The following is a 64,851-nucleotide window of genomic DNA, read 5'->3' as shown; positions in this document are numbered from 1 at the left end:
AGGAAGTTTGTAGGCGACCTTAATGTAGAAATTCTTGATAGAATCAACGTTTTGAAATTGCTGAAATACGTGGATGTTCTTGATCGAGCAATAATGGCTGAGTCGAACATCGAAGCATTGAAACAGACTGAAACACCAGAGTCTGAATGGCGTGGTAAGAGACAGGGTTTTAAATTTAAGAAAGGCCGGAACAGTTCGTTGAACAAAAAGCAGAACACAGGGTCAACAAACAGTTCTAGTCAAGGAAACCGTTCTATACCGCCCTGCTCCAAATGTGGTAAGAATCATAAGGGGGTTTATTATAAAATCTCTGGTGCTTGTTACAGGTGTGGCAAGGTAGGCCACATGGTGAAAGATTACCCTTCCACATCTCAAGGCAATAGTAAAGCTGCACCAAGCGCAGCAGCATCAACTGCCCTACCGAAACCCAACCCCAAAGCTACTGGAAGAGAACCTATGAGGCAAGGCCGAGTGTTCGCACTTTTACCGGGAGACGTACAGAATACCGAGACCGTTGTGTCAGTTATACTCTCAATCTGTGCTCAAAATGTGTATGTTTTGATTGATTCGGGGTCTACACATTCATATGTTATTCACTAGGCTTTAGCTCACTGTTTATATATATATGTAGGTGTCCAGGCACCGGATCGGAGCTAGGGGCGTGGGGTTTAAACTCCCTTTTTGTCAAGCCAATCAACGTGCCTCACTGCGAGGTTCCAAGTGCTGTCAAGCTAAGGCTGCTTTTGGGGTGTCTCAGATTCACCCTATCCGTCTCTGTTATGTATAGACTGAATAATATTTGTACTGTACTGTTATGGTAGGGATTTGGTCCCTAACCTGAATGCCTGTAAGTAATGTATGTATATACTGTTTTTGTTCTGAATGTCAATATGTTATGAATAGTCTTTTTGCATACAGACTGTCACAGCTCATTGGATATCTTTTAATTACTATTTTGGCTTCCGCCAGCCCCTGTACTCTGTGTTACTATTTTACTGTTAAGCAGGCCTTCGGTAATCTCGGATTACTAGCCGGTTACGGTGCTAAACCCATAGGGGCGGGTTTGGATCGTGACATTTTGCCAAAAAAAATTTATATATTACATAATGACCCCCTCAATTTCAATCTAACACTCAAAAAAAAATTGTAAAAACCCTAATATAGTAGAGTTACCTTTCAAAGAAAACATTTATTATAATGTTATGGTGATCATATTTTCTTATTATGTATTGTTTATCCTCTTATTTGTCAGTACTATATTAGTATCAAATATGAATGGTTAAGGTAATAAACAAATTGTGATTAAAAAGATAATCATTCTAACATTATTGTAGTTCCAAAAAAAAAAAAAAATTGTAACATTATTGAAAAAATTTAATCCAGTCTCTGTTAAAAACAATATAGTTTATTTGTGAGTTTCTTTAATGTATTTAATGGAATCACTTGTAAAACTTTATGTACCTAAGGATATTGTATAATAGATTAATTATATTAAGATTTTTTTAACTATTACCAAATATTACCTTAACGTTTATCTATAAATACTTACATTTTAACCTTGAAAAATTTAGAAATCCCCCAGATATTGATTTGTGTTTATGTATCAATTTTAAGCAGCAAATAACAATCTCAATCAAACAATCAAGACAAATCGATACAACGATTTTAACGTGAAAAAATCACAATTGGAGCGCCTCCAATTTTGATAAAAAAAAAAATCACAGACAAAAACCACAAAACAATCCACTAAGAAGACAAAATGAATTACACAAGTGTACTCTCAATTACCTAGCAAATCCATGCCCGAATTGAACCGAACCCTATATGGCTCTTCCACCACGGTTTTCACCTCGGAATTGTCTTACTCAATTTTGAATCTACAAAGCCGATGTCAAATCCACGACGATGAGCCACTCCAGGAGAAGGAATATTGGTTGGTGGGTTAATAACAGTATTGCCCTTGGTGGACGTTGGTTTTTAGTCATGAATGGTATGATTTATGGAAATGGGAATTGAGGTTGTTTTTGCCATTCGATAATCATTGGCTTGGAGTCTGCTTGACTTGTCTGTCTTGGAAAGTAATTGGAGGGAGGGACATTGTTAGGAAATTGCTTCCACCTTTAATCTAGTCAAGCATATTCTTTCATCACTTGGAATATTAACTCAACAAGTTAACATGGTGCTTCAAAATAAATAAGACCAAAATTACGGCATTTTCAAATCAATAAGCGTAATAATCATAGAATTGATGAAGATAATATGATCCATTGAATTATAAAATAAATAAAAAAATTAAAAAATAAATAAATAAATAAAAAGTTAGCTTCATTAATTGAGATTTTAAGAGCACCACGTATACAGACTACGATAATACTACTGAATATTTTTCTCACTATTTATATGACACCAAGGTGGACGTGCTTGGTGTCACTGTTGTGCTCTTTGGTGGTATCTATTCTGAGCCTACCTCAATAATTTAAACAATTCATTTTCTAGATCTATTGAGTAAATCATTTATGCAAAAAAAATTTAAGTTAATTAGATATTGACAATCACATGATTTGATTCAATTTTATTTTTAAGATAAATAGGATCTAATCATGTGACTATCAATATATGTCAAATCTATTTTCATGATTTGAATTGTGATGCCCAAGTCACACTGGAGCAACCTTAGTGCCAAGACCCGCCCTTACCTGATAACCATAAGGTTCTTGCCAAAGGAAGAAATCTTAGTTGTAAAATTTGTAACCATAAATATGGAAAATCTATGATGTGCACCAGAGCACATTGTCAAAAAGTTAAAAAATTTTGTGGTGAAAGATACGAATGTTTGTTATGTGTTATGTTAGTTTGTGATAAAAATTACGAACAACCATTTTATAGTGTGTACATTAAAGTGAAAGTTATGCATTTTTTGTATGAGCAAAATGTTATAATTATTGTGATATGAAAAGTTATATCATTTTATGGTTTATGTTACGAAATTTTGTGTGCTGTTATAGTGGTGCACATAGTGTAACATCTCCCAGTTATTATGTTATCAACTAGTTCCCTGTTGCAGCTAGTTTTCAGCAGGTTCAAGCTCACTCCCAAGAATAGTAAACATTATGGATAAAATTTTGGTGATTAAATTTGCTTCTTGTTCTACCACCAGTTACCTTAATGTACTCATTATTAAAGTTTCTTAATTTTATGATCGAATACACTTCACATTTTTGTCGTTGTGATCTTAGCCTCCGAAATGGATGACAATACCAACTGCTCACTTTCCATGCCACTTTGAGTTACAGGATTCCCAATATACTTTCCAAATCTCATTCATATACAATGAGTGTTGGATCTCCTTATATGGTTAAAGATTCTTTGCAGGTGGATTCTTATCAATCTGAGTTCTAAAAATGTTTTGTTTTGGTTCAGTGACAGTTGGAATTCCTGAGTTTTTGAGTGGGAGTGGTAAAAGTGTTGACAATCACAGGCAAAGCTTGGAACACAGACAGCCCTTGTGCTCAAGAAACTTGGCATTCTCTGCAAACACATAAGTTAAAAGTATGTACTTTCTAATCTAGTTCATATCCATGTCTTACCTCTAATTGGGTAAGCAGTTGATGTCAGTTTTATTTCTTTGATCATAATTGCTATGACATGTTGGTTTTTGGACAATTACAATTCATTCAATTTTGGTTTCTGCTGATAATTTACAAATTATAAGTTGGTTGTTAATAAAGAAACTAAAAGCTATATGGATTTTCTAAATGAAAGAGATTTTAAATACTTCTCCAAATGTAATTTATTATAGGCTAAGAAATTAGGGTGGATACATCTGTATGGGGAAATACTTCTCAATTTATGCTCTTACCTTAGCTTCCTTGTTTCTAAGGTGAGATTTTTCCACTAAATCCATAGACAAGAAAGATTAATTTCTAACCAACCATAGAGACAGAAAGTATCATGACCCAAACCTGTCCCTAAAGGTTTGGCATCATAACCGGCCAGTAATCCGTGATTACCGAATGCCTAACTTTAAAAATCAAACAAACAGGGCTAGCGGAAACTAAGATATAAGAAAGTAAAACATCCAACGAGCCGTGAACCCACATGAGACAAAATGCATTACTATAGATACATATATATACATATGTACACCAAGGTAGCACAAGTTTATCAAAATACAACTAAAAGAGAAGAGACATTCCCATTAACCACGGGTATAATGCCAACGGCAACCGACCCTAACACGTGAGTGATTTCAAAAGGGTGCTCACTGGACCACCTACGTGTTTCAACAGATAGGAACCTCGCCGTGAGGCACAAAAGGTAGCTTGACCAAAACGGAGGCGAGGTCGTCATCACTACGTCCCCTCCTGAACTGGATCACCTACATATATATATATATATAAAAACGTGAGGTAGAGCCCAATGAATAACAACTGTATAAAGGGGTTCTGAATGATGATCATGATGTAAGACAAATCACAAACTGAATAGATTCTTATCTCACACAGAAAGCATAAAAGTACACGTGGTACATCCCATAGCAAGCCAATACAGGCGATTTAGAAAACCAAACAGACGGTCATAAAGACCGGTACGTAGACATGATGGTCATCAAAATAATAAACAGGAATTCCAGGAATTGGAACTGACAGAGATCTCTGTAATCATGTAAACAGGTGCTAAGGATGCCACGATATACAGTGTAAGAAAAATAGGATCATCATTCATAAACATAAGAAAGAGCACGTCGGAACAGAGCATAAGATAAAGCAGGAAAGAGATACTTTAAGTTAAACATATCTTTACAATATTGTTACTCACAGTTGGCTCCGTGATGCACGTGACTGGGACGTGGTGTTTGACCTACACAGACAGATATAAGCGTAGCACACTTAATTCGCTATACAACCAACTAATTATTTTCATTATTCAGGAATTGGTCTTTTATTCTCTTTTAATGACCGTGCAATGCAAATGTACGTCAAATATGGATGCAAATCACGCTAACGGAGGCCCGATAGTAGGGTAAACGAAGCAGAAAAATGAAACTGAGGCTGCCAAACAGCAGCACGTGCGGAGCAACTTTAAAGTTGAGAAGAAAACAAAACCGATGCATATGGGAATTCTATGTTTCAACAAAACCATGGAAATCTAACTTAAAATCATGCAAGACCAATTTGGTGAGCTTTATTCATGCCAAGATTTGGAGAATTCCTCTAGTTAGGGTTTGTAACACAACTTACACTACCCAATCTCTCCTTAAACTCCATGAGTTCAAGATGAAAATTATTCTCATGCAAGAAATTAGAAAGAATTCTTACCTCAATGAGTTAATTTAGTGAAGTTGCTTCAAGTTCTCTTCTTCTCCCTTTCTTTCTCTTCTTCTCTCCTTGTTCCCTAGAATACTCTCTCTCTCTCCCTCTCAGATTATATCCCTCTCTCTCTTATTTGAGTTCATCTTAGATATAAAAATTATCTAATTTTACTTAACGTGAATTAATGAAATTAGAACCACATCACTTGAATTAATTATCTAATTAATTAAATTATTTCTTACTGGCACCTAAGTTAGCTGAACCCTACTTTAAGGGGAATTAGGCTCTACCCACCTAGTCCATTAGTTAATTGGCAATCTTACAATTTAACGAAATAGACAGGTCTTTTCACAAATTAACGTGTCTGTCAAACAAAGCATGGTGCACATAACATATAAGTAAACATAAAATGCACGTATAAATACATAATTAAGATTAACCATAAAATTAATGGCTAATTGAGAGGCGGGTGTTACAGAAGGTTGTTATCAGCACAATTAGACCACCACAGTTTGACTTCAGTGGAGTGAAAACTGGAAGGCACAGTGAAATTAAGAACAAAGAGTCGTGATGTTCAGAGATCTGACTGCCTATCTTCAGAACAGTAATGATATGGTGATCAAATTTGTGCACCAAATTTTGAAGCTAATTCCTTCCCCTTGTAAGCTTTTCTGAATTAATTAATTTTATACTGAATTCTGACATCAGAAAGGAAAAGTCTCTGTGCACTGAAAAAAGCAAACCGAAAATGGACCGACCTCTCTCAGGTTGATGGCTGCCGCAACGTGTGTGCTCCACCAACCTGTGAGAGTTCAGTATGCTGTCAGTACGGCTTTTTCAGTGCACTAAGCATTGCTGTCGTCAGAAATCACCGTCTGATTCGCTAGAAGATGTTGTCCCGGGCTTATCTGGCATAAAATATGACTGGAAGTTTTGGAATCTCGCTGGAGTCATTGTTGGCGGTGATGGTGGCGGTGACGATCCTACAACACTTGTCACATTCCTCTTTTGTAGCTTCCTTGTGATGTCAATACAAACTTGATCAACCATAGCAAGAAAGTCCTTCACAATAACAAACAATTGAAGTGGGTGTACCCCTTTGTCCTTGGAAGCTCCTGCTTGGTAATATGCCGTTGTTTTATTCACGAGCTCCATTACCCTTATTTGTTCCTCTCTCACCACCTTAAGCTCCTCTTCGCATTCCTCTAAAAATCCTTTCATTTCTCTCACAAATCCACCTCTTTCACCATTTCCACAGTTCATCAAAAGCTGCCAAATCTCAGCAATCCTGGTTGTGAGATTGGAGCACATATTAATGAAACTATCATAGTCAATGGTGGCTGCTTTCTTGACATGAGAGAATTCCACCCTCAAGCTTCCTAATATTGGTAATCCTAACACTAAGTACTCTCTGTCTGTCTCTTCCTTGGCTGTGAGGCTATCAAAATTTGGATCAGTATCATTGCTACTTTGATTATCCCTTCTTCCGAGGCTATGATTTTGATTGATGGCACAACGTTCACCCTCAGATCGAACAACTTGTTCCACAACAAAGTGAAGTAGAGTAGTCTTACCATCAGTGCTTTTCACATAAGAAAGTTTTCGAAGAGATCCAAGGTTAAATCCTTGTGCATTGCCTCTAGCTGTTCCCGCATTCATACGGTTACCAGCCTTGAGAATGGCTTCAAGAAGTTTATAGAAGATGCCGCGAGCTCGTAATTCCTTGCAACCCAATTCAAGGGTTTGCAGAGACTCCTTGAGATGCAGGATTTCAGAGTCATAATTTGACTTGAAAAGCATTGCATTGAAACGGAAAAATGCAGAGGGAACAGCTTTCAGGATGTGGTAGAGGAAAGATTCAGCATCAGCAAGTTTTGTTGGGTTGCCATTGAATTGAAGGACTTTGGATATTTCTTCTTGAGTTGGGGAGATTTTCGCAAGTTTTTCGAGTATATCAGAATTAAGGCCTCGGCCCTCAAGGAGGGCATCAAGGATTTCTTTTCGAGATACTGCAAGAGATCTAAGTACTATTGCTGTGTTTTGGGATTTCCGAGGCTCAAGGATGAAGATTTGAGCAGGTGGAACAGAGCTGGAACTAGTTGAACTTGAAATTTTACTGTTTTCAGGAGATCTGTGATTGGTGGCATTGTATCCAAATAGAGCTTCCATAAGATCATCATCAAATCTGATGAACACAGAAGACCAATAACAAGGAACAAAAATGTGAATTATCAGACGGATAGTAAAGAAGAAGAAAAAAAAACATGAATATGTGGTTAAATTCAAGGCTTATTTACCGGAAAGATCCATCATTGATCTCATCCCAGACCATTGAATGATCAGCATTGGCTATAACCTTGTCCCAGTGCAGTGGCTTCAGATTCATCCCTCTTGTGCTTTCTCCGTTGGGAGCCTCTACCCTACTAATGATGCTTGTCTTTCCCCTTGGTACAGGAGAGGGCTTCATTGATGAAACCAAACCACCAGTCCCAGGTGGTGGAGGTGGTGGTGCAGGATTTCTCTTTGCTGAAGTTGGTGGTGGAGGAGGTGGTGATGGTGGAGGAGGCTGAGGAGGTTGTGGTTGAGGGGGGCATAATGGCTGTGGTGTTGTCACAATGGGTGATGGAATAAGTGGAGCTGGTCTTGCCACTTTGGCAATATCAACCATATTACTTGGCTCATGAAGCAATGGGATTTCCTGAATTCTTTCAGAGTTCTTGAGTTTATCTCCTCTAGTATAAATCCTCTTTTCTTCTTCATCTTCTTCTTCTTCCATTGAAATTGGATTTACCCAAATTTTAGAGAAACAACTCATGAGGTGTCTTTGTTCAAGTTTTCTCAAATAAAGAACATCCAACCCATTCTCATCAACAATTAGTCCTTTCAGAGTTCCTCCTTGTTCTCTGAACTCTTGATGACTCACCACCACTGTTTCTTCTCGACGAAAACTTGAATCAAATTTCTCTCTGTGATATTGTTGAGCTATGGTTAATTTGTAGAAGAACAGGAACAAGATCCCAACAACAACTAGGGTACTTGCAGCTGTGGCCACAACAGCTTTAACATCTCTTCGATCCAGCAATCGAGTTGCCTTTATGACTGGCACTTGTGCCGGAGAGATTGGAAGATCGTTCAGAATTCCAGGTGTTGGGCTTACTACTGGAGAATTATATGCAGATGAAGAATTAATGTTTTGTGGAGTTTCTGATTGAGAAAAGGAGAGGGAACAAAAATAGAACAAGACAAACAGGATTATGAAAAAGGGAGGAAACCCTGGCTGACCCATTTGAAGCATTATGGACTTCTGATTCCTGCAAAGAAAGTGCAAGAAAGTTTGTTCTTCTTTCCTTCTTTTTTTGTTATTTTGAGCAATACAAAGATAATTTAGTGGTTGTTTGTGTTTGGGTTTTGATTGTTGACAGTTTCAAGAAGGTGGTTGATGTTGGTTGGTTTCACTTAACTCTTCCCTGACTTATATACTTCAGTGTTGTGTAAAGTCAGTATTGGTGTCATGGGTACTTGTCCTGTTTGAGTTCCATTGTGATCGATGGATGACATGTGTTGTTATGTGATGTCTCTTGTAGCACCATATCACAATAAGTAGATTGTGTTAATGTGTTATGTCTCTTGTAGGACCATATCGCAATAAGTAGGTTGTGTTCGGTTATGTGAATGAATTTGATGCACGTAGAAGAGTTGATATGCTTGTATATCATACCCTTTTTTTTTAAATGCAGGAACATCATTTATATTATGATACTGGGGATATTGGGGTGGACACCAGTTCCACACCAACTGTTATGTAATTGATGTCATCAAATATGCCAATAATTAATAAATATCGGCATGGTTTGGCAAGTGGGTTTGGATAGGTTTGGGGCTATTTTAGTCATAAAAGACAAAATAGACTATTTTAGCCACAACAAACAAAACATCGCATCCAATCCATAATCATTACACTCTTCTCTAAAAAAAAAAGTCAAAAAAGCCAAAGAACTCTTCCCAAACCAAGCTTTTTAGCTCAGGCTAAAATAGCCAAAAAATCAACCCACTTCCCAAACGACACCATCAATTGGTGGGCATTGAGCTCGGCAAGGTTGTAATTATTTTTTTTTAAATTAAAAATGAATTAACTGCTTTTATGATCTGAACAAAGTGTTGAGGATCGGGGGCACACCAGGGAACTCAAACAAGCAATAACACACAAGTTTTAACGTGGTTCGGCAAGTCGCCTACGTCCACGGGCAGCGGATTCACTATATTGAACAAAATGGTGAATTACAACACTCTCCTGTAATTCTCTCTCTCTTTGCTCTCTACTCACACCTCTCAGCTCCACATCTGATATCTATATCCTCTCCCTCCCGTCTCTATTTATACACAAAGGAGTAGGTGGGAGAGCCCTCATTCTTTGACTTTTGACATGGTTGGTGGCCTTCCATTGTTGACATGAGGTTGGTGGCCTTCCATTGTTGACATGAGGATCACCCCTTTCACATGGGGTGACCTCCAGAATCTGTAGCCAATTCAACAAATCTCCACCTTGGCGAGGATTCTCTTATCCAACATAGTGATCGATCAACACTGCCATGCACCCGAAGGTGCTCAGTTCCGAGAGATGTTGACCAAGTCCAAACAATGTTGGAACTTGATCCCAGAAACTACCTTTGTGAGCATATCGGCCGGATTATCTGCAGTACCAATCTTTTGAAGCAGAATATCCCCTTCATTCACTATTTCTCGGATGAAATGGAAACGGACATCAATGTGCTTGGTGCGGGCATGATGAACCTGGTTCTTTGCCAAACAAATGGCACTCTGACTGTCACAAAACACCTCAACGTGCTTCTGAACAATTCCCAAGTCTTCAATCAATCCATGTAGCCAAATAGCTTCCTTAAAGGCTTCCGTTACTGCCATGTACTCTGCCTCTGTAGTAGACAAAGCCACCGTTGACTGAAGCGTTGACCTCCAACTTACCGGCCCTTTAGCAAGCGTAAATAAATACCCTGTTGTTGACCGGCGTTTGTCTAAGTCACCAGCATAATCTGAGTCCACATATCCTTCCAAATTCTGCCCGAGTCGGTTATCTCTCTCGAACTTCAATCCCAGATTGACCGTGCCATGTATGTACCTTAGGATCCATTTCACTGCCTGCCAGTGATCTTTTCCTGGATCATGCATATACCTGCTTACCATACTCACAGCATGCGAGATGTCAGGCCGTGTACAAACCATAGCATACATTAATGCACCAACTGCATTTGCATATGGAACTTGTGCCATATGCTTCCGTTCTTCTTCTGTGCGTGGAGACAACGAGGCACTAAGCTTGAAATGAGAGGCCAATGGTGTACTTACAGCTTTGGTTTTCCCATTGATGCCAAATCTGTCTAACACCTTTTTCAGATACTGGGTTTGTGTCAGACAAACCGTGCCCTTCTTCCTGTCTCTCTTGATCTCCATGCCAAGAACTTTCTTTGCTTCTCCCAAATCCTTCATTTCAAACTCCCTTGCTAACTGTGCCTTGAGTTTGTCAATCTCCACCTTGCTCGTAGATGCAATCAGCATATCATCTACATATAAGAGCAAATAGATGAAGGAACCGTCGGGAAGCTTACGGAAATATACACAATGATCAAATTGACTTCTTGTGTATTCTGTCTCTATCATGAACCGATCAAATCGCTTGTACCACTGTCTCGGGGATTGCTTCAATCCGTACAACGATTTGTTCAGCTTACAGGCCCAATTCTCTTTTCCAGCAATTTTGAAACCATCTGGCTGGGACATGTATATCTCCTCTTCAAGATCTCCATGTAAGAAGGCAGTTTTGACGTCGAGTTGGGCGAGCTCGAGATCAAACTGTGCAACCAAAGCTAACAAGATGCGAATAGACGTGTGCTTCACAACAGGTGAGAATACCTCATTGTAGTCTATTCCTTCCTTCTGAGCATAGCCTTTAGCTACCAATCTAGCTTTGAATCTGATGTTGTCTCTGCCTGGAATGCCTTCCTTCTTGGTGTAAACCCACTTACACCCAATTGCTTTCTTGCCTTTTGGAAGTTGCACCAACTCCCAAGTCTGGTTCTTGTGAAGTGACCCGATCTCTTCATCCATAGCCTCCTTCCATTTGACACTTTCTACATTATGCACGGCTTCTTTGAAAGTGCAAGGAATATTGTCTTCAATGATTGGAAGTGCATAGGCTACCATATCGGTCATCCAACTGGGTTTCTTAGTCACCCTTTTCCCTTTCCTGATTGCAATGGGTTCTGATTGATGCGGAGCCTCTGGATCTTCATTTTCATCTGAACTCTCTTCAGAGCTATCCTCTGAGACTTCTTCAGGATGGTTGATTGGCTGACTAGTCTTTGTTGGAGTCTCAAACTCCACCTGCACTGACTTCTTCAATGCTTCCTCATTCTGTTGAGGATCTAATTGCTTCAGCATTACAGACTCATCAAAGGTAACGTCTCTTCTGATGAGAACTTTCTTTGATTCAGGGCACCACAGTCTGTATCCCTTGACACCGTCACCGAAGCCCAATAAGATGGCTTTCTTGGCTCTTGGATCCAACTTAGATTCTGTAACATGAAAATATGCTGGACATCCAAAGATACGTAACTGATCATAATCAGTAACTGGGACTCCTGACCATACCTCCATGGGAGTCTTCCCATCTAATACTGCAGTAGGTAGTCTGTTGACAAGATGACGAGCATAGTTCAATGCCTCGCCCCAAAATGCCTTGCTCAATCCAGACTGTGACAGCATACACCGGACTTTCTCCACCAAAGTGCGGTTCATGCGTTCTGCAACTCCATTCTGCTGCGGTGTTCCAGGAACTGTGAAATGTCTCACTATCCCTGCATTCTGGCAAACCTCAAAGAATGGATCTGATGTATATTCTCCACCATTGTCAGATCTGAGCTTCTTGATCCGTCTGCCTGTCTGGGTCTCAATCATCTTCTTCCACGTAAGAAAGATGTCTAAGACTTCATCTTTGTGTTTCATTGTATAAATCCAAACTCTTCTAGAGAAATCATCAATGAACGACACAAAGTAGTGTTTACCTCCCAACGAAGCAGTCTTGGAAGGACCCCATACATCAGTGTGGACGTAGTCTAGAATCCCTTTGGTACAGTGAATTGCAGTACCAAACTTGATTCTTGTTTGCTTGCCCAATACACAATGCTCGCAGAACTCAAGCTTCCCCGTCTTGGCGCCTTTCAACAGGCCTTGCTTTACCAATCCTTGTAAAGCCTTCTCACCGACATGCCCTAGGCGCATGTGCCAAAGTTTGGAAGTGTCTGATGCATCATCTTCTGAGCTGGAACTGGTGGAGACAGCCACTCTCCCTGTGACTGTAGAGCCATCTAGGAAATATAAATTTCCCTGTCGAGTACCCTTCATTACAACCAATGCTCCTCGAACAACTTTAAGGACTCCACCTTCCATGGTTATTCTGTAACCTTTGGAGTCTAAAACTCCCACTGAGATGAGATTCTTGGTTAGATCTGGTACATACCGTACATCTTCAAGAATTCTGATTGTTCCATCATGGCTCTTCAGTTTAATTGTTCCAATCCCCTTTGTCTGGCAAGCTTGGTCGTTGCCCATCAGCACAACTCCTCCATCGAACTCTCGTAAGCTCGAGAACCACTGCTTGTTAGGACACATATGGAATGAACATCCGGAATCTATTATCCATTCATCCGACTGGCCATATGATGAAACTGTGAAGGCTCCTCCTTCATCATTATCTCCATCTCGTGCAATATTCACCTTCTCTTCTGTCTTGTCTTTATTTGGACAATCTTTTGCCCAATGCCCCTTCTGGCGACAAGCTGCACACTCGTCTTTTGCAAGACGTCTTTTGTCTGAAGGTTTCCCCCTGGATTTTGAGCGAGACTTTCCTCGCCCTGTATTTCTTCTGTTATTTGTTCTGCCTCTGACTGTTAATGCCTCGGATGTTGAGTCCCTGTTTGCAGACTTATCTTTCCTTCTGAACTCATTGTTCACCAAGGCGTTTGCAACATCAATATACTTGATCTTCTCTTTACCGTACAGTAAAGTAGTAGTGAGATGATCATACGAGTCAGGCAAGGAATTTAACAATAACAGTGCTTTATCTTCATCACCAACATGATCATCCAAATTCTTCAAATCCGTAATAATTTTGTTGAAGTTATTTAGGTGTTCGTTCATCGAAATACCTTTAATGTAGTCGAAACGAAACAACCTCTTCCTCAAGTAGAGCCGGTTCTCAATGCTCTTTGTCATGAACTTATCTTCCAGCGCCTTCCAAAGCTTCTTCGCAATATCATATTCTGTAAAGGCATACTTCTCCTCTTTTGCAAGGCAAAGTCGGATGGAACTACAGGCCAGGAGATTCACCCTCTCCCATTCTATCTCGTCCATGTCATCTGGTTTGTCTCCCAGAGTGAAGTGCAGGTTCATTTGGACAAGCATATCCTTAACTTCGCATCTCCACATGCCGAAGTTGCTGCTTCCATCGAACTTCTCTACCTCGAACTTGGCATGGGACACCGGGGTCCAATGCCTAGAAGTGCTTGTACTGGCTGGATTACTTACGGACTCGGATGCTCTAGATTCTGCCATTTTTTAGAAACTTCAATTCAAAAAACTGACCGTACAGATGTGTCCGGAATACTCCAAATAGTTGGGAAGCACTATTGGATCGTCAAAAACGGACTCCGAATGGCTCCGATCTGGCAAAAACACTTTGGACGGGTCAGATCTACAGAATCTGGTGCGCTGAGATGCACCGGATACTTTCTCCCGTCAACGGCTGGTCAACGGCTCAGTCAACGGCGCAGGCGGCGCGGTCAACGGCAGCGCAGGCGGCGCGGTCAACGAGGCTCCGGCTCGGTCAACGCGGCTCCGGCTGACTTGGGCAGGACACGTGGCTGACACGTGGCTGACACGTGGCTGACGTGTCGGATGACGTGGCCCGCGCGTGTATTACACGCGCCTTCCCCCACTCGTCTTCTTCCTCCGTCAGCGCGTGGGGCGCGTGCGTGAGAGTGGTATCACGCGCCGGTTCTCTGAACGGCGCGTGTGGGCGCGTGCTGAGACTGTGGGTGACGCGCTTTGTTCAGAGAGCGCGTGAGGGCGCGTTGAGAAGCTTCTGGGCTCTGTTTTTGCTGTTTTGGACTCCTCTCGGGGAGTTCTTCCTCCTGGTATGGTCAAAAGTGGATTTTGAGCACTTCGAAATCTGGGCACTTTCGGGAAAAATTCGATTTTTCGCAACCCGAGCTCTGATACCAATTGTTGAGGATCGGGGGCACACCAGGGAACTCAAACAAGCAATAACACACAAGTTTTAACGTGGTTCGGCAAGTCGCCTACGTCCACGGGCAGCGGATTCACTATATTGAACAAAATGGTGAATTACAACACTCTCCTGTAATTCTCTCTCTCTTTGCTCTCTACTCACACCTCTCAGCTCCACATCTGATATCTATATCCTCTCCCTCCCGTCTCTATTTATACACAAAGGAGTAGGTGGGAGAGCCCTCATTCTTTGACTTTTGACATGGTTGGTGGCCTTCCATTGTTGACATGAGGTTGGTGGCCTTCCATTGTTGACATGAGGATCACCCCTTTCACATGGGGTGACCTCCAGAATCTGTAGCCAATTCAACACAAAGTTGGATAATGATCATGAAAAATTTGCAGGTCAGCCACCGCGGAGTCATTCACAAGCTGAAATCCAACCACATGGAAGGGGTTGTTGATCAGATCAATTTTTACACCAGAGCCTGAAACCAGTTGTTGTAAAGCCATACCAGCTCTGGAACAGTTAATTCTGGTTTTCATTATCCTAATTTTGGAGTTTATAGGTATGGAGTAATTTGACAAGGAGGCTTACACTGGTAAGATTTCCCATTTTATTTTGGTGAAATATTTTATTCCCATTATTTTTGTTCTTCTGAATTTACAATAGTGATTCATGCAAAGAAATGTATACGAATGACCCAAGTTCATTCTAGGATCACACCCAAAATGAATGCGAGTCCAATATCATTTTTTTTTGTGCATAGTTTTTGGATTTTTATTATACGTAGCATTACTATTGAACTTTTTATTGAATTTCGAGTCACACACTGATGGAGTTGGACCAAAGAACTGTCCCCTTTTCTCCAATCTAGGTTTTAAAAAAGGCTGGAGGAAAAAAATAAACATACATGCTTTCTAAATTATGTAATAAGGATAAGATCAAATTTATATTTAGATAAAATTCCAATGTGATTAAATGAGAAAGATAACTCTTTTCTTGTCTTTTCTTTCTTCTGGTTGATAAGAAAGTTGACATAATCAAGTCCTCTAGCATTCCATACATAAATTTTGAGCTACCCACAATTATGATCAATTTATTTATTTATTATTATTTGATTGGCAGACCTATAAAGATTACTCCTATATTTAAAGTCGGAAGTGAAGATGTGAACTACCAAATTATTGTTACAGAAGGATGAAGTGATGATATGCCTTGGAAGGTGTACTCATTTATAGTGAAATTTAGATGATTTTAGGCATGGCATGAGGCAGAGAAGTCACAGAGTGGGACTCACAGCTCCTTCCAATAGATGATGGAGTGCATTTGGTGTTGGAAAAATAATGATTTTCGGTAACTTCAATTCGAAATTAAAGTGGGATTTAACCGCCTGTTAAAGTAGGTATGAGTGGTTTTGTATTCTCTCAAATAAGAAAATTACAATATAAAAATGGAGAGCCGAAACCATTGAGTTATGAATGAGAATTGTCTCATAAAATGGACATCAATAAAAGTTAGGCACATTTAAATCTTTATTGGGCTCAAAACTCTTCATTTCATGAGCCCAGTACCTCATTCGGTATGCTGTATGCACTGAAAAAAAAGGCTCAAAAATATAATGGTGTGTCTTCTATGGGTGGTAATTTGCCCCAAGCATGTATTCGTATTTCCCCGTCTCATTCTATGCCTATTTTTCTAACTCCGATAAGAAATCAGAAGGGGAGGGAATTTGATTTCCATGTTCCCTTTTTTCTTCCTTTTTTTTGTCCCAGCCCAATTATATTAATTAAATAACTTTGTTATGTTCATATATCTATATATAATTTATAAATTATTTAAGATGATTTAAATAAGTATACTTTCGATTTTTATAAAAAGATGTACAGAAAAATAAGAAATAATAGAACTCAAATAAATACACATATCTAAATAAATACACTCATTTAAGAGATGCCAAACAAACTTTTAATTTGTTAACTATTAATAGAGTACAACACCAAAACATTTGTAAATATGTCATTTGTCAACTCTATCTCCCATCTTTAATCTATTTATTTATCAATCTTTATTCCACGAGATTATTGTGTTTATGCTATTGAGAGTTTGGCCTATTAAATCTCCCGTCTAGTAGGGGTGGGCGTGGGTCGATTGCGGCCACGGAACCTCCAATCCGCCATCCGTCTGTCAGATTGGCGGATTAGAGAAAATCAATCCGCATCCGTCCGCCAGATTGGCGGATGTGGATTGAGCGGATTGGCGGTTTGGCGGATGGATGCGAATCGGTTTGGCGGTTTGAAATTTTATAAATTTTCAACATAGTTCAACTTGTGCACTTCCTCAAAAAAAAAAAAAAAAAATATTACAGTCAATGACTTAAAAAAGTATTACAATTACTGCATGTCTCATCCAAAGAAAGAAAGTTTGAAACTTTAGAATATCAGAATCACTGCATGCCTCATCCACATAAATTATTATAATATGTGATTCTTAAAATATAAAAATAATTCAAACCACCAAAACCATGAACAGAGCAATAGTAGAGATTGTATGTCTCTGTGTTGTTACATTTATATATGTTTTTGAAAACAAAAACCAATCAGCATATATTATATTTTCTATTTATTACTTTTAGAGTTAGATTTAAAAACCAAAAAATATAGATAAATAATACGTTTATTTTTTTCAAATCAAAAAATATATTCAAGTTGAAAACTTTTTTTCAACAGAATATTTGAACTCTTTTTCAATTGAAAACACATACAAAATATTTAAACAAATTGAAAACACAAAATCTTATAAATTACTAAGGGTGCTCGCGGTTTGGCGGTTCGGATGCGGCCAAAGGAACCTCAAATCCGCCATCCGTCCGCCAAATTGGCGGATTGGAGAAAATCAATCCGCAACCGTCCGCTCGTCATCACTCATCCGTCAAAATGCTGCGGATCGGTTCGGTTCGGTCGGTTTTGGCGGGTCGATATATCCGCTGCTCACCCCTACCGTCTAGGCACTAGGACTGACAATGGGGTGGGACGGTGCAAATTTGTGGTAATTCGTTCCCGTACCATTTTTGTCAAGGCGGCTCATTTGACTTAGGTTCCAGTCTCGCTGTCAGTAGTCCTTTGTTAATGGACGATATTGCGTAACGTTTTTCCTGACCCTGGAATGGAGTAACCTCCCCTCCTCCTAAACTTTTTTCTGAATCAAAAAAAAAATCATAGGGCCTCGTTTGGGAACAGGCTAATTTAGTAACTTTTTAGCTATTTAGCTAAAATATGAGCTAAAAAAACTAGTATGTTTGGGATGATTTTTTGACTTTTTACGAAAAGATGGGTAAAAAATAGAGAGAAAAGAGAATTTTTGACTTTTTTATATGAATTGTTGACTTTTTGACTTTTTTTAATAACTTTTTGACTTTTTAATTAAACCGACTAGTCCCCAATCGAGACCTAAGTGTCAGGTAAATTTGGTACTCTCAAAAGGGAGCCGACACTAATAACGTAGAGATAATATAGAAAATTTTAGGAATATTAAAAAAAATAAAAAATAAGAATAAAAATAGGTACTTCTTGATGCAAACAATCCATTAGAAAAAAAAGTTTCATGTCTTGAAAGCAAAGCTGGCAAACTCAGGCCAAGTCTGAGAAGTGGAAAAAAAATTAATAAGTTAAAAAATTATTCAAAAAGTAAAAAAGTTATCACTATTCATCAAAAGTCAAAAATTACGGCTGCACAATTCTCAATGCTAATTTTTCTCTACACACTAATTTATATAATTTTTTAATACACATCTTTCTATGAAAAGTCAAAAAATTAATCCAAACAACCATATTTTCTTCCTCAACTTTTTAGTCCAAAAAGGCAAAAAGTACACTTATTTAGGACACCCCAAACAAACTCTAAATTTTTTTTTAATGGCGGTTGATAGTGTCACAAATAATGTCTATCATGACATCAAAGTGTCAATCTCTACTCGTTAGAAAAGCCATTAGAACAAGGGTTTGAATGCAAAGGTCAAAGAAAACGATTTTCAATCCAATATTGTGTTAGAAAATAATGATTTTTCGGTAACTTTAATTCGAAATTAAAGTGGGATCCAACCGCTGATTGAAATAAGTCTAAGTGGTTTTGTATTCTCTCAAGTGAGAAGATTAAAAATAAAAATGATGGGCCGAAACCATTGAGGTGTGAATGAAGATTGTCTCATAAAGAGGACATCAATAAAAGTTAAACTTAGATTTGGACTTCTTAATTTAGACTGCGCCTAGACTTGTACTTGTGCTTGTGCATGTGTTGAATTTGGTCATGGACTTAATCTTAAGCTTGAGTTAAGGTATGTTATGTTGGGCTTAGTTTGTGCATGTGTTTGAGAATGGGGTTTGGATCGAGTTGTAACCCAACATTGGTATCCATTGTGTGACACATCTAATTGGTTTATTCAAATATCATTATATACATATTTATTTGTATATATTAAGCATATTGGAGGTTTAGACCTTTATAACTCTCATCTTTCGATGATGGAGTTAATGACCATATTAGTGGCCATAGATTTTCAACCTTAGTAGCTCTAGTCCTAATGGCTAGAATTGATAGCCTTAGTTATAATGACATTTGATGGCCCTATTAATGTATAGCCTTTATGGTTAAGAATTCCCCTACTTGTATAAATAGAGGCATTTCCCTTCCAACTTAGTAGAAGAATTTAAGAGAGATTTTTTATGAAAAATGATGATGTTGTTTTGAGATAAAAGAGTTGGAGATGGTTTTTACACCAAAGAAAAATTTCTTATCTTTTTTTGCTAGTCCCTTCTTTGGTTCTTGTTAAAGAGAATGCACAATTATCAAGTTCACCGAAACTATTCAAAAAGTGCTTCTGCATTAGCTGATTTTGACTGTCGTCTCTTGAAAAACAGAAGTCGACATACCTCCAACACCCATAGTGAGCCGGTTAATCTGTTTTAAAGACACTGTGATATCACATAACCTTCAGTTTGCTTTTTTTATCTTTTATCGTATTGTGTATTTCTATAGTTATAATATTCAACATATTTTCTCATTCTATTATACAATTCGATTAATCATAAACCTATTTATCTTGTTTAATTACACAATTTGTACAACATCTTGAATGTGATTTACGCATCTTTATCCACAAACTCGCAATCTTGAATGTGTTTTACACATCTTTATTCACAAACTCGATCTCTACTCACAAGTGGCTCTAAACACTCTTTATCAGTTATTTTTTACTAGATCTTCACTTCATGAGGCTCTTATTGCAATTGACCGACGGTAGGATCAACTAAATGCATTAAGAATGATCTAAATGAAATGAAAGGTATGACGTTTTTCATCAAAACATTCAGAGAAGAGTTCTGTTCTGAATATATATAGCAACTAGACTTCCAGGATCCGGAGCGGTTAAGTCAACTCCATAACTTCTTGAGCCGTGTTTGGATTAAAATAAAAAATTTAAATAGGAATGAAAAAAATATATATATGAAATATAATTATATTACATACATATTTCTCCAACCTCTTCTTTCTCTTTTCAAATATTTATCCAAATTCACGCATCAAACACTTTTCAAATATTTACCTAAATTCATGAATCAAACACAACATCAAATCTTTATCAAAATTTATGAACCAAGCACATCAATAACCATTGGATGGAGAGGGCAAATCAAATCCTTAACCTCATAGTAAAGTTCATGAGCTATAATTGCTTTAACTAATCCCAATAATTAACAAAGTTGTTAATTAGTTTTTAAGTGATTTCCCCAATGCAGATTCAGTCTAGTCCTAAAGATTCAAGGTAACCCTGCAAATTAAGTGAAGCATTAGCTAGGGCAAAAAACAATAAACAAAATAAAAATATATAGGAAAAAAAGGCCTTAACACCCCTCCACATATTTGTTACTTCCCTTGTATTATCATAAAATCTTATCTCCTTAGTCCTACATATAAAACCAGGGAACAAAAAATGAAAATCATCTCCCAACTTTTTCATCAAGCCAGGAACATCACTCGCAATGACATCTAATATTTGAGTTACATATAGAACTACGAGTGTGTTAAATGCAAAAGAAAACAAAAATGTGTCACACCCCATCATCCAAACAAGGAACACTATGGATATATGAGCAAGGAATGGTAAGAATATTCAAATCTCGCAATGACATCTAATATTTGAGTTACATATAGAACTACGAGTGTGTTAAATGCAAAAGAAAACAAAAATGTGTCACACCCCATCATCCAAACAAGGAACACTATGGATATATGAGCAAGGAATGGTAAGAATATTCAAATCTACTATAAATGAGAGTAGATCAATCAACATTGCGCTGGAGTCTAGGCCGCTTTGTAGGAGGTTGTATTGATGGTGGGGATGGACTTGACGATTGATCAAAAGCAAACGTTGTTGGCAGCGATGGCGATGATGATGGCATGTAAGCATCTTGTAGTTTTCTCTTGCGACTTTTTCTCTTGACATTTTCCTCTACTTGCTCTCTTAATACAGAATCTTTCAGGCGTTTCACGTCTGAGAGTTTTACTGGCTTCAAGAGAAAGTCCTCTGCCCCTTCTTCCAAACATCTGTTACCAATCAGAAGTAATGCTGTAAGAATGTTTTCAATAGAAAGCCTATTGTCTTGCAAAATCAAAGACAAATCTGATCAAATTAACAAGGTGTGGCCACAAAATTGATATGCAACAAACATTTGAGTTCAAATTAAACTGTTAATTTTGTGATCAATGATGTTCATGTCAATATTTAAGTTGAAGTGAGGTGAAAGATAGATGAATCTCATATTTCAGCTAAAACTAGTCTGCTGTTGTAAAGACCTATGGACTAAAATCAAACTTAAAATTTGAAACCCATGAACAAACATGCATCATCACCATTCCAATTCATCTGAAGCTGAATGAAAATTATGATTTGATGGCATGTGTACAAGCAATAGAATCCAATATTTGCTATCCAAATCCATTATAATATTTTCTAAACGATATTTAACACAATAATACCAGGGACGGAACATGGTATGTCACATGTTCTAAAATATATTATGATAAATATAGATAACACTATAATTTATTCAGATTCTTTTAAGTGTAAGAGCAAATTTTTGCTAACATGTACACATTCACGATGTGTTTGGTTTGGGGATTTAGAAAGAAAAATTAAAAAAATAGGTAAAATGTGAATAAAATATGCTTATATTTCACATAATTTCACACACTTTTTCCATTTCTCTTTCCAAATCCCTTCTCAAATCCTCCAACCAAACAGAGCATCAATGAAACATTCTATCATCTTCAAATTAATCATATAAAATCACATTCCCAAAAGATTCCCCATTTCACATATAAAGACACAATTCTAGATGCCCCTCTGTTACATTTTGTTTTTCCAAAACTCCACTTCTCTAGATTTTATTTCATTATATTTGAAATCATAACAAAGTGAAAGCACTAATTTGAAACAAACACAAATTTAAAAACTGAAAGCATACCTATCTATACGGGTTAATATATTCTCAGATGACATGATCACCACCGGTATTTCTCTCAAAGTAGATGACTCCTGTTCAATAAAAGTTAACAATTTTAGCATTTTCTAACAATTTGGCAAAATTAAATCATCTTCAATAGAATCATGCTTGTTTGGTTGCCTAGATAACTCAGGAAAATAAATAAATCCAAAAGCCCTAACTCAAACTAATACAGCTACTTTTTTGTTAATTAAAATACTATTAAACAATAGAATAAATAGGATTGTCTCGTGTGGTTTTAGAAATTACAATATACTTCTTCAAGTCTCTAATTGCATAACCAATTACCTCTTTTATCAATTACAATTCATATAATTCATTGTTGAATCAGAAGGTAGTTAAGATTTTATTTTTTATTTTTATTTTTTAGTTCTGTACAATATAAAATTCCAACCGAGGATATTTGTAATTTTCAAAATCACAGATCAATCCGTATTTTAAACAAATATGTTTCATCATTTCATTTTCTTCCTAGAGTTTTCTCGTCAACCAAACAGAACAATCAATCTTACAAAAATCAACCCTCATAACTAACCTTGATCTTCTTGAGCAGCTCATATCCTGTCATCCCAGGCATCGAATAATCCGTCATTATTAAATTCACCTTCAAATCCTGAAATCAAGCAATGAAAAACACCATAAATGACCATAACATCAAATTAACTCCATAATGTTTGGCTGCAGAGAAAATCGAAATTTCAATTTCTTACATCGAATCCAACGGAGCTCTTCTCTCCATCCAAACCGAGATATTGCAAAGCTCTCCGCCCACTCTCTACAGCCGTAACTGAAAATTCCAAATCCAATCGGCTTCAGCACCAAAATCAAAACCAAACAAACAAAAAAATGGCTAAAACCTAATCAGTCGATCGTAGTACCTCTACAACAAGAGATCTTCAGCAACTTCTCGATCACCTTCCGGTCGACGTGGCTGTCATCAACGGCGAGAACATGGAGCTCCTGTGAACCCGATGACAGACAATCCATTTTCAATTCTCACTCTGTCTATGTATCTCTCTGCTTCTCTATTTCTCGGTCTATAAATACAGTAGGAAATAAATACATATATCTATATATAAAGAAATAAATACATATATCTATATATAGATGATACTGTGATTGCGTACATGAGGAGAAAATCTGGAAATCTACATTACTTTAATTAGGGGTAAAAAAGGTGGTGGTGGTGGTGGTGGAAAAAAGCTGAGAGAGATTCTGAGAGATCTTGGAAAATCTAATCGAATATTTTATCCACCACTTTGTCTCTTTCTCCTGACAAAATACTATTTTCAAATCCAAATCTAATAACTTTCTCGCCTCTTTCTTTCTTTTTTTCTTTCTTTTTTTTTTCTTTTTTTTTTTTTTTGATACAGATATATGTGATAGAAAATAAAAAAAAATGTTATAAATCTTAAATTTTTTATTAAATAAATAATTAAATATTTTATATAGATGTAAAATTTTAAAAATATCAACTCTATATTTAGAGATTATTTAAAATATTCTAAATAAATATATTTTTTAAATTTTTATAAAATATAAATTAAATTTAAAATGATGTGATTTAAATAAAACAATATGACTTAAATAAAATAATAAATTTTTAACTTTTTTTAAGGCATTCTAAACAAGGCCCTATGTGAAATCATTTATTTAATAAAAAATTTCATATCCCTCCTCTTACCCAAAACAAAAATGTACTACTACTGTTTGAGTAATGTGTAAACGCATCTTTGGACATCTTTTCCAATCATATGATATCTTCCTTTTTCTTTGCGCGTTACGAAATCTAATTGGGTGGTGAAAAATGTTTTCAAAAATATTTGATATATTTAATTTATTATTTTTAAAAATTATATTTAATGATATATTTAATAAATGCTAATTTATTAAATATTTTATCATGTAAAGTCTAATTTTAATATCATACGATTAAGAATAATTTAAAAGTGATAAGGTCTCGTTTGTCAACTATACATTTTAATTAAAAAGTCAAAAAATCACTATAAGTTATTACATCACTCTTTCTATTTTTCTGTACATCTTTTTATAAAAAGTCAAAAAATTATTAAAATAGACTATTCCCAAACAACAAGGCACCTGAGCTGCACTGAGGTAAGGCGAGTAAGGCTGCCACATTGGGCTTCCAGATTTTGTCTTAAAACTAGGTTTCGAAATAATTTCGATCTTAAGTTATGTTTGAAGTTAATTATTTCGGTCTTAAGCTATGTTTGGTTTATTAAAATAAAATTGAATAGGGTAATTATTCTATCATAATGTTCATTTTTCACACTTGATTACTAAAAAAGATTACAAACGAAATCAGCATTCACCATTTTGATAGAATAGTAATTTTATGACTAAGGAATGATTATTCCATTTAATTCAATTTCATTTCAATGAACCAAACACTGCATTATAGTATTAGTAGTTAAAAATAAAAGTTTAAACAAACAATTGAATTGGTGAATTATTTAAAAATAATAGATGGTTGTTTGTCAAATGTATGAATTATTTATAGAGTATTATTTGACTATACGAGTTACAATTGTTTGTGGAGAAATAATTTTTTTTTTAAGTTGAAGTTAATCAAATTTAATAATTTAATTTACTACATTGGAAAAAAAGTGTGAATAAATTAATAGTGTTTATAATAAAAAATATTCAATATTTATCTCAATAACTATGATTTATTTCAATAAATGTGTATACCGTATGCAACAAATTTATAAAAGGTACAACCAAAAAAATAAAAATAAATTGAAGAACTCGCATTCTCAATAAGTCGGTACATGACATGCTATCACCGTTTGGTCCATATTGTTTTAATTTGCTTAATTTTGACAGGGACTAAATTGACACATTGTATAAATTATAAGAATCAAATTGACACATTATTTGAGTTTTCGTGTACCAAACCTAACGATTGTTATTTATTAAATTAATATAACATAATACGTTAAATTAATGAACAATATCGAGCAAATTAAAATAATAGAAACCAAATTAACATATCATATAAATTCCATGACTATTTATATAATTTATCCATAAAAATATGTAAGTTAAAAATGTTTCCTTAGCTTTATATTTATAATAATCTATATGTAAACAACTTTTTTTAAAAAAAAAAAAAATTGTTAATGAAATGTATAGTTATTTAAATTAAAAATTAATACACGTAACTATTTTATTAATGACAAATATGAGTGACAAATTTTATTAGACTAACACAATAATAACATGACATGGCAAATATTTTAATAGGTCTTATTATTTGTAACATAAGAAGAAAGAAGAAATAAAAAAGTGATGAATACACTTTTCACTAAATTGAAAAAAAAAAAAAATCATTTATTTTAATTTTTCTATTATTTTCAAAACACGTTTTACATTAACATATTTCTTTGAGCACATGTTAAGAAATCTTATAGAAATATATTCTTTGTTATACATAAGGATAGCAATTTGAAACCAGTCCGACGAGAACCTGACCCCCCGACCTCGAATGGGACGGTTTTTCCCCGACAAAAACTCCCCACGGGCCGGGGATAGTATTAAAAAATAAATCCCCGATCATTTTCGGACAGGAGACGGTGATACATTTTCTAGCCCCGGACCCGCCCCGACCCCATCCTCGTTTGCCCCGGTATGAAATTACAATTATACCCCTCTATATATATATATATATATGTAACTATGTTTCCTATTCTGTCTCTGAACTCAGTTCACTAAACTGAGTTTAGTCTCTCTCTCTCTCTCTCTCTCTCTCTCTCTCTCTCTCTCTCTCTCAAAAACCCTTCCCTCCCTCCGGCGTCGCTCCCTCCGATCTCCCTCCCTCCCTCACGCTGATCTCCCTCCCTCTCTACGATCTCCCTCCCTTCCGACCTCATTGCCTCACCTCTCGATCTCCATCACTACCTCCCTCCGATCTACTTCACGCCGATCTTTCTCCCTCCCTCCGATCTCACGCCGATCTCTCTCCCTCCCTCCGATCTACCTCACGCCGATCTCTCTGCCTCCCTCCGATTGTCGTCGGCCTTCCATTCCGTCGCTTCTGTCGCCTCCTCCATTCCGAGCTCAGATCTGATGAAAATGTGTTAGATTTTTTTATTTTTTTATGTTTTACATTTGATGAATTATATATTTTTTACATTTGATGAATTTTTTACATCTGATATACATTTGATGAATTATATATACATTTGATGTGTTAGATCTGTTGTTGAATGATGTTTATGTTGTTGATGTTTTTTAATTTTAGCCAGGGAATTATCGGGGTCGGGAAAACCCAATCCTCGTTGGGGGACGAAGGCGGGGGTGGTGACAGGCTCCCCGTCAGGGATCGGGACCGGAGACGGAGAAATTTCTATCATCGGGGATCGAGGACGGGGAGTGTGATCCCCGGCCCCGCCCCGGCCCGTTGCCATTCCTAGTTATACATAAGTATTGTATATTCTTTATTCTTTATTTGAATCGCATCACTTTTTTATTTTTTTTTTTGGTATGACCTTTTGTAATAAGTAAATAAATTAATTTATAAATCATAAGTAAAACAACACTTGTTTTGAAACGTTGATTAAAAGTTAGCATTTAAATTTTAATTTTTTTTTAAAAAAAAATCATATAAAAAAAATAGAGTAATAATGTGATCCAAAATAGATTAAAGTCTTGTTTGGGAAGCGATCGGTTTAGCTAAAAAGTCAAAAAGTTACTAAAAAAGTTAAAAAGTTAAAAAGCCAACAACCTATACCAAAAAGTCAAAGATTTCTTTTTTTTCTCTACTTTTTGCACATCTTTTCGTAAAAAGTCAAAAAGTTATCCAAAATATACTAATTTTTTTACATCATATTTTAATTAAAAAGTCAAAAAGTTATTAAAAAAATATGTTCCCAAACGAGGACTAAGTGGTGTTTTGAAAAGCTGACTTTTTGATTTTTTTAATTTTTTGTGACTTTTTTGTGTAAAAAAAATTGACTTTTGTAACTTCTTTTTTTTGTAACATTTTTTTGTGTAAAAAAATTTAAAAACCAAAAAATAACTTTTTTAACTTGTTTCCAAACCAAACTAAACCAAGCCTTAAGTCCCATTAAATAGGGTCGGCTACATAAATCTTTCTTCTCCACGCAGCCCTATCAAAGGCCATTTTATTAGTCAAATTAAGTAGATTCATATATCTATTTAAAACGCTAGTCAATGTAAATCTAGGCCTACCCCGTCCTCTAACACTTCTATCTATCGTTATAGCATCGCATCTCTTCACTACTGCCTCTGTTGGTCTCCGTTGAATATGACCAAACCATCTCAAACGATTCTCTCTCAACTTATCTTCTATCGGTGCTATTCCTACCCATTCCTGAATACACTCATTCCTAATCCTGTCTTGTCTAGTCTTACCACACATCCACCTTAGCATCCTCATCTCAGCCACACTCATCTTATCTACATGTTGTTTCTTGGTTGCCCAACACTCCATCCCATACAACATAGCTGGTCTAATAGCCGTTCTATAAAACTTACCTTTTAGTCTAGTGGGTATTCGTTTGTCGCACAATACCCCAGACGCACTTATCCACTTACACCATCCCGCCTTAATCCTATAGGCCACATCTGCATCAATCTCTCCCGCTGTTGTGATAATTGACCCTAAATAACGAAAATATTCACTCTTTGGCAATTCTTGGTTCTCAATCTTCACTTCTCCTCTGCTTTCATTGTTACTGTTACTAAATTTACACTCCATGTATTCTGTCTTAGTTCTGCTTATCCGGAATCATTTAGATTCAAGAGATTTTCTCCAAATCTCTAGCTTTGTGTTAACTCCTTCTCTAGTCTCATCTACTAGCACAATATCGTCTGCAAAAAGCATGCACCATGGCACGTCATCCTGAATATTTATCGTCAACTCGTCCATAACTAAAGCAAAAAGACAAGGACTTAAGGTAGATCCTTGGTGTAACCCTACAGTGATAGGAAATTCATTTGTCTCTCCAACTGGCGATCTAATAGTGGTCACCACCCCTTCATACATGTCCCTAATCACGTCAATGTAACATTTTGTCACCCATTTCCTCTCTAACACCCACCATATTATACCCCGGGGCACTCTGTCATATGCTTTCTCAAGGTCGATAAACACCATATGAATGTCTCTTTTCTTTTCTTTATACTTTTCTATTACTCTTCTTAAAAGATAGATCGCTTCCATTATTGACCTACCAAGCATAAACCCAAATTGATTCTCTGACACATCTGTTATATCTCGCAATCGGCGTTCCATCACCCTCTCCCACACTTTCATTAGATGACACATTAGCTTGATTCCTCTATAGTTGTTACAATTCTGGACATCACCTTTATTTTTATAGATTGGCACTAAAATACTCTTCCTCCACTCATCTGGCATGTTCCTAATCAACAAAATTTTGCTAAACAACCTAGTCAACCAACCAACTCCCTTTTTACCAAAACACTTCAAAGCTTCAATAAGGATATCATCAGGTCCTAAAGCCTTATTTGGTTTCATCTTCTGAAGTGCAATTTCCACTTCAAAGTTCCTAATCCTGCGATAGAACCTATACTCTTGGTTTATCGTATTACTGGTTATTTCTTCCCTTATTGTCATACCTCCATGTTTCTCATTTAATAGTTTCTCAAAATAATTCTTCCATCTTTCCTTAATCTCATCATCCTTCACCAATACGTTAGAATCCTCACTCTTGATGCACTTTACTTGATTAAAATCTCTTGTTTTCCTCTCCCGTATCTTAGCAAGTTTGTATACCCTCTTCTCTCCCTCCTTACTATCTAGTCTAGTGAATAGGTCATCTTATTGGTCAATCTATAGCTCTTAAGGTTTTTTTCAGTTCTACCCTTCTGCCACTTTTTAAAGCACTCTTTTTTTGCCTTAACTACCGTTTGAACCTCTTCCCTCCACCACCAAGTTTCCCTAGAGCTAGGTCCCGTTCCTTTCGACTCTCCAAGCACTTCCCTTGAGATTCTCCTCATACAATTGGCCATCGAGTTTCATATAGTGTTAGCATCACCTTCTAAGTCCTAAGTACCTTCTTTATCCATTTGATTCTTAAATATTTATAGTTTATCCCCTCTTAGGTCCCACCATCTCGTCTTACGACGTCCACCATCCTTCTTAGCTTGGTATTGCCCTCCAAAACATAAGTCTAGTACCAAAATCCTATGTTGAGAGACCAGACTCTCTCTAGGAATCACCTTACAATCATTGCATTTTAGGCGGTCCACTTTTCTCACAAAGAAGTAATCTATTTGACTCTTAACTAATCCACTCTTAAAGATTATCAAATGCTTCTCCTTCTTCTCATACATAGTATTGGCCACCACCAGGCCAGAAGTCAACGCAAAATCTAAGATACTCTCTCCAGCCTCATTTCTGTCACCAAAACTGTATCCACCATGCACCATTTCATAACCTAGTTTATCTATGCCCACATGGCCATTAAAATCTCCACCTATAACTAGGTTCTCTCCTACGGGTATCTCCTGTAAGATCTCATCTATTTGCTTCCAAAAATCTCTCTTAGTCTGATCATCTAACCCTACTTGAGGGGCGTATGCGCTAATAATGTTCACTATATTCCCTCAAATAACTAGTTTAACTAGCATAATCCTATCTCCTTTCTTAGTGCCCACCACTACACTTTCCACAAGACCCTTAACAATTATGATTCCTACCCCATTCCTGCGTCTATCCTTACCACTATAATATAGTTTAAAACCGGTATCCTCAATTTCCCTAACTTCTCTCCCGTCCACTTAGTTTCTTGTATGCAAGCTATACTAACTCTCCTCCTAATCATAACATCTACTAATTCCATCGTCTTATCGGTTAAGGTTCCTATGTTCCAAGTGGCTACCCTAAACCTATAGTCTTGGACTAGCTTCTTTACCCGCGCTAGTCCAGAAAAGCGCGAAAACCTTTGCCCATTTTTCACCGCACCCAGGCGTCGATGCAGCGCTCCTTGCTCACTTTTCAAAACACCCGGAGGCAGGCGCAACGCGTCACTTGAGGGGAACGACCTAACATTTAAACGATTCAAAATAGGATTCATTTTCATAAGGGATCCAAACGGCTTTTTTTTCCACATTGAGCCATTGAGAAGTGTATAAAAAATATTTTAAAAATAGTATAAAAAACTGAGAGGGTAATTTATGATCTGGGGTTGGGCCGAGATATTGACCGATCAGGTTGAGAGCCCAGCAGTGCATTGGGCCGAGATGATCCACTGTTCGCCCAGAGAAGGGGAGCCAAAACTTGGGCCGGGCAGAGTTTGGACCGAGTGTGTGCCACCCCGGACCGTACAGAAATTGCTCGGCCGGGAAGCGACCGGTCAGACCGGGATGTTCGGTCCGAGGATGGTCGAAGCCAGGCATGCTGAGAGACCGGCGCCCGGAAAGGCGCGGTCAGCCGAGGTAGTTGATTGACCGGCAGGAAGGCCAACCGAAGGAGGTGCCCGGGCTAGGCTTTGCCGAGACGCCGCCTAGCCCGGTCATCCACGTGTTTGTCCGGCTGGGCGCATGAGTATGAAGCATGACATGGCCGAGGAAGAGCAGCTCGGCTGCCGAGCTCCAGCTGCGAAGTCAGGCAGTTGAGGTTAGGTGGTGAATGGCATGGTTTATGCTGACAGATGGGATAGTAGAGCCACGTGTCAGGAGATGACTGGGAGTGGATATGGGGCTCAGAAGGTATATAAGCATGTCTGCGCCCCCCATACGCAACAGACGAACACTCTGTAAGGAATTTCTTACACTCAAACACTCTCTTCCTTCTCTCTATTCCCTCTAAGGTGTGTGCTAATTTGACCGTCGGAGGGTGTTTCCGGCCACACACCGCCGGGTAGCTCACCGTTATTTGCTCGCAGGTGATCGGATATCGACGGAGCTCGGAAGAAAGGAATACGGGCACGCCGGAATATTTGCTCCCCGTACAATTGGCGTCGTCTGTGGGAAACTTGACAGACAAAACCTTGTCTTCCAAGTTCATCTGATCGCCGTCATTGGCGAACAACGACGAGTTCCCGTTGTCCGCCATCGACGGAGCCACCCCGGAGTATACCCGAAGGAGAGAGGGACCACCTGCCGTCCATCCAATGGCTGACTTGGGGACGCCCACTGGAGGACAGTCAGGAGACGCGCGGGATAAGCGCGGAAGGAGTCATGGGCATTCACGGAGTCCAGACGGTCACCGGCGGAGAGACTCACACGCTAGGCGACTGGAAGGCAAGTTAAGGAACCAAGACGCTGTCATCAGGCGGATGGCGGCAGAGATGGAAGATCTCAAGCGGCATGTCAAAGGGAAGGGTGTAGCTGGAGTGAGAGACCACAGTGAGCGCACCCCATCCCGCCGGTCAGGCGATCAGAGTCAGCGACGTACTCAGTCCATTTCCATCACCAGGAGTTACCAGGTTGGTGATTCCGACATGCGTGCAGAAAAGTCTAGCGCGCAAGACAGCACTTACAAACCCTCACGTCCGGCGACGACGTCGAGGTACTCTTATTCTGCTCAGTCAGAGGACCTACGGGCAGTGTTAAGGGAGCGGGCTCGCCGGCGCGAAGCTCAGAGAATACCAGCTTTCCAGCGGCTCTCCTACGGGGTGCACGGCAGCAAGGAGGTCGGAATGCCTCCACCCCGCCAAGCAATGCCAATATTCGAAGATACAGACTTGGCAAGGCTGAGTGCCACTCCTTTTTCCCTGGAAATAGAAACAACGCCGCTTCCGGCAGGCTTCCACCAGCCTAAGTTCACACTTTACGACGGAAAAACCGATTCGTACATGCATGTGAGCCACTTCCGACAGGTTATGGCCGGACATCGGCGCAATGACGGACTTATGTGCCTAATCTTCCCGTCAAGTTTAGGCGAGCTGGGCCTAAAGTGGTTCGAGAGGTTGCCGGAAGGGAGCATACAAAGGTGGCATCAGTTGGCCGAGGCGTTTGTTACGCGCTTCAAAACCAACACAAAAACACCAAAGGAAGTCGATCACTTGCTAAGTGTCAAGATGGAACCGTGCGACACACTGAAGGCGTACAATTCAAGGTATTGGGAAACCTTCAACGAGATCTTAGACTGCCCGGTCAACCTTGCTATCACGCAATATAAGCGCGGTCTCCCGGTCGGACATAGACTGCGGGACTCGCTTACCATGCACCAACCGACCTCCATGGGCCAGCTCATGCAGCGCATCAATGAGCACATCCGAGTAGAGGATGATGCGTCGGCTTCCACCGTGAAGGCCACTCCGGTCGGAACAGACAAGAAGACAGCAGGCAAAGTGCACGCAGTTGGGCAAGAGTCCAACCGCTCAAATGACCGAGCAGAGGAATCAGACCGAGGTTCAAATCGAAAAAACCGGGGTAGAGGACGTCGGAATGACCGGGATGATTACCCCCGAGATGACGTTGAGGACGCAAACAGAAGAATGAAGGCAAGGACTGGCATAACCACGGTCTTCAAGATTCCAATCTATCGCATACTTAGCGAAATCCGAGACGAGGAGTATGTCCGGTTTCCTGCTAAGTTGGGCGATGGACAAAAGGGCTACAATCCTCGGTATCGTTGTACGTTTCATCGGGAGAGGGGCCACCGGACTGAGGATTGTCTGCCTCTGCGACAACACTTGGAAGAACTGGTTGCGGCCGGGCATCTGGATCTTTACATTGATGGCGGCGTGAAACCGAATCAGGCTCCGGTCGATCCCAGGGGACAGGATGACCGAGATGCACCACCACAAGGAGTTATTAATGTCATCCACGGCATCGTAGAACCGGAGCGTGTCTGCGAACTCCGGGGCATGATCAAGAAGGCAGAGCATATGAGGGAAGTTTTGTCAGTGCAACCTGCCATCAAGAGGGGGAAGACAGAAGAGAAAGATGTGATAAGTTTCACCTCAAGAGATTTAGAGCGTATCCAGACGCCGCACAACGATGCTCTTGTAGTAACACTACGCGTCAAAGAATTTGATGTTAGACGGATCTTGATCGATCAGGGAAGCTCGGTCGAGATCATGTATTATGATGCGTTCAAACAGCTCAAACTCCGTGAGACAGACTTGGCTTCGGCCACTTCGCCACTGGTTGGATTTAACTCGCAGCCGGAGTGGCCATTGGGAAATATTATCCTGCCGGTCAAAGCGGGATCCGTGGTCAAGCAAGTGGAGTTTTGGGTGCTACAAGTGCCTTCAACGTACAACCTTATCCTTGGAAGAGGATGGCTTCACGCCATGCAAGCCGTAGCATCGACCTACCACCAGGTGATGAGATTCCCCTCGGCTATGGGGGCAATCGAGGAGATTTGGGGTGATCAGGTCATGTCCAAGCAATGCTTCGTGGCAGTCAACGGGAGCCGGGCTGCCAAAGGATTCGTTCAAATGATCGAGGGACCGGAGGACCAGAGCGTCCTGGATGATGTTGGCACCAAAGCCGAAGACAAGGTTGTTGAATAATTGGTTGAGGTGCGGATTGATGCCGAGCAGCCGGACAGATTCTTCTTGCTCGGTTCAAGTCTCTCGGCCATGGAGAGAACCGAGATGATCGAGTTTTTGATGGCAAATATCGAAGTCTTTGCATGGTCGCCCTACGACATGCCTGGCCTTGACCCAAGCTTTATCTGCCATCACCTCAATGTCTTCCCTGGCGCAAAGCCAGTCATCCAGCGAACAAGGAGGTCGGCGCTGCATCACGCCGAGGTAGTAGCAGAGGAGGTAAAAAACTTGCTTGAAGCACGAGCTATACAGGAAGTGCACTACCCTCGGTGGATTTCCAACACAGTAGTGGTGCCTAAGAAGAATGGAAAGTGGCGAGTTTGTGTTGACTACAAGACAGTCAACCGAGCTTGTCCAAAAGACAGCTTCTCTTTGCCGCGCATTGACCAGCTAGTGGATTTGACGGCTGGACACAATCGGCTCAGTTTCTTGGATGCGTACCGCGGCTATCATCAGATTGCCATGCATGGGCCTGACCAAGAAATCACCTCTTTCACGACTCCAAGGGGACTCTTTTGCTATCGAGTTATGCCTTTTGGTTTGAAAAACGCCGGGGCAACCTTTCAGAGGATGGTGACCAAAATGTTTGCTCCTTTGCTCGGTCGGACAATGGAGGCTTACATCGATGATATGGTGGTAAAGAGCCGAGATGAGGCGAACCATTTGTCTGACCTAACCGAGATGTTCGCCATTCTAATGAAGCACAAGCTGCGCTTGAACGCCTCTAAGTGTGCCTTTGGTGTGGGATCCGGGAAATTTTTGGGTTTCTTAGTCACGAACCGAGGCATCGAAGCAGACCCTACTCAGATTAGAGCCGTGCAAGAGTTGAAGCAGCCCAGCTCGGCTAAGGACGTGCAGCATCTGGCCGGGATGGCCGCCGCGCTTAATCGATTTATAAGCCGGTCATCAGATCGCTGCCGCCCTTTCTTTCAAGCATTGAAGTCAAAGTTCTCATGGGATGACGAGTGTGACCGAGCTTTGGCCGAGCTCAAGGATTATTTGTCTTCTCCGCCGCTGTTGGTTACACCAGAGCCCGGTGAGGAACTCTACCTTTACCTTGCCGTCTCCCAGCACGCAGTAAGTGCGGTGTTAGTCCGGGCTGAAGGGATCAAGCACCTCCCAATTTTTTACGTAAGTAAGACCTTGCTGCCGGCTGAGACGAGGTACTTGCCGCTGGAAAAGCTTGCGTTGGCACTGATGATGGCTTCAAGGAAATTGGCACATTATTTTCACGCCCATACCATCGTCGTACTGACCGAGTTTCCCCTCAAGGCCTTGTTTGAGCGCGCAGACTTTTCAGGCCGAATTTTAAAATGGGCGGTCGAGTTGGGACAGTTCGAAGTGAAGTTCCAGCCGCGCACCGTAATCAAAGCCCAAACCTTGGCTGATTTTGTTGCCGAGTTCTCACCTGGCACTCATCCGGTATGCCCGGTCGACATTGCCGAGGCAGATGATGAGACGCACCCAATGCCAACCGAGGAACAACCAGCTGAAGAAGGTCGCGCCGCGGAGTTAGCGCGCACCATCGAAGTTCCCTCAATTTGCACGGTAATACCACCCGGCGATGCGATGACGGAGTTGTGTATCACCAACCTATCCGCTCTGTCCAGCACCGCATCACCAAGGGGGGAATGAATGATTCCACACAGCTCAGAACTTGATGATTCGCCTACGGACTTGGGCATTCTGAACCAACTAGCCGAGTCCGGTGCCGACTCATCAAGGGGTGAAGAAATGGTTCCAGACAGCTCAGAACCTGCGGCCGGCTTCACACCGCAACCTGGTGATTCGCCTACGGACTTGAGCATTTCAGACAAACTTGCTGAGTCCGGTGTCGAATCACCAAGGGGCACTGAATTTGAACCGGTCAACACCAAACTTGACACCGCACAGCCGAGCAGTTGTGATCCCATTTCCCTTCGCAACTCTCAGGACCCATCTGACTGCTGGAAGCTTTTTGTGGGGGACATGTGGAAGCTTTTTGTTGATGGAGCGTCCAACCGTCATGGTGCCGGCCTAGGTATTGTTCTTATATCCCCGGACGGCCTAACTATTGATCATTCTATCACACTCGGCTTCCCGGCGTCTAACAACGAGGCTGAGTACGAGGCGCTTCTTGCCGGGCTCAAGAGCGCAATTCAAATGAAGGCTGCCGAGCTTCTGGTATATAGTGATTCCCAGCTTGTGGTTAACCAAGTTTCAGGGATTTATGAAGCGAAGGACGACAGGATGGCGAAATACCAAGCTCTGGTCAGGGACCATATCAAGCAGTTTGAGGCAATCAGAGTCCAACGGATTGGCCGGGAAGAAAACAGCTGGGCTGATGAACTCGCCGGCCTCGCTTCCATGGTAGATAGTACGTCTCCAAACCCCCTGTTGATTGACTTTCTTCCGCGGCCGAGCATTGAAAACGCCGGGCAGACGGATGTCCTCTGCGCCGAGCTAGGTCCTTCATGGATGGACCCCTTGATCTTGTTCCTCAGAGACCGGACCCTTCCAGCAGACAAGAAAGAAGCACACAAAATCCGGGTGAAGTCAGAGCGGTTTTGGCTCTCTCCATCAGGCGCGTTGTACAAGAAGTCCTTCACCGGTCCTTATCTCAAGTGCGTGCACCCGAACAGTGTGGAGGCCTTCTTGTTTGAAATTCATGAAGGCATTTGTGGCAGCCACATCGGGGGCAGGTCCTTGGCCTACCGAGCTATTTCGCAGGGATACTGGTGGCCGTGCATGCAGGCCGACGCGCAAAAATATGTCCGCAAGTGCGAGAAATGCCAGAAATTCGCCCATCAGATCCACCAGCCTGCCAGGGAACTTCTTCCCCTCACCAGTCCTTGGCCTTTCGCCATGTGGGGGCTAGATATAGTGGGACCGTTGCCAACAGCACCGGGCAACCGGAAATTCTTCATCGCGGCCATAAATTACTTCACAAGGTGGGTTGAAGCTGAGCCCTTGGCAACCATCAAAGAGAAAGACGTGAAGTGATTTGTCTGGCAGAACGTTGTCACGCGGTTTGGTGTCCCCAAGATTTTGATCTCTGACAACGGCACCCAGTTTGACGGTCGCCTATTCAGAGGATTTTGTGAAGATCTGAAGATAGAATTCTACAACTCCACCCCGGCCTACCCGCAGTCCAATGGTCAAGCCGAAGCATCAAACAAGACTATACTGGATGGGTTGAAGAAACGGTTGGAAAAGGCTAAGGGCAAGTGGGCTGAAGAATTACCGAGCGTTCTTTGGGCATACCGAACAACCCCGCGACGTTCGACCGGGGAAACTCCATTTGCTTTGGCTTATGGCATGGAGGCGGTCATACCATTGGAAGTTGAAATGCCCACCCTCAGAACTGAGAGTTTTGAGCCCGAGCTAAATGCCGAGGCTATTGCCTTGGAGTTGGACCTAGCGGAAGAGCGCCGGGAGAAAGCCCTCATCCATGTGGCCGCCTACCAACAAGAGTTCTCTAAGAAGTATAACAAGACAGTGCACCCCAGACCGTTCAAAGTTTGGGATTGGGTTTTGAGGAAGATTATGGGCAACACCCTGGTGCCAGGAGAAGGCAAACTAGGGGCAAATTGGGAAGGACCCTACAAGATCACTGGTCTGGCTGGCAAGGGGGCTTACCACTTGGAGGATCTAGAGGGAAGAGCCATACCCCGGCCATGGAATGCGGCCAACTTGAAATTGTATTATTTTTAAGCTTTTTACTTTCCTCTTTTTGTAAAGCAATTTTTTGGCTTGCAAAGCAGAATGTAATTCTTTTTGTCAAATTATAGAAGTCATTTTGCATTAGCACTTGGATTATTGTTTTAATGTTACGGACCGAGATGATGTGCTCCGGTTGGAAGATTTGGTGTTTTGTCCAACTTTGGACTCCCAACCGAGATGACGTACTCCGGTTGGTAGAGTTGGTGTTTTGTCCAACTTAGAATTCCCAACCGAGATGATGTACTCCGGTTGGAAGAGTTGGTGTTTTGTCCAAACTTTGGATTCCCAACCGAGATGACGTACTCCGGTTGGAAGAGTTGGTGTTTTGTCCAACTTAGAATTCCCAACCGAGATGACGTACTCCGGTTGGAAGAGTTGGTGTTTTGTCCAACTTAGAATTCCCAACCGAGATGATGTACTCCGGTTGGAAGAGTTGGTGTTTTGTCCAACTTTGGATTCCCAACCGAGATGATGTACTCCGGTTGGAAGAGTTGGTGTTTTGTCCAACTTTGGATTCCCAACCGAGATGATGTACTCCGGTTGGAAGAGTTGGTGTTTTGTCCAACTTTGGATTCCCAACCGAGATGATGTACTCCGGTTGGAAGAGTTGGTGTCTTGTCCAACTTTGGATTCCCAACCGAGATGGTGTATTCCGGTTGGAAGTGTTGATTTGTTCAACTTTGTTACAGCCGAGATGGCTATTTCGGTTCATGAATTGGTCTTGTTCTGCTGAAGTACTTAGACCGTGTTATGTATTCTGGTTCGATGAGTTATACCGAGATGTTTTGCTGAAGACAGAACTGATTACAACCGTGCATACACTTGCAAAAATTTGAATTTTCATTGATAAGAAATTCATTACAAAAAGTGGGGACCAAGCCCGGTTACATCAGCAGTGTTGAAAGCAAAAATTACAAAAGAGAAGAAAATTAAACTAGAGGGGATAGATGAGTGAATTCGTCCTCGCCGGCTTTAAGATCAACGGTTGGACCGGTATCTTGTTCACCGGGCTCCTCATTGCCGGGCTGCTCTTGCACTTCGGCCTCTTCTTCCTCAGAATCTGTCTCCCCGTCCCCATCTTCAAGTCCCTCCTCGGCCTCAGTCTGTAAAGCGCTGAAAACATCGTTGGCATATGGCACGAGATAGACCGGTAGTGAAGCTTTGGGAGGATTGGCAAAAACGTCGGTATCAGAGACCTGGCCGAGCTGTTCGCAAGCGGATTTCCAGCCAGCCTTGAAGTATATGTCTTGTGTTGCAAAGACTTGCTTCTGGTAATTCTTCTCGGCCTCGTTGAAACCCGCGTTGTTGGCAGCCCGGCAAGCCTTCCTCTTCTCCTTCTTCAGAGTGTCAACCTCGGCCTGGAGCTCGCTCTGTTTTTTCTCGGCTGCATTCAGTTGACCGAGCAGCCTGTTATTATCATTGTTGGCCATCTCGAGAGAAGCTTTAGCCCGGCCGAGCTCGGCTTGAAGGCTCTCTACCTGGCTGGCTGTATCGTTCGCCTTTTGCCTAAGCCGGTGGATGCGCTCCAAGACAAAATGTTGTTTTTGAATGGCCTGCACAAAAGCGAAGTAGATTAGAAAGGAGACCGAGAAGAAAAATTACCGGGCAAACGCTTTGTGAAATTTTCAAAAGAACGCCGACTTACCCTGGCCATAGACTTCACGGATGATTTGACCAACCGAGTGTCAGGGACGTGGTCACTGCCGACCACGTCGCTCGGTAGTAGGAATGCTTTGGACAGATCAAAGGCGAGCAGATGCTCTTTGTCAGCCTTGATCGAAGCAGTTGCCGGGATGTCCTGACCCCGGTGTTTCAACTGTGGACGCCAGGCCGGTACTGGGGCGGGGGCGTCAGTCGGATGCTCGGTAGTTAGCTCGGCGACTAACTCGGCAGATGGGTCTGCCCGAGCCCTTTTCCCGGCCCGCCGTGCAGAAGGTTCTCGGCTGGATTGGCCGGTCGGTTGAGAGGCAAGGGCGACCACAGCGCCACTGGATCGACCGGCGACGGGTGAGCGAGTTGAAACGCTCGGCAGCTCGGCGGACGTGGCGGTGAGCAAGTTCTTGATTCTGCTGCGCTTGGCCATCTCTTGTTCTTCGGTCAGGCGAACGAGGGGCACGTCTGGCAGAGTAGGATCCGGTGGAGGAGTTGGAGCTCGGAGGAAGTCGGTGACCTTACTCCGGCGGGGAGCAGAGTATCTATATGTGGGACTGTAGCCGAGGAGTTGGTTACAATCTCGGTCGCGGTAGCGAAGCGCGGCCCTGATCGCCTCGACGTTGGGGAAATTGTAATTGGCTTACAAGGCTTGGATGGCTGCAAAAGAAACAAGAGAATCATTAGTCTACAGAAACGTCAAGTGTAAAAACCGAGATAATTTGCACGGCTTACATGTGCTCCCAAAATTTTTGCTAATCATCCAGCCCGGTACCTCGGCTGTCTCGTAGTTACCAGACACCCAGAAGAAGTCATCGTCATGGAGATCCTTGTCTGGTGTGCCGGTCACGATTTTCTCTCTGCCCGGTCTAATCTTGAGGTAATAGGCAAGACCATCGCCGGTGTGGCCCATCGTGTATTGCCTCAGTATCTCGGCTAGACCTAAGTTGATGCCTAGCCGATTGTTTAATTCGTGAACGCCGTTGATTATTCTATAAGTGTTGGTGGACACCTGTGTGGGTGCCAGCCCGGTGCGACGGAGGAACTCGGTTATAAGAGGGTTGAGCGGGAAACGAAGACCCCCTTCAACGATAGATAGCACGGTGAAGGGGCACTCATCCCTACCCCAAGGTGTGGTCTCCTCTTCTGCGAGCTGCAGGTGGACATCGGTCGGGACGCCGTACTCCTCCCTGAATGTAGCCAGCGCAGCCGGAGTATCCACTAGGAAGCGGAATTTCCCCATTTTTGGTCGGCCTAGTGTATCCCGACTGAGGGGTTTGGCTCTGGGTATTGGATGTTGCCCGGTCCTGCGAGCCTCAGGAATGACAGTGGTCCCTTTGGACTCTGCAGGAAAAGGATGGCAAGTGTTAAGTGTTAGCGCGGTCGCGCGAAAGGAGCTGGATTTTAGCTCGGTCATTAAGGGTGCCAAACTACCTCGGTTGTCTATCCTATCTAAGGAGCCCGGTCGCCCAAGCGGACCAGATGTTAGCTCGGTTGAACGGCCAAGCCCTTTTGTTATCTCGGTTTTCGCTGGGGCTGAAACAAACATGCTGTTTGCCCGGTTTGGTTAGTTTTTTGGATCAAAAGAAGGCCCATAGCCCGGTTCGCCCCAGTTCTCCAATGTTCTTCAGGAAGACGAAGAACACCAAGAACAGTGGGAGGTTTGGAACGGATTCTATGGCCTTTACCCTAAATGCTACGTTTTTTGTACCCTAATATGTGCAAAATAGGAGAAAATAGCAACGTAAGAGGGATTGAGTATCTTACCTGTGAAGGGCTGAAGGTGTTCTTCCTAAACACGAAGAATGGCAGAATGGCAGTCGAGCTTGAGCTTCAGAATCGTCAGAGATGGAGGCAGCAGTAGGAAAAAATGGAACGATGGGGGGCGAGTTTGTATAGGCGAAAGAGACCGCCCAAATTCAAAGTCTGACAAGAATGGCGGGTTGGCTTCTCGATGACCAATGGGAGCTCGCCACGTGTCCCCATTTATGGCTACGTCAGGATTGAAGCGACGGGATGAAGAGACGAAGAGCCAGCCGAGCTACTTTCGACGAAAAGGCTGTAAGCCGAGGAACATGACCGGGGAAGGATAGCAGATTAGCTCGGTGAAGGCTTGGCGTCTTGACGACCGGAGAGATGTTATCTCGGTCGAAGTGAATAATCCCAGTCACGCTTCCGCGGACGGAATTAAGGGGTAATTGAGAGGGTAATTTATGATCTGGGGTTGGGCCGAGATATTGACCGATCAGGTTGAGAGCCCAGCAGTGCATTGGGCCGAGATGATCCACTGTTCGCCCAGAGAAGGGGAGCCAAAACTTGGGCCGGGCAGAGTTTGGACCGAGTGTGTGCCACCCCGGACCGTACAGAAATTGCTCGGCCGGGAAGCGACCGGTCAGACCGGGATGTTCGGTCCGAGGATGGTCGAAGCCAGACATGCTGAGAGACCGGCGCCCGGAAAGGCGCGGTCAGCCGAGGTAGTTGATTGACCGGCAGGAAGGCCAACCGAAGGAGGTGCCCGGGCTAGGCTTTGCCGAGACGCCGCCTAGCCCGGTCATCCACGTGTTTGTCCGGCTGGGCGCATGAGTATGAAGCATGACATGGCCGAGGAAGAGCAGCTCGGCTGCCGAGCTCCAGCTGCGAAGTCAGGCAGTTGAGGTTAGGTGGTGAATGGCATGGTTTATGCTGACAGATGGGATAGTAGAGCCACGTGTCAGGAGATGACTGGGAGTGGATATGGGGCTCAGAAGGTATATAAGCATGTCTGCGCCCCCCATACGCAACAGACGAACACTATGTAAGGAATTTCTTACACTCAAACACTCTCTTCCTTCTCTCTATTCCCTCTAAGGTGTGTGCTAATTTGACCGTCGGAGGGTGTTTCCGGCCACACACCGCCGGGTAGCTCACCGTTATTTGCTCGCAGGTGATCGGATATCGACGGAGCTCGGAAGAAAGGAATACGGGCACGCCGGAATATTTGCTCCCCGTACAAAAACTTTTAAAAAAAAGAAGTAAAAAATGTTATTAATTTAATTTTTTTTAATCTTTTTATTGCCTTCTCATAATACTTGTTAAGAAAATATTATTATTTTTAAATTTCTTAAACGTATATTTTATTATTGGGTGCTTTGGCAATAAGGTAAAAAGTCAGTTTTTGATTTTTTACCTATTTTAGATCATATCACGTCTCATATTTTTTATTCATTAAAAGACAAAATAAACTAAAAAAGTTAAAAAGTCAACTTTTTACCAACTTTTCAAAACACCAATGTGCTCTTTTAGGAAGCTGGTAAAAAGAAAGGTTCTAATTTTTTTACCAATTTTAGATCATATTACCTCTCACATAACTTACCTACAAAAAGACAAAATAAGTTAAAAAACCAAAAAGTTAATTTTTTACTAACTTTTCAAAACATCCCTATATACATTAATAGAACTAGTCTATCACCCGTGCTATGCATGGGATAATTATAGATATTTATATTTTTTTAAGATTTTTTTTAATATATAAATTATATTTTTTAAGATTTTTTATAAAAATAATTTAACAATCTTATCATTAGCCATAGTGTATGAAAGAAGTTGAAAATGGTACTTCAATAACTATACACAAATTGTATCTATAATTATTTTTATGAGGGAATTTTAAATACTGATCAGAAAATTTTGACCAAATCAATAAATGCAGGCATATGGAAAGACATGTGGATTGAAAAAAAGTTAATAAATGTTGATCAAAGGATTTTAACCAAATCAATAAATGTTGAGTTTTTTGTTAATAAAAAATTTAGAAAATTCAAATTGGGATATTGAAACTCCCACAGGTCTTGAGATTAAAAACCCCCTTTCATTTAGGGTTGGTTTGGCAAATTTTAAAAAAGTAAAAAAGTTAAAAAGTCACTATTCTATTTAAGTCACATCACCTCTCTAACACATCACTTTAAACCTAATCCAAATCCAACTCATATTTCACAAAAAGTCAAAAAATATATTTATTTAGATCATCTCAAACAACCCCTTAATATATAGTATAGATTCTTAATTTATAAATGTGATTATTATGATATTATCAGTGTGTTTGGTTTGAATTTTTTGAATTAAATTTTTTGAAAACTAAATTTTTTAGTTTTTGTATTTTTTTGTCTTTAGTGAATATTTTTAAAATTTTAAATATTTTTTTTACTTTTTTAGATGCACCTTACTTAGATGTATCTAAAAAGTAAAAAATTTGTGAAAAAATATTTTTTAAAATTAATAAATACATTAAAATATAAAAAATATACTGAATTCTTGTATTATTTTTTTTATATTTTTGGTATTTAGTGAATTTAAAAAAAATCAATTTTTTTTACGTTTTAGGTATATTTATGTTACGTATGTTTAAAAATTAAAAAAATTATTTAAAATATTAAAAAAATTTAGTAAAAATAAAAAAAATACGAAAAATATAAAAGTAAAATTTTTTTTTAAATATTTTTAAAAAATATAACCGAGCATGTTGTTAAAACTGTAAATTGGGGGGTTAGAGAGAGAGAGAGAGAGAGAGATATTTTTGGGTGAATAGAGAGAGAGAGAGAGAGATTGTCTCAAGAATGGTAGAGTCAACAATCAGAAGTGAATATTTGACTTACTGACTACAGACTAGTAGTCGTCAGACCTTCGAGTCAGCTTCCCCCCAACTGGCGGCGTCAAAACCTGGAAGTTCGAGTCAGCTTCCCCCCAACTGGCGGCGTCAAAACCTGGAAAGCCGCCCCTGTGTTCTTCTCCGCGTACCAGTAAATTTTACAAGAAAGGTGTGTATTCATTCAACAATAAAAAAATTTAGGCCTTGTTTGGATATTTTAAAAAAAATTAAAAAATCAAAAGTCATTATCTTATTAAGTTACATTATCTCTTTATTATATCATTTTAAATTCAATTCATACCCAATTCATATTTTATAAAAAGTTAAAAAGTACATTTAATTAAATCATTCTAAATCACCAGGAATTATATTTTAGTGGAAAATATTTAGATTAATTATAAAATGATTTAAAATTTCATGCTTTTTTTTTTAATTTTAAATTACAGTATTTCAATTCAACAAATTAAATTTTGAAGTTTTATCTGTATTCCAATGAGTTCCTCCGTTCATTTTCATCTGGATTAGTGGAGGACATTGAAAATAAAAATACGTGAGAATTTTTTGTGTAATTAAATATTTTTTAAATTAAAATCACTAAAAATAGGGTTAATTATAAAATAAAATCAAAAATTTCACGTATTTTTCCCTTTAAATTCTAATATTTTTCATTTTAAACTCTCTCTATTATCTTACATAGACGGAGATAGATGGAAGAAGCACGCTGAAATATGAATGAAACTCCAAGGTTTAATTTGTCAAAATTGAAACACTAGAGTTTAAAGTAAAAAACACGTGAATTCTTAGGGATATGTTTATAATTAATCCAAAATTTTGCACAAACATTATACCCCCGCAACCTTTCATTTACACTCCATCACAAATCACTTTTTTATAATTTTTTTGGTATTTGAAATTCCCCTCTAACTTAAGGGCTGTTTGGGAATTATCTAAATAAGAGCTTGTTTGGCATGAATTAAAAAAGTACATTTATATATCATTTTTTTGTCACATTATCTCTCTATTTTTCTACACATTTTTTTGTAAAAAGTTAAAAAATATACTTATTTATGTCACATTACATCTCTTTTGTATAGCTTTTTGTAAAAAGTTAAAAAATATACTAAGACTTTGTTTGGGAATAGACTTTTGTAGTAGTTTTTTGACTTTTTGGCTAAAACATGATGTAAAAAAAATTACTAGTATGTTTAAAATGACTTTTTAACTTTTTACGAAAATATATACAAAAAGTAGAGAGAAAAAGAAATTTTTGACTTTTTAGTATAGGTTGTTGGCTTTTTGATTTTTTTTATTGATTTTTTAACTTTTTAACTAAAAAAATACTTGCCAAACAAGACCTAAATAAGCAAATCCTAAACAATCAAAGTTGGGGCTAAAATAGCCACAAAAAATAAAATAGGCTATTTTAGCCGCAACAAACAAAACATCACATCCAACCCATAATTATTACACTCTTCTCTCACAAAAAAAGTCAAAAAAACTAAAAAGCCAAAAAGCCCTTCCCAAACCAAGCTTTTTAGCCCAGGCTAAAATAGCCAAAAAAGCCAAAAAGTCAAAAAGTCAACCCACTTCCCAAACGGAGGCTTAATGTGTAATAAAGGAAAATAAGGCATAGTTTGAGAAGACTAAATAAGTGCACTTTTTGACTTTTTATGAAATATGGGTTGGGTTTTGGTTGGGTTTGAAGTGATGTGTTAGAGAGGTGATGTGACTTAAATAGGATAGTGACTTTTTGACTTTTTATCTTTTTTCAATCATACCAAACTTGACCTAAATTGCAAAACTCTTCGTACAATTTTTTTTTATAAAGAATAATGAGAGGGTAATTTTTGGTAAAAATTGGGCCGAACTATGACATGGACTTTATGGCCCAAAGTATGACGGACTGGGTAAAAATGGGCTGAGAAGTTACTCCGGCCCGAGAGAGATAAATTACTTCGGTCAAAAGAGATGAAGTTACTTCGGCTCAGGAATTGTAAAAGCTACTTCGGTTTGGACAACTTGGAGTTAGTCCGGTCTCCGAGTTAGTCCGGTCACGACGTAGTATGGTTAGAACGGTCAAAGCCTTGCTACTCGGTAGTTCGGTCTAAACACATCATGGTTGGACAGGAGAGAACCGAGATAAGGAGTGGATGGAGAAAACCGAGCTAAGGATAGTTCGGCCTACTTTGTGGCTCAGTATAGCCAGTATTATTTCGGTCATGTGGTAGTTCGGCCATGGTGAAAACCATCCCACTTGGTTTAAGCAGTGGGGGGGTGTAAAAGGATAAGCATTATCCTTAGGAGTATGAATCCTAGGAGGACTCTGCATGGAGAAATAAAAGTCCTACTAGGATTGGGCCACTCGAAACCTATAAAAGCTTACAAGCATCACCTTGGAGGAGGTAACATAACACAATACACAATTTTGCTTTCTGAGAACATAGAGCTTTGTCTATCTGTCAAGTTTACTGACTTAGGCATCGGAGAGGTTTCCGGCAGACATCCGCCGGCTAGCTCACGTTTGGGTTTTTAGGTGATAAAGCGACGTCGTACGGAGGAGCGTGGACTTGGTCAACAGGATTATACAAGAAGGCATATTTCTTTCCCGTACAATTGGCGCCGTCTGTGAGAAGAACAGACAAAGCGAAACCTCTTGACTAAGCTTCTCATTTTCTCAATCAATGGCACACATTGAAGAATTACCTCAGTCCGCCGTCGACGGGCTAACTCCGGATGGGGGCGCAAGGCGTGAAGGATTACCCTCTGTCCCTCCCATGGCGGACTTGGAACCTCAACGACATAACTCCGGAAGGGATGCTAGGAGAAGGCGGACTAAAAGCCCCCGTCACTCTCGTTCGCAAAGTCCTGACAGACAAAGGAGGAGGATTGATCCTCAAGCCCTGGAAGACCGCGTGAAGGAGCAAGGTGAATTGATAAGAAAGATGGCGGCGGACATGGAGACTTTGAAACGCCAGATGAAGAAAAAAGAAGTGGCGACAGGAGAGGGGCGCAAAAACAAGACGCCCCTTCGCCACTTAGAAAATCGTAGTAGGAATACTACACCCTCACAAGGAGAAAGCAGAAGCCTCAGGACAGGCGACACTCAATCTTGGTCTTCCAGAACTCGTCACTCCAGGTTTGAGAGGACGAGATCTGAGAGATCATACACTGAAGGAAGCACATATTGGCCCTCACATTCGCACCAAACCAGATCTAGATAGACAGAGTTACCCAGGTCATCCGACTTACGAACCGTGCTCGAAGAAAAAGCACGAAGCAAGGAGGATGCCAGGGCGAGGGATCCACATAGAGTTTCTGCCTTACAGTGGTTGGCTCCTCGGACGCATGGAAGCGTCGAGGTTGGAATGCCAATACCGCGCCCTGCCTACGAACCAACGGACAAAGCCTTAGCAAGACTACAGACTTCACCGTTTGTTCCGGCGATCGAAAACGCGCCCCTACCGTCAGGCTTCCTTCATCCCAAATTCACTACATACGAAGGGAAGACGGACCCGTATTCACACTTTCGCCACTTTCGCCAGGTCATGGCTGTGTACAGGTGAAACGAGGCCTTGATGTGTATACTCTTCCCATCAAGCCTTGGCGACCTAGGCTTGACTTGGTTCGAAAAACTTCCAGAGGGCAGCATAGCCTCCTGGGCTCAATTGGCAGAAGCGTTCGTAACAAGGTTCCGAACAAACACTAAAACACCTGTGGAGATCGATCAACTACTCTCCATCGACATGGGGGATAAAGAGACCCTTAGATCCTACAATAGTCGTTACTGGGAAACATTCAATCAGATTGGGGACTGCCCCACCAATCTCGCCATTGCACAGTACAAAGGAGGCCTTCCAGTCGGGAACAGACTGAGGGACTCGATCACCATGACGCCACCCCTCACCATGGAAGCCCTGATGGAGAGAGTGCATCAGCACATCAGAGTAGAAGAGGACGGCGCACGTGCCAAAGCAAAATCTAGTGCGACCGCAGTACCAGAAAAGAAAACCTCAGCAAAGGTCAATGCAGTAGATCGGCAGAATAGAAACGGACGTGGCAGACGAGATAACGGAGAAGACCCAGACAAAAGATGGTTGAGAATCCGCACTGCCATAACAACAGTGTTCAAAAAACCGATATATCGAATTCTGAGCGAAATAAGAGATGAGCCTTTCGTTAAGTGGCCAGCCAAGCTAGGAGAAGCTCAGAAAGACTACGACGACAGATCACGGTGCACCTTCCACAAAGAAAAGGGGCACCGAACTGAGAATTGCACGCCGTTGAGACAGCACTTGGAAGAGTTGGTGGCAGCAGGTCACTTGGACAAATATATTGAAGGAGGGACGCAACCAGCCCCCCAGGATCACAATAACCCCAACGGAATGCCAATCGACGCCCCACCTCAAGGCATTATCAATGTAATACATGGAGTCTTTGAACCTGAGCGTGTATGCGAGCTCAGGGGATCAATCAAGAAGGCTGAGCACTTTAGAGAGGTGTTAAGTGCCCAACCTGCCATCAAGAAGGGAAAGACAGAGGCAACAAATGTCATGTCCTTTTCGGATAAGGACTTGGATCGAATATACTGTCCTCACAATGATGCTCTGGTCGTCACTCTCTGAGTCAAGGATTTTGACGTCAAGCGGATTCTGATTGACCAGGGTAGTTCATGTGAGATCATGTACTACGACACATTTAAACAACTAAAGCTACAAGACAAAGACTTGGCGCCTGCAGTTTCTCTCCTAATTGGATTCAACTCCATGCCAGAGTGGCCCGTCGGCAAAATAATTATTCCAGACAGAGCAGGAAGCGTAACAAAACAAGTGGAGTTCTGGGTGTTGAAGGTCCCCTCCACTTACAACATCATCTTGGGCAGAACATGGTTGCACGCCATGCGTTCGGTGGCGTCATCCTACCATCAGGTAATGCGGTTCCCCAACGACACCGGTATAATTGAAGAAGTCTATGAAGATCAGATCATGTCGAAACAATGTTTCGCCACGGTAAATGGCAGCCGCGCTGCCAAAGGATACGTTCATTCGGTGGAGGAACCTGAAAGCAATGAACTATTCGCGGACGTCGGCAAAGAGGCTGATCAAAAAGCGGTGGAGGACTTGGTGGAGGTAAAAATAGATGAGAAGAACTCGGATAAGTTCTTCTTGCTTGGCTCGTCGTTGTCCAGCACTGAGAGACTAGAGGTCTTGGAATTCTTGACCTCCAACATCGAAGTGTTTGCTTGGACGCCCTACGACATGCCAGGCATTGATCCAAACTTCATCAGTCACCAACTCAATGTCCACCCATCCGCCAGACCAGTCATTCAGCGCACACACAGATCGGCACTCCACCACGCCGAAATAGTGGCGGAAGAAGTAGGCAACCTGCTGGAGGTAGGAGCAATTAGAAAGTGCACTACCCAAGATGGATCTCCAACACAGTCATAGTGCCAAAGAAAAATGGCAAATGGCGAGTCTGTGTCGACTACAAAACAGTCAACAAGGCATGCCCAAAAGACAGCTTTCCTCTACCGCGGATAGATCAACTAGTGGACCTAACGGCGGGGCACAACCGACTTAGCTTTCTGGATGCATATAGAGGCTATCACCAAATCGCCATGCATGAACCAGACCAGGAGGTCACATCTTTTACAACTCCAAGAGGATTATACTGTTACAAGGTCATGCCCTTTGGCCTGAAGAACGCAGGGGCAACATTCCAACGGATGGTCACCAAGATGTTTGAACCATTGTTAGGCAGAACAATGGAAGCTTACATCGACGACATGGTGGTCAAAAGCAAGGATGAGAATGACCATCTTAAGGACCTAGGCGAGATGTTCCAGATCCTAAAGAAGCACAAGTTACACCTCAATGCGTCCAAGTGTGCATTCGGAGTAGGATCTGGCAAATTCCTGGGCTTCCTCGTGACCAACCGAGGTATAGAGGCAGACCCCTCTCAAATCAAGGCAATCCAAGATCTGGAGAGACCAAACTCAGTAAAAGAAGTGCAGCATCTCACCGGCATGGCAGCTGCACTCAACCGGTTCATAAGCAGGTCGTCAGACAGACTACGACCATTTTTTCATGCCTTAAAAACCAAGTTTGAGTGGGATGAAGAATGCGACCAAGCTCTGGAAAGCTTGAAGGAGTATATGTCTTCCCCACCACTGCTCGTTACCCCAGTACCTGGTGAGGAACTCTTCTTGTATCTGGCAGTCTCTCAGCACGCAGTTAGCGCAGTGTTGGTTCGTGCACAAGGAATTCAACACTTGCCCATCTATTATGTCAGCAAGACATTGCTAGGAGCCGAAACAAGGTATTTGCCACTAAAAAAACTGGCATTAGCCTTGATGATGGCCTCCAGGAAATTGGCACACTACTTTCACGCCCACACCATAGTCGTCCTCACAGCTTTCCCACTAAAAGCTTTGTTTGAGAGGGCGAACTTTTCTGGGCGAATTTTGAAGTGGGCAGTAGAGTTGGGACAATTCGACATCAAGTTCCAACCCAGGACCGCAATAAAAGCCCAATCTTTGGCAGACTTCGTCGCAGAGTTTACTCCTGGAAGTCATCATATCTTCCCAGTCGACCTAACTGACACAATCGAACTAGGGACGGAAGTTGACGCCAGAATAGCGCAACCCCTAGGAGAAGGTACTCAGTCAAACTCCAAGGCAGACCAAACTAAGGACAACAAGGAAGAAACAAACCAAGGCTCACCAACAGTACAATCAGATGGCGAGGGGCAAACAGCAAGCATGGACCTTGAAGAAAACACCATTCTTGACCCCACGACATCATCTGACCCCTCCACGTGCTGGAGGTTGTTCGTTGGAGAGATGTGGAAGCTCTTTGTGGATGGAGCATCCAACCGGCATGGTGCAGAGCTTGGCATAGTCCTCATTTCCCCAGACGGCCTGGTTGTTGAGCAAGCAATCAACCTTGGCTTCCCAGCATCCAACAATGAAGCAGAGTATGAGGCGCTTCTTGCAGGACTCAAATCAGCATACTACATGAAGGCCACCGAACTAATGGTATATAGTGACTCTCTGCTGGTGGTAAACCAAATTTCTGGCGACTACGAAGCAAAGGATGACAGAATGGCCAAGTACCAAGAGCTGGTCAGAACAGAGATCAAGAAGTTTGATGTAGTAAGGATAGAACAAATTGGCAGGGAGGAAAACAGCAGAGCAGACGAACTAGCAGGCTTTGCCTCAATGGCAGATGCATCCATCCCTCATCCATTGCTCATCGACTACTTACCAAGACCAAGCATAGAAGACCCCGAAGCAGAAGAGGTATGTTGCGCAGAATTAGGCCCCTCTTGGATGGATCCCATCATCCTATTCCTAAAAGACGGCATCCTACCGGAAGAGAAAAAAGAAGCCAACAGAATAAGAGCGAAGTCGCAGCGATTTTGGCTATCTCCATCTTTGGCATTATACAAGAAGTCATTCTCAGGGCCTTACCTAAAATGCGTTCATCCCAGCAAAGTGGAAGCATTCTTGTTCGAAATACACGAAGGGGTGTGCGGAAGCCATCAAGGGGGAAGATCGCTAGCTTACAGGGCCATTTCGCAAGGATATTGGTGGCCATATATGCAGGCAGATTCAGAGAAATATGTGAAGAAATGTGAGAAATGCCAAAAATTCGCGCACCAAATACATCAACCAGCAAGAGAACTCCTACCATTAACTAGCCAATGGCCTTTCGCAATGTGAGGCTTGGACATAGTAGGACCACTTCCAACAGCACCCGGCAACAGGAAGTTTTTTCTCGCAGCAACAGACTATTTCACAAAGTGGGTGGAAGCAGAAGCATTGGCATCAATTAAAGAAAAAGATGTGAAGAAGTTCGTTTGGCAGAATATCATCACTCGGTTTGGCATACCAAAAGCCCTAATCTCAGACAATGGTACTCAGTTCGACGGCAGAATCTTCAGAAGCTTTTGTGAAGAATACAAGATAGAGTTCTACAATTCTACACCGGCATATCATCAAGCAAATGGCCAAGTAGAAGCATCAAATAAAGTCGTCTTGGATGGACTTAAGAAAAGACTAGAGAAGGCAAAAGGCAAGTGGGCAGACGAACTTCCTCATGTTTTATGGGCTTACCGCACCACACCTCGACGATCAACAGGGGAGACACCATTCTCCTTAAGCCTATGCAATAGAAGCAGTAATCCCACTGGAAGTTGGCCTCCCCACAATCCGAAGCGAAAATTTTGATCCAGACTTAAATGAAGAAGCCATAGCGTTAGAACTCGACCTTGCGGAAGAAAGAAAAGAAAGGGCATTGGTTCACATTGCTTCATACCAACGAGAATTAATTAGAAAATACAACAAAAAGGTGCATCCAAGACAATTCAAGATCGGCGATTGGGTACTGCGCAAAGTAATGGGAAACACCTTGGTACCAGGAGATGGCAAGTTAGGGCCAAACTGGGAAGGTCCTTACAAAGTGGTTGGGTTAGCAGGCAAAGGGGTATACCACCTAGAAGATAAGGACGACAAAGCAATCCCTAGGCCATGGAACACGGCCAATCTCAAGTTATTTTACTTTTAGCTTTTCTTTTTCAAACATGTGTAATTTTTTCTTTTTTCAATAAAACAAGCGATTCTTTTCAGCATAAGTTGTTTTCTGAAAAAGTTAGCTTTAGTAAAGATTAGGTACATTGCAAACATTGTTCTAAGTTAGCTGGAAAAACTAACTTAGAGGTTGGCTGGATTAAACCAACACCTTCCTAAGCCCAGGATAAAGGCTGCAGGACGTTTGGTCGGACTAACCAAACACTATTCTAAGTTGGCTAGAAAAACTAACTTAGAGGTTGGCTGGAATAAACCAACTCTTTGTTGCTCTTCAGCCGAAGTAAGGGTATGGCTGAAGAGTGGTTGGCTGGAATAAACCAACTCTTTGTACTCTTCAGCCGAAGTAAGGGTATGGCTGAAGAGTGGTTGGCTGGAATAAACCAACTCTTTGTACTCTTCAGCCGAAGTAAGGGTATGGCTGAAGAGTGGTTGGCTGGAATAAACCAACTCTTGTTGCTCTTCAGCCGAAGTAAGGGTATGGCTGAAGAGTGGTTGGCTGGAATAAACCAACTCTTGTTGCTCTTCAGCCGAAGTAAGGGTATGGCTGAAGAGTGGTTGGCTGGAATAAACCAACTCTTTGTACTCTTCAGCCGAAGTAAGGGTATGGCTGAAGAGTTGTTGGCTGGAATAAACCAACTCTTGTTACTCTTCAGCCGAAGTAAGGGTATGGCTGAAGAGTGGTTGGCTGGAATAAACCAACTCTTGTTGCTCTTCAGCCGAAGTAAGGGTATGGCTGAAGAGTGGTTGGCTGGAATAAACCAACTCTTGTTGCTCTTCAGCCGAAGTAAGGGTATGGCTGAAGAGTGGTTGACTGGAATAAACCAACTCTTTGTACTCTTCAGCCGAAGTAAAGGTATGGCTGAAGAATGGTTGGCTAGATTAAACAGTGTATTCCTCAGCCGAAGTAATTATATCGGCTAAGGAGTGGTTGGCTGGTAAGCATGGTTAGTTTAAACCATTTAAAACCGGAATAGCAGTTGGAATATTAGAAGAAATTACAAATGCAAGCATACAAATCAAAACCGGAATAAAAGTTCAAACAAAATTTTCATTCATTGAAAAGCAAGTACAGAGGGGCATAGCCCGGTTACAAAGACAAAAAGTATCAAAAAAGAGAAAAAGTACAAAATCAAGAAAAAAGTTCTTCAATTTCGGCATCAAAAGCTGCATCAGCATCAGAACGAAGACCGGCTTCAGGCGGAAGGTCGTTTTCAGTCGCAAGTGTGGTTTCGGTCGGAACCACGGTTTCACCTGGTTGATCAATAGTTAGATCTTCCACTCTGGGCTCCGACCGAACTGTCTGATCTACATGCACAACCAGAGTATCCTCAGGGGCAGAGTCTTCATCAGAGTCTGAGCCCTCAAGAAACTGCTGTTGCATGGCATTTGCATATTCCATGAGGGAGTTCGGTATAAAGTAGGCTGGAGGGTTGAAAACCTCGGTCTGTGAATCGTGACCGAGCTTCTTAACGGCTTCCCTCCAGCCGCACTTAAAAAACAGATCCTTGGCAGCCTCACACTGTTTGACATATATATCCTCTGCCTTCTTAAAACCTTTCTTTTCGGCCTCTTTTGAGCTCTCCTTCGCCTGGGATATTTCGGCATCTTTCTTCCTTTCAAGCTTTACCAGCTCCCGCAGATACTTGTCCTTCAGAGCAATGGCAGCCTTCTGCTTTTCGGCCTCGGCCGAACTAACCAGTCCGGTCAGTCTGCCGATCTCACCTTGTAGCTCGGCCATTTGTTTTCTGGCTTCTTCTAGCTCGGCCACCTTCGCTTCGGCTTCCGCCACTGCTTGCCTTGTTGTTTTTCTGAGCTCAAGGACTTTCTTGTAAGTAATGTTGTTTTTCTGTAAGGCCTGACAAAACGAAGACTTCCCTTGAGCCGAAGTTAAAGTTGGAAAAATTAGACAGAAAAACGGACAGAGCTACTTACCAAAATCATGGACTTTGATGAAGACCGGATGGACTTCAATTCGGTGTTTAATTGCTTTTGGTGGTGCTCCATATCTTTGGGGAGGCACACACTCTTGGCCAGGTTGAAGGCCAATTGATGATCTTTGTCAGCAACAATCGAATCAGAATCTCTGATATCTCGGTCGTTGAAGGTTAGCTTCGGTGCCCAGATGGTGGTAGTTGGGTTGGTAGGCTCGGATTGGGGGCTCGGTGGCAGGCTCGGTGGAACAGCAGCTTCGTCTTCATCAACCAAGTTTTGTTCGATTTCGGCAGTCCGGGCTCGCTTGGTTCGGCGGGATGAGGACGGTTGTTGTGTAGGAAAGGCCACCACCGCTTCTTGGGTTTGAACTGATAGTGGTACTTCGGCCCTGGTTGTTGCGGTCAGAAGGGCCCTGACTCTGCTTTTCTTTGCCATCTCTTCTTCAGCGGTTAGTGGGACAAGTCTTATTTCGGGCAAGGTTGGGTCCGGTTCTGGTGCATCTTCAAGAAGGAAATCGGTCACTCTGGCTTTTTGGCGACCGCTATATCTGTAGGTCGGCTCAAAGTTTAGAAGCTTAGCCCAACTCCTTTCTTTAAACCGTAATGCGGCTCGGAGTGTGTTCAGATTTGGGTAACTATACAGGGAAGCAAGATGAGCTAAGTCTGCAAAGAGGATACAACTGTTAGACCGGTTATGACATCTGAAACCAAAGTAAAAGAACATGCATAAAACCAAAGTAACTATACCAGGTTCTCCTTTTTTCCAATTGATACTTCGGCCTGGGATTTGGGCTTGCTGATCTTCAAAATTTCCCGATACCCAGAAAAAGTCGTCGTCATTTACATTCTTATCCGGCGTATCTTTTATTATCTTTTCTCTACGACGGCGTATCCTAAGGTAATAAACCCAACCATCGTCTTTGGAACCTATGGAGCACTGGTGGAAGATTTCGGCTAGACCGAGGTTCAGGCCTGCTTGGCGGTTTAGTTCGGCTATACCCATTATTATCCGGTATGTATTGGTGGATAGCTGGGTTGGGCATAGTCTGGTTTGCCTAAGAAACTCACAAATTAAAGGCTGGACTGGGAACCTTAGTCCGGTCTCTATAATTGAAAGCAGGGTAAAAGGTACAAAGCCTGCTTCACCCCATAGTATGATATCCTGCTTGGCTAGGGTAAGGTGTACATCGTCTGGAATGCCATAATCCCTTCGGAATTCGGCCATACCACCAGGGGTCTCTACTAGATACCTATACTTACCCATTTGTTGTATAATTTACGAATAAGTTATGTCGGTGCAAAAATTGTGCTCAGTAGCTCGGTTGAGCGCACGCAGGAGTGCCTGGGCAACCTAAGTCTGCAAAGTAGAAAACAGGGGTTAAGCACTGATCATTGGACCGTGCTACAAATTAAAAGCAAGGTATAAAAGCCCTACTTCGGCCTTGTGAACTGGTTCTACCTCAGTTCGTCAAAAGGTTTGGTAGCTCGGTTTGAGAAGGTTGCTTATTAGACTGGTTCATCATTTAGGGGCAGCTTTCTGAGTTCGGTCTAAAAACTAAGAAAGCTGGCTTAGCCCCAAAGGCCTAAATCGGCTGAACTATGAGTTTTGTTACTTCGGTTGAGCCTCTAGGGGCAGCTTTCTGAGTTTGGTTTAGAAACTAAGAAAGCTGGCTTAGCCCCAAAGGCTTAGCTCGGTTGAAGACCGAGGTTCCTAGTTTAATGTGTTCAAACTTTGTTCGGTGATCTTGTTTCGGCTAAGTTGGATCGAAATTTGGTTATTTTTTGAAGCTGCTGTTATCTCTACAGGTTCTAATTCGGTTGTTGTCTAAAGTGATCTACCTATATAGGACAAACAGTATCCTAGTTCGGTTGTTACATAATTTTGGATCAAGGCTAGTTTTCTACAGAATAATTTATACACGCATGAGTTCTACTGATTTTCTCATGAAAGTACAGAAGCAAAAACAAAAATGTACAAATATGTTTCGCAAAAACATAGAAAGTGAGATACGAAAGCAAAACAGAGGAAGAAAAGGGGGTTTACTTACCAGATTAAAGAAGAGGGAACCGGAGATGGAGCAGTTGCAGCAATGAAAAGCACGAACTCAGGATTGAAGAAATAGAGACACAGAGAGAGAAGACGAAGAATAGTAGAGTGAGTGATTAAAAAATGGAAGGGTTGTTTTGTGTAAAGGACGAAAGGCAAAAAGGGCGGGACTTTTCAAAAATTTCGTAGTACGAGGGCGGCGTGACAGCTGCTCCCAGCCTATCAGAGCCCGCCACGTGTCATTGGAAAGGGAAGCGTTATAGTCGTGATTGAAGGAACGTTTTGACCGGACAAAACAGAGCCCGGAGTAAAATTAGCTCAGCTGGATGGGCTAAAGGGTTTTTAGCTCGGCTGGAAAGGCTTAAAAAACTTCAGCTCAGCTGGTAGATTGGTAATCCCAATCATGCTGTGCAGATGGAATTAAGGGGCAATTGAGAGGGTAATTTTTGGTAAAAATTGGGCCGAACTATGACATGGACTTTATGGCCCAAAGTATGACGGACTGGGTAAAAATGGGCCGAGGAGTTACTCCGGCCCGAGAGAGATAAATTACTTCGGTCAAAAGAGATGAAGTTACTTCGGCTCAGGAATTGTAAAAGCTACTTCGGTTTGGACAACTTGGAGTTAGTCCGGTCTCCGAGTTAGTTCGGTCACGACGTAGTATGGTTAGAACGGTCAAAGCCTTGCTACTCGGTAGTTCGGTCTAAACACACCATGGTTGGACATGAGAGAACCAAGATAAGGAGTGGATGGAGAAAACCGAGCTAAGGATAGTTCGGCCTACTTTGTGGCTTAACATAGCCAGTATTATTTCGGTCATGTGGTAGTTCGGCCATGGTGAAAACCATCCCACTTGGTTTAAGCAGTGGGGGGTGTAAAAGGATAAGCATTATCCTTAGGAGTATGAATCCTAGAAGGACTCTGCATGGAGAAATAAAAGTCCTACTAGGATTGGGCCACTCGAAACCTATAAAAGCTTACAAGCATCACCTTGGAGGAGGTAACATAACACAACACACAATTTTGCTTTCTGAGAACATAGAGCTTTGTCTATCTGTCAAGTTTACTGACTTAGGCATCGGAGAGGTTTCCGGCACACACCCGCCGGCTAGCTCACGTTTGGGTTTTCAGGTGATAAAGCGACGTCGTACGGAGGAGCGTGGACTTGGTCAACAGGATTATACGAGAAGACATATTTCTTTCCCGTACAAATAATGTGGTGGTATCAACGCAACTCAACAGAGTTGTGGCGGATTGAGAAACTGTCAGGCCAAGCTTGAGTTGTAAGTGCTATCCAAGCTTAATTTAGAACTTAGGTCATGTTTGTTTGGATAGACATGAGTTTGAGATTAGACTAATAGTCTAATAAAATTATTAATTCGATATTTGATTAAATAATTAAAGTACAGACTAATTATTTTAAACTTGACTATTAGTTAAGATAAGATATATAATCCAACGGATTCGTAATCTTACGACTATTAGTCATGAGAATACTAATCCAGTCCGCCCAAACAAACATGGCCTTAATGTTGTATGTACAAGCCCAACCTGAGTTAGGTTTGAATTATCTAAATTATTTGAATTTAACCATTTTTATTTTGTTTTTTTTTTTGCAATAAGAATAATTAATTTGTTAAAATTAGACCCCATTAACAATATTTAGAGTAAAACTATTAGTAACATTAAAATAAATAACTTATATGATGTAAGAGAGATAAAAAGAGAGAGATTAGAATTGAGAAACCAATATGACACTGTAATAGTCTTTGTAATTTATGAGTGAGAAAAAAATTTAAGGTTTTGTATTGTGCTACTTGATATAAAATATATATGTATATATATATAGAGTAAATATGATCTAATCATTCAAATTATATTTACATTATCCAACGGCTAATTTTATTTTTATTTTTATTATGTATAGTTAATATTTATATATACAATTTGGGATTTAGGTTAGTTTTTCTATCCAAACTGAATCTAAATTTTAATTTGGACTTCTAAATTTTTGCTTAAACTCATACCAAATTAAAAAATATGTTACCCAAATTGTAAAATGTTTTAGCTGGGCTCAGGTTGGTTGAGTTCAGCTCATCTAATTGCATCACTATATGATAGTGGCATATTAAAAATAAAAAATGTCTCGTAACTCAAATTTTGTAGCTCAAAAGTGACTCAAATGGCCAAAACGACGTCGTTTTGGCCATTTTTATGTTGTTCTGTACTCAAAACGACGTCGTTTTGGCCATTTGAGCCACTTTTGAGCAACAAAATTTGAGTTACGTAGCATTGTCGCAATTACGTAGCTCAAATTTTGTGGCTCAAAAGTGGCTCAAATGGCCAAAACGACGTCGTTTTGAGTACAGAACAACATAAAAATGGCCAAAACGACGTCGTTTTGGCCATTTGAGCCACTTTTGAGCCACAAAATTTGAGCTACGAGACATTTTCCTAAAAATTGTAAGCCACTTTAATAAAAATTTTGTTTTAAAATGAATGAAAATATATTTATCACTTCATTCTGCATGAATTTTTGTGTAATTTTTTTTTTTTTTATCTTTATGTTTTTAAAGTCTTGTTAATTAGTGTTACACAAGATAAAGATAAAATAAAGTGAAAAATATTTGACAACTTTTATTAATTTTAAAATACTTTTTAATTGATTTTAATTTTTCAAACTTTCTTATTGTTTTATAAACATATTTACACAAATACTAGTTATAGTTATTATTATTAGAACAAATTATATTTTAGCCCCTTAAACTAATTTTTAATATCACTTTACCCCTTAAACTAAAAATTATAACATTTAATTCCGCTCATCTATTAATTTTTTTCAATAACTTTAGTGACGAATATAACCTTTTAACTATAAGAGTAAATTATTAAATTTCAACTCTAACAAATTAACTATTTTAGTTTTGGTGGATTTAACTCAATAATATAGCTAGTGGTTGGACATTAAAAAATATAATTTTTGATATTTTGGAATTATTTAGATAGAGTTTATAAAATTAATTTTAAATTAAAATTTTAAAAAAATTAAATAGCATGGAAAAATGATAGAAAGTTTGTTAAAGAGTGTATTTAAAATGTTTTTGGTCAAGATAAAAATATAATTTTTAAATTAAAATATAATAAAAATTTAACTAATTTGATGAGGATGCTAGAGCATAGCATCCACACCAATCTCTTTAAATTTTTAGTCAAATTATAACTAAAAAAGTCATTTTTTTATTTTAGCTAATTACCCCACTGCATCAAACTCTTTATTCTAACTCAATCATATTAAAATATTTGTTTTTTTTTTTAATAATTAAATTGATGAGCTGATAGCCAAACAATTCTTATATTCCTTTGTAAAGGTAAAACTGGAAGAAATGTATTAAAAAAAAAATGTCGTTGACCGGTTGACTGGCCAGACTTCCAGACGAACATCCGGCAATACACAAGTAGCGATGAATAGTACCTCCCTTGTTGCAGCGAGATACTGTAGCAAACTTAAATTTTAACGAGCTGCAAGCAAGACCAATGGAGGTGGTTTATTGAAATTTATATCGTTAATTTAGCTAAGAAACGATTTTAACAATCCTGATGTTGACGCTCTTAGGAAGCTTTTAAAATAATTTATTTGTATAGATAGGTAAAATGAAGAATAACATTGGAGTACATAAATAAATAAAAAATTAAAATAAAGAACATACTTTTTTATAATTAGCTAGCGAAAAATGAAAAAGTATGATAGGAGATAGTCTTTCAATTTATAATTGAATGGAGTAAAGTGATAAGGATCCCTTTAATATTATCAGTAATATTATAAATTCATATTTAATTATCTAAATTTTTTTTCAAAATTATTATTTTGTAATTCAGATTTATTCTACACATTAAACTCATACTATACAAATTTAATCTCTATCACATAAACACTTGTCTAAAAAAAATTTGGAAGGATATATTTGATTTCAGACTTTTCCTAAGACCATTTCCAATGGTTGCTCAGCTTTGTCATCAAATTTGAATTTGGTAAAAATGATAATTTTTTATGCTTCAACGGTTTCATCAAATAGGTATTAAATCCACGATTTCACTTTTCATTCATCAAATCACTGTTCATAACCGTTTGATTTTCACTAACAGATATCTCCCAGATGTCCCCCAGATGTCCTCTTAAATGACTATATCTCAAGGTAAAAATTTGTAAAAAAAATTATACTAGCCGGTCGGTTGCCCAATTGACTACCTCAAAGCAAAAAAAAAAAAAAAACTTACACTAACCAGTCGATCGACCGAACATCCACCTAATCGTCCGTCCCGTCAATCAGTATTATGATGAAACTCTAAAATTCTCTATTAGAATACTTGTTATGAAAAGAAATTTTTATTTAAATGTAATAAAAAAAATTAATACACCACTAAAGACGCTCTAATATTAGGCTATTTTGAAAAATGAATTAAAAGTCACTTCTTAATTTTTAAATTATTTCTCTCTCTCATAAAAAAAAGTCAAACAAAAATTAAAATGCAATTTTTAATCATCTTTTCGAAACACCCAATTATTATTAATGAAGTTGAAGCAAATGATTTGCATTTGGATGTGTAATGTTTTTTTTTTTCTTTTCTTTTTTACTTTTTACTTTTTTATTTTTTAAATACTATAATTGGAGTTGTAATGGCTTTTCCAGAGAATACGGATCAAACTTAGATATGAATGCCGATGGCAACTGGTGGTGGTGGTGCTGTGGAAGACGAGAGATCAGATCAGATTACAGATATCAGGGGATCGGATCTAATCGCATTGGATCTCCTTTACTGTGGGAATAGAGACTATCTATCGTCATTTCTTTTTCATTCAGATTTGTGGGTCCCCCACGCCCTCTCGTTAATATTTTAATTACTTTATTACACTTTCCCTCAAGTATCTTTACCATTTTTCTTATTTTAGTCCCTAAAAAGAAGATTCTCGGTCTGGTAAGTCGCCTTTTATTATTATTATTATTATTATTAAAATAGTTAACAAAAATAAAATAAATTAAAATAATTAATAAAATAAAATATCACATCTAACTTATAATAATTTATTTTTTATCTCATAATTATCAAATCAATTACAAAAAAAATTTAATTATATTTTTAAACACAATTATTTTAATCAGATTAAAATAATTAAAAAACTAAATAATCAATTAAAATAATTAACTCCCCAACGAAGGCCTTATCACTTTGATCTTTGGGTTTGGAGTGGTTGTTGTGCAACCAAATAGATTCAATTTCAGATTTATTTTGATGATCTGAATAATTGACATTTTAGGATATATTAAATAAAATATATTTGTAAAAAATTAAGTTAATCAGATATCGTTAATCTTTTCATACACTCATATTTGTATATATAAAAATAAATGACAATTGTGATTTAAAGTATTAAAATAAATATAAATATGAGTGGATGAGAAGGTTAACGATATCCGATTAATTTAATTTTTTAAAAGAATATTATATTTAATGTACTTTAAAATATGAATAGTTTGAATTATTAAAAGGAAAATGAGTGAGAGCACTAATTAGTGCTATCACTAATGATGTGGCAGTGGGTCCCACCAGGAATGATTTGATGTTCAACAATGATTCATCTCACTAAAAACATCGCCACTAATAGCACTAATGCATTAAAAAAGTAAAAAAAAAAAAATACAACTCCAAGACCAAAACATCACATCATTAATGGGGGACCCACTGCCACCTAATTAGTGGGAGCACTAATTAGTGCTCCCAAACATTTTTCTTTGATGTTTTGGCCTTGATATTGTATTTTTTTTTATTTTTTATTGAGTGCCATATCATTAATGATCTTTTTAGAGCTCCAAAATTAGTGATCTCTATCATTGTTGTTATTAAAATTAACTCAAAATAAACCCATTGAACTACACAATAGAGGCAACTACCCTCTAAAAAAAAAAAAAAAAAAAAAAATGATCTCCATGCTCTCAAACTCTTTATATTTTGTTCCAAATTCTAGATTTGGTTCCATTTTTTAGAAAATTTTACTTTTTTATTTTTCGTATTTTAATGTTTTCAATAAATTTTTTTAATATTTTAAGCAATTTTTTTTTTAAAATTTTAGACACACCTAACATAAACACACTTAAAAGGTATAATATTTGTGATTTTTTTTTAAAAAAATATACTAAATACCAAAAAATAAAAAAATATGAAAATTTAGTATATTTCCGTATTTTTTGTATTTATTAATTTTTTAAAATATTTTTTCACAAATATTTTATTATTTAGATACATCTAAATAAAATGTATCTAAAAAAGTAAAAAAAATTACTTAAAATTTAAAAAATATTCACCAAAAACAAGAAAATACACAAAAATAAAAAATTTAATTTTCAAAAAACTGAAATCAAACACACTAATTTATATTTTTATCACTTAACGTAGATTACACCTTTACTAAATAAAAAATTCTCATTTTGATCTCCAACTAAAAAATAAATAAATCAATAATTATTAATAATCCTTGGGATTCTTTCGCTTGCAATATTTGTAGGTCAATTTATTTGACCTTTCAACGTAACAAGCTCAATATATATATTTATTTGACCTTTATATATATTTGTTTGACCTTTCAACGAAATAAGCTCTATATATATACTAGCGTATATCCGTACCTAAAGATACGGTGTAAAAATATTAAGATTAAATTACAGTTATAAAAATATATTTAACAGATTATACTCTATAATTCCAAACAAATCAAATATAAAAAAATTAAATATCAAATATGCACACAAATCAAAAGAAATCAAAAGAAAACTCTTCTATCATTAAAGCATTGCAAAATCAATAAAACATTGTGATCCATTGACAAAGATTAAAGGAATAGAACACATGAAGCAAAACCCACATTATAGCCTCCTTTCTATTTACATTACATTAACAAAACAATTAACACATTTCACAGCACCAACACTTCAAAGATTCCCCCCTCCCAAAAAAAAAGCATGAAATTGAACAAAGAAAACCATACACGACGATTAAAAAAAAACGATTGAAAATAATAAATTTCAAATTTTATCTTATACATATCAAACAATTTATTTTTAGTTTAGTACTTAAATTTTGATCAAACAACTTTTTAACTCAATAAATTTAACATTCAATTTTCAATACTTAATTTTTAATTTTCAACTTTATTAAACATCACCTGAGTCCAAACCTTATCATAAGACATAGAACTAAAGTCGGAAAATATAAGTAGAGTAATCTACCTGAAACTCTATCTTTTATGTAGTAAGTTTGTATTTGTAAACTTGTTACAAATCTTTTATAGGTTAGGGCAAATTACCGTGGGTAAAACTAATAGCTTGAATTGCCCTCAATTATGTATTCATTCGGCGGAAAGATGTTGCTATTGAGACTGGACCAACCGCAGGATTAAGCTTGAGTCTGCATAAAAACCCAATTCAAGTAAAATTAATACATTAAAGACTATCAAATCTTGTGAATTTAATAGTTTGTTGAACTTAATTAGCAAGAAAAACAGAATAAGGGTGTTGAATACTCACAGAGGCCGACTATAGGTGGTAAATTCGAAAGCTTTGAATAACTTATTCCCTGCAGTGTGAGATAAAATCGACATGAGATCTAGGAAAAATGTATAGCTTTTCTTCTTTGCTATATATTTTTCTGGGATAGTATATGACCCCGATATGTGACATAGAACAAATAATTTTCCTAGCCGTTTAGTTGTGTTTCTGTTTGTAGTTTTTTTGAAAAACGAAGACAATGAAAAATTCTAAAAATGGCCATCATTTTAATATTTATGATTATAAGTACTTGTTTAGTTGTGTTTTCATTTTCTGTCATCTGTTTTTCATTTTTGGAAAAATACCCAGAAATGTGACATAAAACTGGATAATTTTCCTACATAGCCCTGTTTGGTTATGCTTTTGTTTTCTTTGTTTTTCATGCTTTTAAAAAAAAAAAAAAGGAACAATGAAATGTTAAAATAAAAAATAAAATAAAAAAGTAGTTTTTTTATTGATAAGCAAAAACCGACTGCTATGAAGAATGAATAATGCCCCAGCTCTCATGAGTCATATCCCCAGTTTAAGGTGAATACACAATGAAATCTATTGAAAATTCATATGCCAAAGATTAATGTTTAGGTAAATTAGTAAACAATTTCATATGCATAGTAAAAAATAAACAATTTCTCTAAACAATTTCTTTGATACAATAGTAAAAAATAGGAACAATTATTATCTTTGATATAATAGTAAAAAATAAACAATTTCTCTAAAATTAATATTACTATATAACATTCTAATAATTTAATATAAGACTTATTCCACACTATATAAACAACGTAAAACAACAAAACATACTCAAAAATCACTTTCCGCAGTTTCATATGCATAAATCTAAAAACAAAAACAACAAAACAAAACAAAACAAAATTTGTCCAAAATAGATTACCAAGTGTAAAGTTATGACATGTTAACAATGTAATCCCACAAATGTTTTTTTTTTTAAGTTTCAAGTATCTCTATCTGTCCAAATTGATGTACGTATTTTTCAATTTTGAAAACAAATAAGTTAAAA

At 39.6% G+C, this 64,851-nt stretch overlaps 3 protein-coding genes across 10 annotated transcripts in view; all 3 read right to left on the bottom strand.

The window, feature by feature from the left end:
* Window positions 1–5,711: 5,711 nt before the first annotated feature.
* Window positions 5,712–8,785, bottom strand: LOC114256239 (formin-like protein 4). The gene is made up of 2 exons (XM_082909283.1): window positions 7,610–8,785; window positions 5,712–7,497 (listed from the first exon to the last, which is right to left on the bottom strand). Exons 1-2 carry the CDS (start codon window positions 8,605–8,607, stop codon window positions 6,174–6,176), a joined length of 2,322 nt encoding a protein of 773 aa, XP_082765409.1. The 5' UTR covers window positions 8,608–8,785; the 3' UTR covers window positions 5,712–6,173.
* An 11,744-nt stretch (window positions 8,786–20,529) lies between these two features.
* Window positions 20,530–23,466, bottom strand: LOC114256227 (two-component response regulator ARR6). The gene is made up of 5 exons (XM_028195842.2): window positions 23,054–23,466; window positions 22,886–22,962; window positions 22,711–22,788; window positions 22,137–22,207; window positions 20,530–21,216 (listed from the first exon to the last, which is right to left on the bottom strand). Exons 1-5 carry the CDS (start codon window positions 23,160–23,162, stop codon window positions 20,952–20,954), a joined length of 600 nt encoding a protein of 199 aa, XP_028051643.2. The 5' UTR covers window positions 23,163–23,466; the 3' UTR covers window positions 20,530–20,951.
* Window positions 23,467–63,379: 39,913 nt separating this feature from the next.
* The window catches only part of LOC145812737 (origin of replication complex subunit 4-like), a 10,808-nt gene continuing 9,336 nt past the window's right edge, over window positions 63,380–64,851 (bottom strand). For all 8 annotated transcript variants that reach the window (XR_014356239.1, XM_082907850.1, XM_082907851.1 and 5 more), the window contains 2 exons: window positions 63,813–63,861; window positions 63,380–63,693 (listed from right to left, as the gene is read on the bottom strand). The gene's annotated coding sequence lies outside the window, so the exon portion shown is untranslated. The remainder of the gene's footprint in view (window positions 63,694–63,812; window positions 63,862–64,851) is intronic.

Source organism: Camellia sinensis, chromosome 15, assembly GCF_055761805.1.
Source record: "Camellia sinensis isolate YWXY chromosome 15, ASM5576180v1, whole genome shotgun sequence".
NCBI lineage: Eukaryota > Viridiplantae > Streptophyta > Magnoliopsida > Ericales > Theaceae > Camellia > Camellia sinensis.
This window is presented reverse-complemented; position numbering and strand designations above follow the sequence as displayed.

Bases quoted from the DNA above. Each gene is read 5' to 3' on its own strand.
- LOC114256239 (XM_082909283.1), bottom strand. From the start codon at position 8,607: ATGCTTCAAATGGGTCAGCCAGGGTTTCCTCCCTTTTTCATAATCCTG. The intron at 7,498-7,609 runs GTAAATAAGCCT...TGTGTTCATCAG, and splicing joins ATCAATGATGGATCTTTCCG to ATTTGATGATGATCTTATGG.
- LOC114256227 (XM_028195842.2), bottom strand. From the start codon at position 23,162: ATGGATTGTCTGTCATCGGGTTCACAGGAGCTCCATGTTCTCGCCGTT. The intron at 22,963-23,053 runs GTACTACGATCG...TGGAATTTTCAG, and splicing joins GAAGATCTCTTGTTGTAGAG to TTACGGCTGTAGAGAGTGGG. The intron at 22,789-22,885 runs GTAAGAAATTGA...GCTTGATTTCAG, and splicing joins AGAGCTCCGTTGGATTCGAT to GATTTGAAGGTGAATTTAAT.